We start from the raw sequence: 72,089 nt of genomic DNA on the forward strand, positions 1-72,089 counted from the left end.
GGTTTGAGTGATGATAGTCAAGAGATGGAATATTATTAGCAGTCTGTGAATACTCTCCCGCTGCTTTCTTTTCCCCTAACATTCATGTGCCCATCCCTATGGGAGATTAGAGAGAACTTTGTGATTCAAGACTGACATTTCTTTTAGCAGAGAAGTGGCTTTTTTTCCCCTCTGAATTCTCAGCAATAAATGACTGAAAATTTAGATATTCCTGGGCATTCGTATTCAAGTGCACTGTGTAGGGTCTAAAGTGCAATGCTGATGATAATAACGGTCATTAATAGTATTACTGTAATCATAATGTTAGATTCTTACAAATTCATCTGTACCTCTAATAAATTTGAAGGAATAATTAAAAGACACTTTCATATAGATGAGTGCTTTAAGAATAAGTCTTCTGAACATTTGATTTCTTGTTTTATTAAATGAAAAGTTGAAAGTAATTAAAGAAACTCATAAGAATTTCTTATTCTCCTTAAAAAGGTTTCAAGACAAAAAACTATTTCCTGGCCCTACAATCTTTTTCTATCTCTGTATCCATATCTCTGTATCCAGACTAATCTTCTGGAATAGCTGCTATATTGTGTTTCCATGCAACATGCTGTAATTCACATAATATTTAGGAAAGACTTATAATATTAGTTACTATGACTGGAATGTTGTTTTGCAGATTTGGCAGGAGTTGTAATTATGTATTGCTGTATATTTGCTCTAGATGGTACTCTTAAGGAATGTAACAAATTAATAAATTGCATGCCTAATAGCTAAGGGGAGGTGTGAGAAGAACCATCTCAAGATGAAGGAGCTATAGCAGGTAATACTGAATGTCACCACATCCTGAAGTCCATCCATCCTTTCTCTATTGGTCAGTAGAAGCTCAATGCTGAAATATCAAACCTGTTTGTTTGACACTGAACATTGGAGGGAGTAATCCAAACAAGAAGATTGTGGTATTTCATTCGGAACAGATGGTCCATCAGCAGCCAGGAAGGTGGCTGCTTTCTTGTGGCCTATGCTGTCAGGGCTTATACTGCAATTCTGGCCACTTTATTTGGTACTATGGTATTTCTGAATGTTGAGAAAGCACCAGGTGTTGCACAAAAACACTGCCTAGCTACCAGAAATGCTTTCACAATCGTAGTAATTTTCTTAAATTCAAACAGATACTGCAGTGTCTCTGGAGATGTTTTAATCTGTCCTTCTAATGTCTGAGAAACACGTTTTGTCATGTTAACATTGTTTGCTAGGTTAAAGGTACAGATCAGTTGGGCAGTCTATCTAACTACCTATCCGTCTGTTTTATCAATCTAAATTTTGTACGGAGTGGATTGAGGTGGACTTCTGCACATGCTCTCTTTCACTGAGAATGAATACTTTTAATAACCTGAAATATTCTGTCATACGTTCCCCGTGGAGAATGTTCCCATTTCCCAGGAATTTCTATAGTATTCAAATTTATTTTATATTCTGACGTGTGTTCAATAATGCTAATCAGTAGTTACAGGTTAGGAGCAAAATCTTTCTTTTTTATATGAGAACATGAAAAACGTATTTTAAACAGTAAAGCATTATTTTTCTATTCTCTTCCATTACCCTGTATCACTGATTGGCACAACTAGCCAGAGCTGCACATTGAGAGGCAGTGCCAGTGGCAGTGGTGGGGGAAAAATGCCTTCTTTGGATCAGAGAGTCATGAATGGTTTTGAAGTAATGCAATCAGTAACCAGTCATGAAAAAAAATCATTTGAAAGTTAAATGAAAAGCAAAGGTGAAAGTGTAAGGGAGAAAAAAAATAGAGTAAATAAGAGGATTGGTCTTTCCTATAGCCAAATATAGGGAAAAGAGGGTGTTGATTCAGAACAGGGTGTTATCAATCCAATTTTTAAGAGGCTTTAACTAATGGTATTTTGCCCTGTTTTGGCAGGGGCATTGGAATGGGTCATTTTAGCCCAGGGAGTGTTTGAAATAAGTTTCCCCTGAAGAGCAGTGTATATCCCAGGCCACTTTGGAAGTAAGCAGTTCTGAATTCTGAATATAAAACATTATTAAACAAAAACCAATGGAAAATCCTTCTGGGCCTGGTGCTTTTCCAGTTTTAACATTTGTGACTGTTGTATCAAGTTTTCTGCCTTCCAAGGACTTCTTTCTTTAAGTAAAAGAAGAAATAATAAAATTGCAAACATCTGCACTGATTCAGCTGAGTGTGGCATAAAACTTCTGAAGTCAGGCATTGGTAGTCAATGCAGTGTTACTCCTTTCTATAATAGCAACATTTTTATTTGGCAGGTTTTTTGGATAAGCACCTAAAACAGCAACTTGTTAGGCCCAATGCCACATTTCTCCCAGAAACTCTTTGAGAAATACAGGGCAAATTTTGGACTTTGCTTTTGTATCTCATTGACTTCAGATGTACACATTAATAAAGATCCGTAGTTCCTACAAGTAAAAAAACACTATGTTTATCATAATCAAAAGGTTTGATTTCTACTACTTTGTCATTTTACCACTTACGTAATAAAAATACACACAAAAGCACACCGACTAAAAAAAAAATGCATTGCTTGCCAACAAAATATTAAAGAAGAGTCCGTCAAAGCTCTCTGAAAATATAAATAAATGAAAGTAAAACTTGTGAAATTGCAGGGTGTATACTACCAGTGCAGAGACTGGGGATACATTAGCTTATTAAATCAGAGCAAATAGAGCACATCTGAAAGGCCAAACTTTTCTGTAGCACAAGGTCTTTGAAAATAAATTCAAAGTCATTCTTGTTTTCAGCTAGTTCCTGAAAATCTACAAAGTTATTTGGGTCACTGCAGATAGGGAGCATTGCAGAAAGGGAAGAGACCCTTATGTGTAGAGCTACATAGCCTTGAAATAGAAGGTAGGCTCAGACCTCTACAGCCTACTGCCTCATGTATCTGTGTCATGGGGAGAGGCACTACCTTTACTGCAGTGCAAATTGAGTACTTCATTTAGATCACCAGCATGGATAAGCACCATGTGGTGCTTATTCAGATTTGCAAAAAAGGTGCAAGTAAATAAGATCATCCATAGTTACTGGAAAACAAGAGCTTATATCTAACCTCAGTGAACTAGCTTTTGTTCTCAATTAACTTCCTATCTGGAAGTACTTGTTCTACACAATTGTTTATTTGGTTGAATTTTTTTTCTCATTTCTTTTTAATCTAAGTGGGAATCTCACTTCTCTTGCCTTGGTATGACACAATCCTGTGCCATGGCTTCAATTCGAGTCCTTTGCGGCATGCATCTCCCTCATGCCAAGCTCCTGAAGCATGGCCATTTCAATAGTCTAAGTGCTGATCTATTTTTTTCTTCCATTTAATTGGATTATTTAGACTCCTTCCATTCCAGAGGGCATACTGAACTGTTGGGATCATTGATCACTAGCAAAGAGACAGACCATGTGTAGTTACTTAGCACTGAGCTGAAAAGCCAACATAATTCAAGTCAGATTTTTCAATGAGCGGACTGAGCAGGGTGCTGCAGCAATAAAATGGAAAGAAATGTTTCTAGAGCTCCACTGGAGAGCAGTGCCAACATAAAAACACTGCCCAAAGCAGAGCCTTGTGTAACTTCTGCCTCCCAGCTCCTCCCTGGTCTTACTCAACAGCAGGTTTTGACAGTTTCACACATTCAAGAATATGATTCTTGCTCTTCCCAATTTAAGAGCTACTGAGATGCTTTTCTCCTTGTATAGTATCTGGAATGGAAAACAGAACTGAGAAAAACGTTACTGAGAAAGTAAAGTTGAATACTGCTTTGCAAAAAAAAAAAAAATAAAATAAGGAGGTACTAGCAGAAGTAGACAATTGACAGCCCGTAGTTCTTAGACTGATTCCGATGTACAAGCAAGTCACATTCAGCTTTCAGCCCCAGTACCTTGTAAGATACTCGAAACTGATTTTTTACAAAGAAATAAATAAAAAACAACTCTTTACAAACATTTTATGCAAACTCACAATATAAAATTGAAATACTAACCCCAGAGTAAGCTACAACATCGAGCACAGCCCTTTGATGCAACTAGGCTGCTTCACTAAACATGACCAAGTCATGAATAAATCAGCAATGTATCAAATAATATATAATAACTCCATTAACATAGAGGCCTTGGAGGAGACATGTATCATGTTACTCACAAGAAGTGAGAGAATTTGAAGTCCCTGTTTTTTTGCAATGATGCAGATAGAGAACATGATCAGGTGTAAATGGTTCCAGGAAATACGCTGCAAGTTCACCAGCAGAATGCCTTATACCCTTTTTACTAGGAGAAAACAGGCAGCATTTTCAAAACTTTGGAAATCTTTCAAACATTACAGAAAAACGTGCCATGGCGTCAGTAGTAGAGCTGGCTATTGTAGAGCTTAATCCAAACAATATTCATTCAGAACAGGAAAGAGCTAAGTCTATTAGGAGAGTGTTAGTGATTTATTTGCTTTTTTATGGAGTCATGTAGTGGGTAAAGGCAGCTAATCTTGTTGGACTCCATTAAGGAAGTCTCCTCAGGCTTCAGAAAGCCATGCACACCCACCTGGGCTTCACAAGCAACATGAGTGGAAATTTCACGTGATGTTCACAGTCTATTTGCATGGGTGTGGAAGCAGACTTGCATTAATAATACCTGTATCAAGGGCCTAAAAAATCCTGATCACATCATTAGACATGCTCCCTGGACATTTTTTCTGCATCAGAAATATTTCCTAACTACCTCCTTTATTTCTGTCACATCCACAATGTTTTCAATAATAGCTTTATAGTACAGCTGAAGTTTGAGGGGGAATATTTATTTTTTAATTATTCTTTTTCTTCCCACATGAGGAGAATGAAGAATTTTAAATATATCTAACAGTACCTGACTTCCAGAGATAGATACTACTCTTAAACCTTGGAGGTTCAAGGTGTAGGTTTCCTCCACCTCAGGATGTTCTGTGACTCTCTGAATCTTCAGAAAAGCAGCCATGGGAGGACCACAGGCAGGATTTCCACCAGAGAGGAAGTAAAGTCTGGATTAATTTTGTCACCATTTGACTCCACTTAAGGACACCTAGAGTGCTCAATCTGTAATTCTCACAATCCAGGAATTCCATTGAAAGTGTTTTATATATCCAAAAACTTGACATCACCAAACTAGTAATTAGAAGCTATAGACCTGTGGGATAGGTTTGTCCATGTCAAGGTCCTTTCAGGTCTCAGGGAAAGGCTTGTATTGCAAGATAAATGCTTTCTTTCTGAGTTTGCTCTTTCTTTTTCCAGCCCAGAGAGGCTGCGTTTAAATTGTGAAAGCACACTGTGAGATTATCAAGGGGAGGATGGCTGCATGCCAGCAAGTACATCTCCATCTCTGAAAGATAAAAGCGGGCTCTTCCAGTGGCCAAGTCACTCTAAGAGGTAAAAGCCAGAGCTGGTTCCTATCTATGACCCAAACACTGCATCAGATGCAGGCAGAGCTCCAAATGGCCCTCTCCATGATGTTGGTGCCTGTGCTGCAGGCAGCTCAGCTGCAGGAAGCTCAGCTGCAGGACCACGACCCTTTCTGGGTCCCCCAGGTGCCAACTTGTCAGTGGAACCCACACATCCCTCAGTATATTTGGGATGTGGTAATGCAGCCTCACAGGAACTCAGCTCCCCTAAAGTTTGGATGAATGAAAAAAAATAAGTTTGGCAGCATTCAAGCAATACATTAATGAAGCCCTTTGAAATGGGAATTCCAGTATAATTCAGCATGATTTTAAATACTCTAAAATGTGTAAGCCTAAATGGCAAAGGGAATTGTATGCTGTAGTTTGTGATAAATGTTCTGTGCAATGTACTGGTTTGTGCTGCCCCACTTACCCAATGCTCAGTGGAATTAAGTAGTTAAATTTATGTGCATGGTACTGAAACCGTAATGCTGAGTGTCAACCTCAAGCCTGTTTTCTACCAAAGCATAATAAAAATACCAGTGGAAAAACTTTCCCAAACCTCAGACTGGAAAAAGGACTGCCAGTTAAGCAGAAAATATAAAACACCTCTGGTTCTCCTGACCAACCTGTCAGAACCCAATCTGTTGTGGCACAGCGAAAGCACAGCGGGGAAGGGGTCGTGCCTTGCTCTCCTCTCATTTTGACAGAGGTGAGAGTCTGGGCACGGAGAGCCTGCCTGCCCTGCTAACTGAATGGCTTTTCTGTGAGCGGAGGTGGGACACAAGGGCTTTCTGCCTCCTGGGAGGTCCCACGTTGCCCACCATCCTTCTTCCTGGTGCAGAAGTTCTCTTAATTCCCCTTTGCACTCTGGACTGTGAACGTACTTGCTTGTCCTTAGTGTATGAAGGACAGTACTAACTGCAGCGTACGGCTTTCCCTAAGTTTGTGCTTTACGGTTTCTGATACTGTGGTGAAACTGCTTATAATCTCCTGTGGTAAGGAGAAGGTGAGAAAGGTTGAGTAGGTGCCTGCTGCCTCACACAGCCAGCCACGCATTTGACACTGTCTCCCACGACATCCTTATAACGAAGCTGAGGAAGTGCAGGATAGATGAGTGGACAGTGAGGTGGGTTGAGAACTGGCTGACTGGCAGAGCACAGAGGGTTGTCATTGGCGGTGCAGAGTCTGGTTGGAGACCTGTAACCAGCAGTGTTCCCCAGGGGTCAGTTCTGGGTCCGGTCTTGTTCAACATCTTCATCAATGACCTTGATGAGGGGATAGTGGCCACCCTCAGCAAGTTTGCTGATGATACGAAGTTGAGAGGATTGGCTGACACACCCAAAGGCTGTGCTGCCATTCAGCGAGACCTGGACAGGCTGGAGAGCTGGGCAGTAAGAAACCAGATGAGGTTTAACAAAAGCAAGTGTAGAGTCTTGCACCTAGGGAGGAATAATTGCATGCACCGGTACAGGTTGGGGGATGACCTGCTGGAGAGGAGCTCTGCGGAGAGGGACCTGGGTGTCCTGGTGGACGACAGGTTGGCCATGAGCCAGCAGTGTGCCCTTGTGGCCAAAAAGGCCAATGGCATTCTGGGGTGCATTAAAAGGAGCGTGGCCAGCAGGTCGAGGGAGGTGATCCTCCCCCTCTACTCTGCCCTGGTAAGGCCTCATCTGGAGTACTGTGTCCAGTTCTGGGCTCCTCAGTACAAAAAAGACAGGGATCTCTTGGAAAGAGTCCAGCGGAGAGCCACAAAGATGGTGAAGGGCCTGGAGCATCTCCCCTATGAAGAAACTGGGTCTGTTTAGCCTTGAGAAGACTGAGAGGGGACCTGATCCAGGTCTATAAATATCTAAGGTGTGGGGGGCAAAGTGGCGAGGCCGGACTCTTTTCAGCAGTGTGCGGAGACAGGACAAGGGGAAATGGCCAGAAGCTGGAGCATAGGAAGTTCCGCACCAATGTGCGCAAGAACTTCTTTACGGTGAGGGTGATGGAGCACTGGAACAGGCTGCACAGGGAGGTTGTGGAGTCTCCTTCTCTGGAGATATTCAAGACCCGCCTGGACGCCTACCTGTGCGACCTGGTGTAGGGATCCTGCTTTGGCAGGGGGGTTGGACTCGATGATCTCTGGAGGTCCCTTCCAACCCCTACGATTCTGTGATTCCTCAGCCACTATGTATGGATTCCTTGTGTGACCTGGAGGAGCAGCAGCAGGAGTAAACCTCAAAGCATAGGCCCTCCTGCAAAAGCCACGTGTAGGGGACCTGAACATCCCCCTCTCCTTTTGAACAAGAAAGTCTCACAAATTGCTGTCCTAAATGAAAGAAAGAGCCACATCTCTGAGGGTAGGTGTGGCAAGCCATCTCAAGTCCCCCTGCACCCAGCTGTGATGTGGCTGCATCTTGAGTACTGTGCTCAATTCTGGGCCCCTCACTACAAAAAAGACCTTTAGGAGCATTGTATGGGAACTGCTGAGTCACGGCCTGAACCTCTGATTAATCACCTGAGGCGAGCAAGGAGTCAGCCCTGGGAGCACAGGTGAAAGCAATTCACCTGTGCTGCAGGAAGGAGTGGAGCCTGGCTCCACCTCTCCTAGACCCATTTAAGAGCTGACTACCAGCCCACTGTGCCAAACTCCCTAGGGAGAGACTGTGGAGGTTAGTTAGTGTTTGTGGAATAACTGCACTTGTGTTAGATCAGGGGTAGTATGCTACTCCTGAGTCAGAGACACAGGAGACGAAAGATTGGAGAAAGCAGATCTGAGAGGACCTGACTAGGGATTTGTGGAAAATGTGTGAGTTTAAGGAGGCAATGTATTTACCAGTGGATATGCCTTCCACTTTTTAAAGTGCCTTTCCATGTGGCTGTCCCAATTTCTGTCTGATTGTGTATAGATCAGTAAGTTTTCTGACTACATAAATTCTAGAGGTTCTCTGCAAAATATTGAGCAAATAAATGCATGTGTTATGTATACTGAAGTATGCCTTGAATGCTAATAACTGCAGTTGTATGCAGGGCAAGTAGTCTCTTACATATAACTTGTTTGTCTGGCACCTCCAACCTGTGTTTTCTCCTTTTATTGAGAAACCTTGGTTGGGCTTCAAGTTAATGATGAACAATCACAGTACAATTTTAGTAGACTTTAGTTTTCATGGAAAACTAGTGTTGTAAAGAGTGGAACTGGTGTAGTGATTGCTGTAAGACTTCATATAAAATATGGGGAAAGAGAGACACTTGCATTATTTAAGCAGCTCTTGCTGAAATAAAGCCTCATGAGTGTGTTTGTGTGTTAGGCCCCTGGGATGCCTCTAGCCTCCAGCTAGGAGCCTGAGATGTATCAACACATGAAAATGGTGAGCGTCTTTTCCTTTCCCTGCTGCCTCACTGTTTTCAGTTTCCTCAAAAGCAGTGACTCCTTAGTTCTGCTTTTACTGTAGTCTGCTCTTTGCTTTTACTTCTTCAACTGGGTCAGACACAGTGTCTTTCATTTTCCTTTTTTTTTTCCTTTGAATCAACAATAACAAAAACAACAATGTATTACTTTCACACTTCAAATTATTAGCAAATCTGTTTGTTTGTGTTTGACTAAGGCAGTCTAAGACTGCTTTTGTTCTCTGTTCTTAGCTCAAATATGTTTAATGTGTGTGTGAAACTAAAGCTTATGTTGAAAAAGCATTTTAAAAGCACAAAACACTTTTTTTTCCCTCCCTTCTCCTGTTTCACAAAGTAATTGAGGACTTGAGGCAATGTGTATTAAAATCTACTGATTCAAATAGGCCCAGGAATTTTTTGAAGGTGTACTTAATTCCTTTTCCAATGTCTCAGGAGCTAAACAAGATTGGTTATTTCAGTGGTTCTGGTTTTCCAGATCTGGAATAAAAAGTTTAACTGTCAATCCACTGAAAAGATTCTCCAAAGCTTATAACTGAGGATTGTGTATTTTTTTTTTTTTTTGAATTCTTGACAGAAATACAGAAATATTTTGCATTTAATTAAAAAAAAAAAAATTAAACTCATGTCATGTTAAGTCTTTCTACATAAGTTTTTTTTCAAACTCCTTGAGTTTCTGAATTTGAATGTGAGATTGCCGGTGACTTGCATCCAAACTGAAAACAGGGCATTCTGAATAAAACATAAAATGTTTTGCACTATCAGAACCCAAATACTTAAACTTTGAGATACCACAACAACTTCTGTGCCAATGAGTAGTGAAAGCACAATCATGAACAGGAAAAAATAAACAACAACAACAAAAAAAAAAAAAAAAAAAAAAAAAAAAAAAAACAAGGGGGCAGATGTAAATGTGACTGTTTGGGGAGAAGAACAAAGGAGGCTGTTACAGAATGATGGATTCTGACACATCAGGAGGGCAAAGTGTCTTCTGGCAGGCAAGTTTTCTCTTGCTCCTTCTTACTACTGTTTTTTCTTGCTAAGTTCCCAAGGTATCTTTCAGAGTAACAGTATGTACTTGTAAAGATTAAAATAAGCAAGGGAAAATTTCTGCACTGACAGGCTCCTCTGCTGGCACCAAAAGGATGACATACCTCTTGTCTCGTTTTCTTTAAGTTTAAATAAATAAAAATGCACAAACAGGAAAAAACACTGCCACTGCTTAAAGAAACGTTAGTATTGATGCCGGAGGGAGAAGGCAGACACTACCCAAAAAGAAAAAATTGATAAAGATATTAAATAGCACCGGTCCCAAGACAGACCCCTGCAGGATGCTGCTCGTTACCAGCCTCCACCTGGACATAGAGCCATTGATGACCACCCTCTGTCTGCGGCCTTTCAACCAGTTTCTTATCCATTGAGTGGTCCACCCATCAAATCCACATCCCTCCAGTTTGGAGATAAGGATGTGGTGGGGAACCATGTCAAAGGCCTTGCTCAGGTCCAGGTAAATGACATCGGTTGCCTTTCCCTTGTCCACCCGTTCCATCACTCCATCATAGAAGGCCACCACCATGACCTTCCTCTGGTGAAGCCGTGCTGGCTGTCAGGGATCACACGCCCTTTCCTCATGTGATCAAGCATGTCATCCAGGATGATCTGTTCCATGATCTTCCCAGGCACAGAGGTGAGACTCATGGGCTTGTAGTTCCTGGGGTCCTCCTTGCTCCCTTTCTTGTAAATGGGAGTGATGTGGCCCTTCCTCCAGTCATCTGGGACCTCACCTGACAGACACGGCTTTTCAAATATGATGGAGATGATCTTGCCTTGTGCCACCTTTATACAGTCTTTCTTTTAGCCCATTGCATCAGGGAAATCCTCATAAAGCAAAGTCTCTGGGATCCTTTAGCAAATCGTTTAGTTCCATTGCAATCATTCAGTTAAAGCTAAGCATTTGGGGCTGTCCTGTTGCACTGAGGTCAGAGGAATAACAGATTTCCAACAGTAAGGGCAGCCCCTCCTTCATTCTGAAAATGGTGCTGTGAACAATGCTGTTTTTCCCTTTGCATTTGGTATTATTTCTCAGTGCTAGCAATGTGAGTGGTACTTTCACAGCAACAGTCTCGGGAAAAATAAATATACATGCCAAATGCAGTCTGACATTAGTTTGTTTTTTATTTCCCACCACGTTCACCCCAATACAGGCTGTCGAGAGAAAGAAATGTTGAGGTTAGAGTCAGAGAAGACCCCGTACTTTTATTTTATTTTATTTTATTTTGGAAGCAGGTGACGGTGGTTCTTATAGAGTTATTCACCAAACTGTTCTGACAACAATTCTGTTTTGACAGCCTTCAAAACACTTTTCCAAAGCATGATTGTGTTTTTATTTAGTTTTTTACCTTAATAGAAATTCTTGGTGGCAAGTATACTTGCATACTATTTTAGGTAATGCCATTAGATAGAGCAGTGACAAGTTAGCAAGCATGTAATATCCTAAGGCAAACAGATTTGTATGTTCTTTTTCAGACTGGATGATTATGTCGCACTCTCTAAAGACATTTTAGATCAGTAAGAATGTCTCCTCAGGGAATCATAGTGATAACTACTTTTGACAAGTAGTAATAACAGAAGTTTAGTCCAACCATGAAATGAAAGACTCGTGCTGAAGCCGGGATTACTGGTAGTGGACTGCAGGGGCACTGTAATTGCACATCACTCGTTTTAGTGACGGCACAGCTGCCTTCACTCTATACTCGTGAATTCAGAATTGCCTGTTTCATGGTATCAGGCAAAAAGCATAATATTGATTTGAGGAGATCAGTGGGAAGAAGCATTGTTTTAACTTACTAGTAGGTAAGATAAATTCCTTCTGCAGAAAGCCATCGCTTGAATTTCGTGTTACAGTTCTAAATACAGGGAAAATTCCCGAATTCTTTGTGTGACTTTATTGATTGACATCACTCCAGCTAATTAGAAACAACTTGCAGAACATTTCAGTCTCTCAGCGAAGTGGCAGGATCCCCCGGGCAGGTGTATCATGATATTTCTGAGTGAACAATTGTGACGATGACTCTTCCTTGGCTCTTCATTGTTGTTTTTACTTTACTGAACCTTCAAAGGCTGTCATTATTACACATTGGCAGAGCTACAGAATGGTTGATAAATCTATATTCAAGTTGTGTTTAAGATCAATATTATAGCAGTTACCATGCTAAATCAATATTTACCAAGTTGCTAGCTCCTAGTGCCTGACATGCTGTAATTATTCCTCTTTTCACATATAACATAGAAACCTAATCCAATGCTTGCTGAAGTCAAGGGAGACTCATTGATCTCAGGCTTTGGATCAACCCTTGCTTCCTTTTATTTACTCATATTTGTCACAGAATTGTACAGAAAATTGTACACAACAGAGGGCCTGTTTGGTCTCTATATCATGTTGTAATGCATGTACTATGAGTTTCTGCTGGCACAGAGATGTTAAATTGCTGCTGTTGGATTTTGGGTCTATTTTGATTGTGTTATACAATCATATATATGTGTTATAGTGTCTGTATTAAGTAGACTGAAAAAAAGGTTTAAAAAATAGCTCATCAATTCTGATGATACAGCAGTTCAGAATCAAGACATCTGAGACGGATCAAGTAAGACTAATTATCAAAATAGACTTGTATAATCATTTATGCTTCCATAAATACCCTTCTATAAGGATACCTCTTTCAAAAAGTGTGTTAATTGGGGTCTGCTCATGGGAAGGACTGACTAATTGAACTGGCATGAGTCTGATAGCACGTTTTGTCATTAAAACGTTAACTTTTAAAATCAGTATTACACTGCAAATATTGTCCTTCTTTCAATTGAACTAGTCTCTCTGCCACATGCCAGCTCAATTAGTAGCTTGCTTTCATGAGTAGACCTCAATTAACACACACTTTTCTTAAAGAAATATTCCACAGTTTAAATTAGCGCATTTACATTAGAAGTAATTATACTGGTTTTGGTTGTTAGTTCCTAATTTTTGCGATGATTAAATATCCTTTAATGGAAAATAACATTTGTTGATTAATTACTCAAATCATCCCGAATGTTTGTAGAACATCTTCATATATGGAAGACAGAAAAGCTAAGAACACATCCATGAGTATGGAAGAGAGGAGTGCCTGGCATTTTTTTTAAATAATTTCTGGTAGGGGAGCTGTGAGGTCAGGGCTTGAAGTGGTGATGGAGCACCTGGAGAAAGGCTGTGTCTGCCCAGGGAGCACAAATTGTTTGCACCTGTGCTTCCCAGCTGACCAGAAAGGGTGGGCTGGGAGTGGAGCAACCCATGGCTTGTATAAATGACAGCCACTGAAGGGAGAGTTTTTTGGACCTGGGCTGCTTTGTGGGGAAGTGCTGTATTGCTAGAAGGGCCTTTCACCAGCTTGGTGAGTCTGATTTTTCTTTATGTATGATTTTTGACCTACTTGTGAATGCTTTGCCTGGTATGACTAAGAACCTTCCTGAAGCAGTTTCTTTCTTTATGAGCAGACTGTTTTCCCATATAATAGGATGCTCTTTGATTATCCTTGTGGTGTGCTAAACTTAATTTTTTTATGATTTGTGTATTTGACTTAACAATGACTTTCAAAGCAAAACTGCATGAGGTAGCAACAAATTAAAACACTTCCTTTGTAAGGTAAGTAAGCTTGTCTTCTGTGAGTGAAAATACTTGAGAAGGCATGTTTATCACAATGCAGATATGATGAAAATCTAATCTAAAGTATTATACTCAAACAAGCAAAATAAAAAATGAAACGGAAATAATGAGCTGGAATTAACAAAAGCCTTCCCGTTTATGAAGGAGACTATTCTTGGGTGACTGTTTAGAGAACTAGATAAATGGCTGCAATGTTTCTATTAATGTGTTAAGAAATATGCATAGTGCTTGAATAACCTGTACTTTAGATTCTTTTCTGTTATTGGCTTCCCATATAATGATATGAAGCAAGCCATGCTTAAAGCTTTGTTATACTTGAGTGTTATTGCTGCTTTGAAGTAGGGCTTTTGCTTTGGAATCAAGAAAGTTTTCAGGTGAAAAAGGCTTTAATACCATAACTCAAACTGTACAAAAGTTTTTTACAGTTTACATTTATGTTTGGAGAGGATCATTAAATTTAATACCTGTATGATGCATCATTAAATCTCCTTATATGTCTGTAACTTGCCTTTGAAGCATAACTTGTGGCTAGCTAGATCATTCCTTCCCAAAAGGCATCTACTCTTCAAGAGATACAATTCACCATTTTTTCTGTGGAGTATATTGCAATGATTAATCACTGCAGTATTATAAAACTGTCTAATTATGCACCTGGACTTTATACAGCTTTGGTTTCTGACTTCTGAGTCTACCTAATCTTTGTTGGAAGGGGAGGGGTTGCTCTTAATCATAAGTTATTCTTTTTCTTTGAAGAGGTGTTTCACAATGTTCTTGTCCCTCTGCTTAGCTAATAAGAACATCCACAGGACAGAGAGGATAAATACTGTTATTCTTGAGTCCCTCCTATTACAGCTCAATGTCTTTAATCACCAAAGTGTTCTTTGAAGGATATATATATCGAGTGAAAGTGTGGTTCTGTACGTGTCAATCTCCTTTTAGTAACTCTGTTCTACAGAATTGCTACCTGATATGAGGTTTGCTGAAACTCATTTGAAAGAGGATGAGAAAGTTTGGTGGAAGCAATCAGGTTATGGTTAAGAGTGATTTTTGTTTATCCTCAGTGTGGATGATGTGGAAGAGAAAGTTAATTCTAAGTGAAGCATCTGTTAGGAGCAGGCGTGTGTGCCATGTAGCACAGCATCTGACAGGAAGCCTTACTCAGAAATAATACAATCCTCTGGAGGCAAGTCCAGCAGAAATATCATCCAAGGTCACTGCGATTCCACCTGTGCTGCAGTATGCAGGCTGAGAGCCACTTGGAGCTCAGCCTTCAGAGGGAAGATGTAGGGTCACAGGAGAGCTGTGGTCATAACATCTCGTGGGGGGGGGGGGTGGAAGGAATTAATCCATTTCAGGGTAAATGTACATAGATCAATGGAGAAACTAACAGCCAAAGAAACAAAAAATCCTATTCCAAACTAGGTACTTGTTTCTGGAGATAAGTAACTGTATGCTGTAGAGTATGAGTCTTGAAACTAGAACTGCTTAATCAAGGGAATATAGTATATGGTCTGTGGTTTTGTATGTTTGTTTATGTCCAGATGTTTCATTAACCAGTGACTCTGTAGGTAACAGAGTCAAATGGAGGGCTTCAGATCTTTAGGCATGCATGTGAGTCAAATTATTATCCACTAAGTGATGGTAACAACAGTAGTGTTGACATAGTGCTGCAAGTGCATTAAATTCCTTACAGACTAAGAACAAAACATACAGCCTACCGTCGAAGATCCTGTGGAGTTCAGCTCAGGTGAATCTTTAAACAGAGTCATATTTAAGTTGAAGAGTAAAAGTATGAATTCAGCATGGTAGTGAGACCCATTTTTGAGGAAGAGTGCTTTTACTTTTGAGAAAGTACTTGAGTGTTTCTCCAGCTGTTTACTTGCCTGTGGTTCAGGAGAGACTTGCTGTTTTGTTTGCTCAGCCAGCACCTGAGTGTGCTTGGGGCTGTAATGTTACAGATCTCATTTCTGTGCCATCATGGATAAGAAAGGAGTAGACACAGGAAAAAGAGCTAAAATGATAGTTGTAGGTGGTGTTACTGCAGGATCTAAGAAACAGCAAAATGAGAACTTATGACCTGTCTTCTTCTCTGGGAAGGATTCTTGGCTTTGCAAGTGTATGTTATGTGATGTTCTAAGATGGAATTTATTATTCTGAATGGGGGAACATGTTGTTAATGTTAATGTCACCTTAAGTTGGTGAGAAGGACTTAAATTCAGTTAGAAATTTGAATAGTTTATATGCGATTATGTTACTGGCAAGGTATTTTATCACTTTTTTTTTTTTTAAACCTTCCTGAAGGTGAATTTGTGACCCCAGAGGTGATCTCCTATTCAGTAGTAGTCTTTAACAAGGATGCAACTTAAATGACTGATGAGGTCTTTTCTCAACTGTATGATGTGAAAAGACTCTGATTTGGGAAGGTAAATCCTTTGTTCAACTAGATAATCAAACTAAGAAATAAACATCAATACCATCTTTAAAAGACTGAAAGCAGAGAAAAGGAGCTATATGTAGCTATGGCATTAACAAAGAACTGTTTTGTTCTGAATTTAAGTCATCTTATTTCTGAGTTCAGTTGGTAGAGATTCACCTAATATTGAAATCAATGAGAAGTTCAATAATCGTCTGTTATTTGGACATATCATCCGAAGCTGCCCACACAGAAGACTAAAGTGAAGAGGTATCTTGTAGGTTTTTGTTTTCGTTTTTTTTTATAGACAAAGTTTTCTTAACACTGCTCACTAGGTACTGTTAAGTTACTTGGTAATCCTAAAGTATTCAGAATGGCAACAGCTATGAATTAAATGTGTAACCACAGGCCTCAGAGAGGAGACCTGATAAAGCCCTGATGTCTTGTTCAAAAGAGGCTACTGTGTTTTTGTATGTTTGTTTTCTAGTTTATCTTGCATCTCTTCTTACAGTGTGACTGTAGTCCCCCATGGTTACAATGGTGTAAGAAATCTACCCCGAGAGGAGAGCAGTACTTTGTCCTAATAGTGCAAACAGCTGTCTTCTAACACTGAAGCATGTAACAAGGTTTAAAAAAAGGAAAAGGTTCAGCACATGTGCGGTCAACAAATGCATTGTGACCATTGGGTGATCCATTAGATAGCCGAAATGCACACAGCTGGAGTTTTTTGAGATGGCATTTGATATCATCATTGTTAGCCTTCATATAATGCAATATTTATTACAGTAAGGGAAGAAGGGAGTATTTTTAGCTGCTTCTTGAGTAACTTATCTCCATGGCAACCCCTTACTTGCCTGCACTGTTGCTGCTATATAGAATGTTGTCACATTAATAATAAATGGAACACATCTAACACATTTGGCTGCCGACTGGCTTCCAGCCACATTTCTCTTGTTCCAGTTGAAGGCTTTGCAAAGCTTAGGGTCCATAAGCAAATTTCATTCATTTTGTTTCTTAGAGAAAATTGCCTTGGATTATATTAAAGCACTCAGGAGGTTTCATCAATGTATGCATTGTGTTTGTTGGGTTGGGTTTTTTGTTTTTGTTTCTAGTTCCACTTCAAAATGCCAAGGAAATCTGTGAACAAATACAATTAGAAAAGCTAGAAAGCCAGCAGCTGTGGAGTAATTTTATTTGACTTGCATTTGTAGGGATAAGAAAATGGCATTTTTCAAAATTGCTTATGAGGAACCCCTGTGACTTGCTTTTGAAGAACAAAGCTTTCATTAATGGAAACTTGAAGCAAGAGCTCTCCAAGTGAGATCCTAGGCTTGCTGATCATTTACACAGGCGTACTAAAAGCAGCTGCAAGTGGTCAACCCTCTTCTATTTTTTTCATCTTAATGTATGGATTTCAAATTTGGCAAATGCTTGTTATAAAGGTGAAAATAAGACAAAGGAACAAAAGATTTCAGCTTAAATTAGGCTTATTTTTCTATAGATATTACCACTAGTGAACAGCTTGTTTTCAAGATCATGTTTTGAGGCTTAAATATTCCCTGGTTGGCATGAGAAACCACTTGGAGCCTTTGTTAATAGTGCTATGCAGAAGTACTTAAATGTCACATACTCATATCTAAATGACTTAGTCTCCATTTCTTCTGCCCGTTCTCCTTCTCATCTCAAGCCTTGATTTATTTTTGAAAGCATGGAAGAAAACTACAACTGCATTCATGTTTTATTACATGATTACGGTGTCTCTTTACGCAGCCAACCTTCAGTTTCTTTAATGCTTCAATTGACACCTTCCATAATAATTCCCACGCATGCCCATAGGAATAAGGACTAAATCTTATGAAACACCTACTGTGTTTCAGTTTTTGTCATTTTTAGACAATAAGTGACTGATCTTGGATTGTGTGTATACTGATATAATTCCCAACTGTCCTCCACCTCAAATCTGAGACTTAAACAAAACAGTTGTTTCACTTGCTCATTCAGATTTTCATCAGTATTCTGCTGTACATTAAACTTAAAGGATAGGATTTAACAATTACAGAATCACAGAATGGCCAGGGTTGGAAGGGACCTTGAGGATCATGAATCTCCAACCCCCCTGCCACGTGCAGAACCACCAACTTCCCCATTTAATACTAGACCAGGCTGCTTAGGGCCCCATCCAATCTGGCATTGAACACCTCTAGGGGTGGGTTAGGTTTATTATTATTAGGTTCTTACAGAGGAATGTCAATCATAAGCATTATGTTGTTACTTCTAGAATTCATAAATACAGGAAAACACAGTGCTTAAATTCTCAAGCACGCAGGAACTGAATGTTGCTAAAAGTGTGATCCAAAGCACTTAATGATGTAGGTCCTGGGGATTCACACTGACCTCTGAGCTTTGAGTAAGACTCTCCTCCAGGAGGTTATAAGTGTAGGTAGAGAAACTCCAGAAAATTTCTTGCTCTGTTTTTTCTTTCTATTCCTGCAGAATGTTGAAGTCTTCATTCAGGGTTATTTATTTTTTTCATATAAAATGTATAGAAGGAGTCAATTTGCTCAAGGAAGATAAATACTTTTTTCTCTTTCTTTCTTTCTTTTTTTTTTTTTATTAAGTGCATTAAACAGTTCTGAAGCTCCAATTCAGTGAATATTTCATCATTAGTATTATTTTAATTTGGAGAATTCTGCTTGTGACTAATAGTGCAAGTGCCACCTTTGCAAGAAACGTGTGCAAAGAACCCACTGCTTCCTAGTCGCATCAGGCTGGTTAAGTAAGAAAGCCTCATCCCTGCAGTTTCAAATGATCATACTCATTTATGTTAAACTGCAACTGACTTGACATCTGCTGAAAGCCCAGGAGACAAATGAACTTGGAGAAAGGTGATTTTCTCCCTGTTGGAGCAAGCTGCTATATTAGGATAGGTGGGCTTCTAAACTTTGAATGAGGGACTTTGGCCAGAAGGTGCTGTGGATGAAAGAGGAAAATGAAGTAGGCAAGTAGATAAGATATTCATCTTGAACAGCTGGAAACCAGACTTCTCAGTTGCTACAATTAGCATAGCAGAAAGGCACATTAATAATTAGGGAAACTTTCTAAAGAGCTATGAAGATGAAACTTAGATATATAATTACTATTAAGGTGATTACATGTTAACTCATGGTTCTTCTTGGCCTGAGACAAATCTACAGTCAAGAAGTTTCTATAATTAATCTTTAAGGGATAGATTGCAAAATGAACTGTTTCTCTCTAAGACTGGAGAATAGAAGGAAAAAAAGGAAGATTAGTGGTGCATTAAAGGTTTGTAATGCTTGAAGGGAAGACCAGAAGTTTTAAGGAAGGATTTGCAATTGAGGCATCAGTTCCACTCCTGACTTGAATGCAGTGAGAGCTGGAGCTGTATAAAACAGGTGGCCTGTCCTCAGTACACAGTTCCTGACTGCGGATTGCACTTCAACCTTGCTTTTATCACTTTCCTTCAGCCTGTATGAGCACCTTTATACTTTGAAGCCAGTTACAGTGGTGTCTGCATTGTGGAGTTCACTGTCTGACTCACAGAACAAGGGCAAAAAGTATATCTAGCGTATTTAATAATTAAAATATGTCCAACTTGTTAAAGAATGTATTCTCAAGGAAGTCCATATATCTGAGCAACTCTGAGTGCAACCATTATTTTCATCTACGTCTCTGATTTTCTACTTGGTTTCATTGCTTCTTTTTCTTCTCGAACATGTCAGCTGTTAAGGCTGACTGGAAGTGAGAACCCCAACATTAGTATGGGAGTTACAAAGTCGACGTTGCTACATATTATGTGCAAAAGCAGACTTATTGTACACATACATAATACTGCAAATTATGGAAAATATCACATTCTTCCTACATTATATACACCTCCCTCCTTTCTTAGTCATTTGAACACAGTATGGTAGTGCAAACTAAATCTGAAAGGCAACCTTGAGCCTTTTGCTATTTCCAGGCTTTCATTCTCTGTTGCTTACTGATTCAAGTCTTATTTGAGACCAAGAACTGAATAAGCAGCATCCTTCTTTTAACTGTTTCATTAAATAGTTTCTTTCTGTGGCTTAAGGGCACAATTTTTGCACTTTTATTTTATTTTTTGAGTTACCTTTCATTGGGTATATAATGAGCTCCTTTAGATTCAGAAAGAAGAGGCAGCTCTGCTTGAGAAACAGTCATTAACTTGGCAACTTGGGGAGGGCTCTGAACTTGCTTCTGTTATTTTTCCATTCCAATGTGGCATTTCCCTATGCAGACCTGATCCCTCTAAAAACAGCCAGTAAAAACTGAACAAGTACAACATGCACATGTGTTCTTTGTGATGAGATGAGCATCCTTGAGCTTTTTACTATTGTATTTATTTGTCATTTTCTCATTTACTGTACACCTGTCCTATGCTGGCACTGCTTATGGATGATTATCAGTTTCAAAGTCGGTTTTGTTCTTACGGCTATTTTCTAGCACATACTGAAAAGTGTTTCCTGCACTCAGTGAAATGCAGCTAAATAAGCATGGCCCACCTGGCACCTTTATCTTTTTTTCTACAGAGTAATATTAATCTTTGACCTAAATAAGTAGCTTTAACAGTCTATAATAATAACTCATTGGCCAGCACACACCAGGTAAGAAGTAGAAGATGCTTCTAAACACTGGGATGTCTGAGTGGATCTAGAGATGAAGCTCATAGCACAGGTGTCGGTGTAATGAACGGTGCTATGTGAAGGGGTATATATGTGGCTTCAGACAAAAGCTTGGACTGGGGTGGTGTGGCAGCTTCTAATTACTACATGAGTTCCAGTTAAACCCATGTTGGTGATCTGCTCCAGGCCTTTGTGTGGTATTTAATTAAAAAATAATCAAGCTTTGCAGATCTCAGATTTTTTTTCCTGAATAACTTGAGTATATTTGGGTTAAACTGATCATTCTCTCTTGCTCTCTTTTTGTACTTCAGTATGTCTGTGTACATATATCCATGCATATTATACTTCATAAGGAATCTGTAAGAAGTGATTTAGTTCATTCATGGCCAATTCATGTTTTAATGGGTAGTGAGCTCCATTCAGGTATAGCTTTTGAATATTAAGACTTCGAGTATGTACTGTTGCTTCTAGAGTAGTTAAAAATACAATAGCTGATAGATGTGCAACAACTTATTTTACCTGCATATCTCACAGATATGAATGTACCGCTCAGCAGGTGAAAATAAGTGTGTGGAATATCTTGCCACTGAGAAGAAGGAGCTGTTGTGTCCTATTGGATACATAACTGTGTACCATCTGAGCTACATTTTAAGGGCAGGACCCAGAATAATGGTTTAGCTATTGTATTAACTCACAAAGATGTGATTAAAGCTATTGTGAGAACACTCACATTATTCAAATTGTATTCTTGCATTTTTTGTGTACTTGTATTCTGCTTGACAGGACACTGATATCTGATGTAGTTCAAGCGTAGTTGCACGGATGCTGAAGGAGTGAATTGTTATTTACTGTTGTTTAGCTGACGTAGCTGTAGCCTAAGTCAGACTTGAAACTTAATGAGTTCCAAATGTTCACTTCCTCACTTGTTGCATAATTTCATCTTTTCATTGTTTCCTGTAGAATATATAGAAACCAATAAGTAGTATCTTGAGTAATATGTAACTCTCTAGAAGAAAACAAATGAATAGGCACTCAACTGAGTGAGTAGCAGCTCATTCAAACGTGCTGTAGGGAGCACTGAACTTGCCGATTTTCCTTTCCTTTTTCTTGAACTGTGTGACTAAGAGGAAGATGAAGCACTTGCTCAGATCTTTACTTCTCGCTTTCCTAAAGGCCTAGCTCACTGACCGTATCTGCTGCTTTGTGTTTTGATATGGCTTCAAGAACCCTAGATATTTTCCAGTGCTTGTTACTAGTTTAATTCACAAGAGCCTGTCATCCCTCTTCATCACCATAGCTTTTTATGATAGAAATTGATTTGGTCCAATCAGCAGATCATTTATTATTCAAACTTCATTATAAATACTATAAATCTTCATTGGACTAATATGACTAATATGCTTGTTTGGTGTAGGTATTGAGAAAAGTCAGCCAATTCTACAGCTACCTTTTCTCAGTCTTGTCTCAGCCCTCTAAAAATCAGTGTGGTCTGTATTAACTGTCCCACCCTTCACAACAAAGCTGAATGAATTTGCCCCACTGATCAGTCTTCACTGATTTTTCACTGTGAATGTTTCTATATGGCAGGGCTCCCTTCAATATCAGAGAGCACAAATGTCTTCATTGGGGATATAGCAGTACAGAAGTAATTAAAGAATAATTGGAGATCCTAGTTTGCTTACTTAAAAGGCTACAAATGAAGCAACTATGACACACAATCAAGAACCTCCAACGATAAACATTCATAGCTTATTTCCAGAGTTACATCTTTATTACATATATGCTAGAAAAGTCACTTATAGGGAGCTAAATCACTGTAGAGAAGTATCTATTTCTTAGTTCAAAGCTGCTTCATACAGCTTTGCTATTTTTTCTAAATTCCAACACACATCCTTTTTATGTATGAGTTCACTACTCATTATTTGAATCTAATGGCCTTAGATGAAGACTAATTCCTAACAGTCTCATGTCTGCTGCACTTGGCAGTGAACACGCTCTCAACACCGTTCTCGTTTCTGATGTCACATTCCATTTTCACACTGCAGCCTTCAGGATATTAAAGATGGATACGGACGCCTCCAACTCTGTCTGTCAAAGGGAAGTACAGCTGTGGCTCATGGGTTAAGTATTCCAAGGAAAGCCTTTGGCTGTTTTGCAGATTACTCTGTATAATTACAACCACATCAGTTAAAAGAGATTAGATCTATCTTTCAGTCTGTATTATGGTGGAAAGAATTTTTTTTTGAGTAATGTTGATATGGAAACAACAGTCGATTACTGGTTATTTATCTGGCATTGTTCCATACCAAGTCATGCCAGCATTTTCTTCTCTTACCTTCTCAGTCAAATGTGGCGTTGTATCCCTACATTAACACTCCTTTTCTCCTTAAGAAGTTGTAGAGCACATATTTTGGTTATGCAGTAATAGGCAACCACAGATGTTCTTTGAGGAGGAAGGAGTATATTCTTACTCCCAAATGGTAGAACATCCATGAAGCACGCTCTCTACTTCTAATACTCCTAGAAATTAGGCATGTACTTCAACTATAGAGTATGAGGACTCCTCCATTAGTAATGCCTCCCATTTTATTTTGGGGTGATATTGCAGTAGGGGTTGGATTTTTCTCACCCATATTCTCTTATGTTTTGTTGCTGTGTGACAGTCAGCAGAGAGGCATTCATATCAGACTCTATTCTATCAGGAGGTTTATATGAAGCCAAGGTGTTGGAAGTAAATTTCTTGATGCAGGAAAAAAATGGTACCCAGTGACATAAGTTGACACTTGCTGAATGTTTGTGGAGGCCTAACAGTGGATGTGAGCACAGAGAGGGGTGGATGGTGCTTTTCCTCAGTGGTGACAATGGGTCACATGTTTGTTGTTGGCAAAAATACACAGCTAATGGTGGTGACTATGTTGAAACAGTGTTTTATTCTTTGAAGCTGTAGTAGTTTCACTGAAAATAAATAGAAGGCATTACTTCTGGAGCAACTGTGTCATGTGAGTGCTCTTTGCCTAGATGTGCTAGTAAACAGTATAGGAGGTACAAATTTGTTTCCCTACTTCCTTTGAGTTTGTTGTAACTGACACCTTAAAGCCAAGGATTTCAGAATTAGTTGATGCTAAAGGATGTAGTTTGGCAAAGTTGAAAGTTCTCATCTCAGCAAGTGAGATCAAGTTTCCTATGAAGTACAACTTCTGAGGGATCACATTCATGATGTCCCAAATGCAGTAAAAATAGCCCAAATACTTCAAAATAATAGTCTCTGTATGGTCAGGTGATATGTCATAGCTATGCTACCAATACTCTACTTGTCCGAATGTATAAACCTGCATAAACTTTCTAGAAACTCAGTGCTGAGAACTCCAAACAGTAGCAGTATTTCTTATGTGGGCTGTTTTATCACAGTATTCTGAAAGTAGTTCCATGGGTGGTAGGGTAGGAGGATATGTGGATAGGAAAAGCTGAGAGTTTTCAAGAATCTATTTATAGTATTCATTAATTGATTTTATTCTTGTGGTTACCCTCCCATTAAAATCCATTTGAAGCTAGAGTGCTCTTGTCTATTAAGCTACTCACCCAAGGTTTTAAATTACTTCATTTAAGAGAAAAAGAGATGCTTATTTCTTAGTGTCTTATTATGAAATTTAACATTCACTATTTCTGTCTCTAATATTCTTTAGAGAATTGGAGAGCTTCTGAACCAATCTTAAGTAGGACAAGAAGATTGAAATAAAAATTAGTTCTTGCTATGAAGCACAAGCAGTTCTTAGAATTCAGAGCACTATATTCAGTTCATGTCCTGCCCAGTGTGTCATTGTAGTTAAGTAAAAACTGGAAAAAATGTGTTCAGGTGGAGATGAACAAGTAAAATTAAAAAAATAAGAAAAAAAAACCAAAGAATTTACATACACATGTGCTATGTGCACTGGAGCACATGGGAACACAAATGTAGGTGACAATGATACACCCAACTTGGCCCTACTGAGCTGGACCACCATGCAGTCCTTCTTGTTGGCTGCTCAGAAAATGCTCCAGCATGGCTTGCGAGTCATCTGTGCCTGAAGAAGCAGTTTCTATTGATAGAACCCAGGTGGTGCAAATGGTCTGCTGTGACACAACAGCTCTGTCTCTGTTGGAGATAACTGGGTCCCATTGGCAGTAGATTATCCTGATGTTGCAAGCAGTTTGGCTTTGATATTTTTTTCTTGCGTCTGCCTGCAACAAAACTCCTGTTTTAGTTTGCAGCTGCATTTCAGTTGGATGGCTATCTTCAGTGTCCTTTAATGAAGTATCTTTTCATGAAGATATCAAGGGAAAGGTAGTTATGAATGCTTTTCACGATGATATAAATTCACATGTTATTCGTGCTTCATTGGACTTGCTCAGTCAGATCAGCATAAAGCCATCTAGAAGAATATGTACCTTTAGCATACTGGTAATATTCAACAACTGGATAATAAAATTGGTGACATTTGCAAAGCCTGAGAGACTTAGGTCTCTTTGTGTTGACATTAATAGAAATTGGACATCTCCATTTCTTAGACAGTACTGGTCCAATGACCTTTCTTTTCTTTTTCAGAAGGTATTTTTGTCTGCTCTTTGCAGCTGCTGTAAGAAAAACAGCAAAATACTTCATTTTCTTGTTTTTTTCTTCTTTTTGTCTTAAAAATACTCATCCCTCTTTCAAATGGCTGTCAAAAAGTGCTGCTCTATAGACTTTTATCTGATTGTGAAACATGTTGAGTATTTGAGCCTTGGTCTCTGATTAGAGTTGACCGAAGAAGTGGAAGTGTGACAGCTGGAAGTGACGAGGTGGCTGGTTATTTATCCCTCCCTTGCAAAAATGCATGTATCATATTCTGCTGCTCATGGAAGTCAGCGGAATTGGCCTTAGACTTTTCTGCAGACTTTCCCCTTAATCTGGGAGTACTCCTATCTGCTGCAAAAGGCTACTTATATTTCATTATTCACTACAAGTAAAGATAGAAGACCGACAACTGTGCGTTACTGTTTTGCAGTAATTGATCTTTTTCAAAGCACTTTGTCTTTTTTCTCAGGATGTCAGTCATATAAGACTTTCATATTGCAATAGGAATCTTTCATGTTTTCAGAGCAGTGGGATCAAGGTGTCATGTTTTCAACCACAGAATTGCCTTTATTCTGCATTTATTCTGTTATTCAGTGTAATATTAATGGAAGTAGCCTTCTTGCGGAGTGAGCCACGTTATCACTAAATGTATAATTGACTTCTCTGTTAAATCTAAGGCGACAAAGGGGACTTGGAGATCAAGAGACCTTTGTCTATCTTTTAGTGCCTCAGCCTGTGTGCAGATATGTTTAGCTTGCATTTGAGGACTGGATAGTAGTTTGGTCAGTGTAAGTGGTAAATGACTGTACAACAGCTTTTAACGTTGTTAATTGACCTACCTGCATCTCTGCTAAAAACAAAAAAGGCAAGGAAAGGCACTGTAGTACTCAGTACTGTAGATGTACGAGTCTGAGAAAGACAAGGAATGGTCAAATTAGAACAATGATGAAAGGTCAGTATGTGGAGGTCAGTGTGATGCATAAGCAGTGAGGAAGGACGATGAAGGTAACACTAGGTCACTTCTATTTGTTTGTGTGGAGAGGAGTGGGCAATGCTTCCTGGCTTTTCTTCCTGGGGGTATATTTTTAAACAATATGTAAAGCAGGTCAAAAAAGTATTGTATAATATTCTGTGAATGCAATAGGATGTTCTTGACATGCTGTATTAAATAGGAAGCTCTCAATTGTTTAGATGGAAAGATTTAAATTACTCTGGCTTCATAACATTAAATGATCTCTCATATTACGAATCAAAAGACAGAAGGGGAAAATACAACTTCTGTATAATACTACTCATCGTGACAAATGATCTGCATCAAAGAACATAACATCCTGGCAGAGCTTCAAGATTACCCAGAGGAGAAGCAATGGATAGGCTGTTGAGCCAAAGTAATTTCAGAAATGGTTCCACACCTTGTTTATCCCTAGTGTGGTGCAGCAAAGCTATGAAACCCTCTACCACAGCCACTCCATGCATTTCTTTAACCCACTGACCTCAACTCTCATCCTCCCTGGAAGTCTCCTGTTTCTCAGCACTGTGGGGGGAAAGATTACTGTGCAACTTTATGAACAATAAGGTATAAAACAATTCTCTATTGGAGATCAGTTTGTTCATAACTGTTGCACAAGGACAGCACCCACCACTTCGTGTGGGTGCCACGTGCCAGCATGCAGAGGGGCCTGGTGTGGTAACCAACAAGTGTGGAGAAGGACTGTGGTGCTTTGGAGGCCCTGAGGCATGGTTGGTGTTACAGCAAATTGATGTCATTGATTATATGAGACTTGGCTGATTCACAGCACAGATTATCACAGTTCAGTGCAGAAATCCATGTAGTCTCTATTTTCTTAACAATCAAATAGTTGATTCCTTACAGCTGCAGGCTCCAGCATGTCTCCCTCAGTATCTAGACAAATTTAACCCAAGGACCTTCACTGGATTGCTGTGTAGTATTGGAAGGAAAAGATCTCTGTTCATATCAAGCACGTGTATATACAAGTCAGATTATATTGGATCTAAAAAAAAAAATTGGCCCAGAGCTGACAAAAAGATATCTGTTTTCACGGAACCCTAAATTTAATCCTCAGTAAGTGCTTTTTCTAATTTGATCAGAGAACTCATAATTTTGTGTATAAAATCCATTTACTCAGTGTTCTTAGCACTAAATTATGTGACTTATCTGCAGGGATACGGAGAACTAGAAATCTTGTTTACGTAAGTCAGTGTGGTACAGATGGAATCATCTACATAATTTATCCAAATTACATACATTTTACTCATTGGTAACAGGATTTGGCATTCTGCTGAGGGCCCTAGAAGAAATCCCCATGTTCTTAAAAAAATTACTGTCTGTCAAGGAAGCACTCACAATAACTAAACACACTGGTGTTGTGTTATTTAACAGATGCCAAGACTGAATCCTGTGTGTGTCACAATCAATTCAAACAGAAGCCAGCTTTAGAAACTGGACATTTGAGTAGTTTAGAGCATGCTTGCTTCCAGAGCCATGTTACCAGTCTTTCCTTAAGCCCTGGCCAGGCTGGTGCCCTGTTGTATCTCTGCCTGAATTCACAGGTATGTGAAGAGAATTGGATCACAGCCCCATGCTGTTTTGAACCTGCTATTGCGAATGACCTGCAACGTGTTGGAGGCCTTCAGTAGTCAAGTAGCCCTTGGGTGGTTTAATTACAAGTATGTTAAACTCATCACATGCTTGCTTAAGTTGTTTTTTAAGAATTTCTAGTGATGGAAGAATTCTTCTCCTGATGGTTCATTCTTTTTGCATTTTTCTTAAAGCAGTTAACCTTTAGCCTGATGTTAGGAATCTTGCAGCTGAATTGTGAGGTGTTTTTATGTGGAAGTGGAGATATTTTTCTAGATCAAGTTTGCTGCCTTTATTTATAGAAAATCTGATGCCTTCTGTAACTCTTGAAGCTCTTTCACTTGGCACCCAAATCTGAATCAGTTAATCTTAACAGTAATATTAGTATAACAACGTCTTTTAGGGAATATTAGTAATTAAGTCATATAAATACTTTTATATGAAACTGATATTTAAAATTAGGGCAATAACAGACTTTGTATTTATTGTATTTCAAATTGCATTCCACTGTGTATCCCTTGAAATTCACCTTACAATTAAGTTACAGCTAAGTTATTTTTCCTGTCAAACGTGAAGCTTCTTCAGCTTTTGTATTTCACTTCAAACATGTTCACAGACATACAAAGGGGCCCTGTGAGACCTTGGTCAGGTCCAGCTGGTGCTGATTTAAAGCTCTGAATTGATGATAATGAAAATACTTCAATTAGTCTTTGAGATATTGACTTGATTGAACATAGAGCTCTTAAGGTACGAGCCCACTGCAATCCAGAAGTGGTTGACCTAGACATCTGGATAATTGGGTCTCTGAAATTATACAATTCTTGTAGGAGTTTTATGGAAAGAACACAAATATCTTATCATGATGATAAAATAGCTAAGCTAACTATGTTACAGAGTTCTTTAAATATAGATTGATCTAGAAATACGGTATTTCTGGAATTCAGTAATCTTAGTAATTCTAGTCAACTGATGTTGTCAGTGAGTCTGAGTACTGGTATGCAGAACCAGCAACTCATGTTGTTGCATAATAATTGATGATAATTTATTTGCTGATATGTAGAGCAAGACTGCAGTGGTTTGTTGGTTGGTTTTGATGTTTTGTTTGTTTTAATTTCTAAACAGCCCTTAGTCTTCCTGACAGGAAGATGGACCGGGAAATATGCAGACATATCTAGGCACATAATCTACTGATGATACCTGGATTTTGCATTTCAGCAGTAGCGTGAATATTTTCCGTTCCAGGATTTGCTTTTAAACAAGTTCAGTTGCTAGCTCTAAACTATTCAATGAAAAGGCACTTTTTCCCCAGCTTTTTTTTTTTTTAAGTGGGATCTGCTTTCTGTGTTACTCTTTTCCCCTCTCTGGGGATCTGATTGCTTACGCATCTTGTACTTAGGTCAGAGCCCTTGCAACATCCTGGAATAGGCAGGAGGACAACAAAACCTTTAATGACATTGTGCAGGACAGTGTGGAGAAAGCGCCTAAACTGAGGGTTATCCAAGATTATCGCTTGCGCCTTGAGAACAGAAATGCCCTTTCTCTGCTTCTCAGAAACTAATACGAATGGTGTGTTGTATGGGAGAGAATGCATTGTGATTTCAACATGCAATCAGTGAAGAGAAACTTAGTAAACAATAGAACATTGCTGGTGGCAGTCAAGAGAGGAGGCAAGAGGAAAGGCTCATTAAGTCTGATTGTTATGGCACACAGTGATAATGGTCCTGTGTATCAGATAATGATTTACTTAGTGTTCTCCAGTACACATTAGATACATTATGTAAGTACATTATTTCTTATCTAAAGAACAGCTATCATTAGCAGCTAGTGAAATAGTTGCATAAATCTTCAAGTTGCAGAGAGGGGGGGAAGTTGGTAGCACTGAAATAATGCAATTTAATCCCAAAGAAGATCTTAATTATTACTGTCAAATGTATGACCTTTACAATACAGAACTTTCAGAGAACTGTATTTTTGTATTCCTATGTCTCTGCAGCTTCTTTTAATGTGAAGTTATGTTAGCAGTTTGACTTGAACTTAATTCATGCTAATTCAGAGCACACAGAATATGGCAGGATGGGGGGATTGGAGGGAGAACTGGACTAGTTTCTTAATAAAATTTTAAGCTTCGAGTTAGGAAGAGAAGTAGTAGGAACAAGTCAGTCATTTTCCATCTGTCCCATGGATGTCAGTTTGGTCTGTATGTGAGGAAGAAACTGGTTTTGAGCCTCCTCTTCTCTGTTTATAGGGTGAGTGGGAGTGAAGTATCTTCCTTTGCCTGAGTTTTCCATCCACAGTACTTTAGCTGAAGTGTAAATGAGCATGGGAATAAAGAGGTGCTTGAGGCCAGCTCCTCTAAATGCCCAGTTGTTCTGGCCCTGCCGTGGGAAGTGAGGTTGGCAGCATCCTGCCCAGCCCGCTTTGTTGACCTCCTGTGAGGGCAAGGGAGCATTGCTGGCTGCAGTGACTTGATTCTGTGTCTCCTTTTTTTTCTATACCATCTTTTCAGAACCTTGCAAGCTGTCACATTTGCCACTCTTCTCAGCCTACAAGAGGCAATCCCCTCAGTTTCTTGAAACAGTAGTAAATTAAAGCTCTTTGTGAAGCTTGCAGGCATGCTAATGTATATTTTATATGTTCTGTGTACATGCTCAGATATCTTCAAAGCTGAAAGGAACTGATCTGAATTAGAGAGTTTGTGCTAATCAAAACTTTTGTTCCTGGTTTAAGGGAAACTTTTTAAAGAAATATCAAACCTTCTTAAAGTCTTAATCATAGAATCACCAAAGAATGACTTAGGTTGGAGTGGACTTCAAAGATCATATAGTTCCAACTCCCTTGCTATGGGTTGCTAGCCACTAGCTCAGGCTGCCCAGGGCGCCATCCAACCTGGCCTGGAAAGGGGCATCTGCAGCCTCTCTGGGCATCTTGTTCTGCACCTCAGCGCTCTGAGTAAAAGATTTCTTCCTATCACCTAACCTGAATCTCCTTTCTTTTAATTTAAAGCCATTCCTCCTTGTCCTATTGCTCTCAGATCATGTGAAAAGTCAGTCCCCCTCCTCCTTGTAACTTCCCTTCAAGTACTGGAAGGCTGCAATGAGATCTTCCTGGAACCTTCTCTTATCTTAGCCAAACAAGATCAAATCCTTCAACCTTCTCTGATAGAGGAAAGAGGTGCTCCATCCCTTTCTTGATCTTTGTGGTCCTCCTTTGGACCTGCTCCATTAACTCTGTATCCCTCCTGTACTGGGGGCCCTGGGCTTGGACACAGTACTCACAAGGGCAGAGTGGAAGGGGACCATCACCTCCCTTGTCCTGCAGCCCAGGGTACTGTTGGCTTTTTGAGCTGCAAGATTGCACTGCTGGCTCATATCTAGCTTTTTATCAGGACCCCTAAGTTCTTCTCTGCAGGGCTGCTCTGAATGATTTATTCTCCCAGTCTGTACTTGTAGCTTGGACTGTCTCAATAACCTTGTACTTGGCCTAGTTAAACCTCAGTAGATTGTCATGCCCACTTCTCAAGTGTGACCAGGTCCCTCTAAATGGTGTTTCTCCCTTCTATTGTGTTTACTGCACTATTCAGTGTAATGTCATCAGGGTACATTCAATCCCACTGTCTAAAGATGTTGAAGAGCAGCGGTCCAAGGACTGATCCCTGGGGGACACTGCTCAAGAACAACCTTCCTTTGGACATAGAGCCATTGACAACAACCCTCTGACTGCAACCATGCAGCCGACTCTTATCCACCCAGGAATGAAGCCTTCAAATCCATATCTCTCCAATTTGCAACTAAGGATGTGGTGTGGGACCGTGTCAAAGGCCTTGCACAAGTCTGTGTAGATGACATCAGTTGCTGTCACAGCATCACTGATGCTGTTGCTCCAACATAGAAGACAATCAGATTGGTCAGGCACAAGTAATTAAAGGCAGGTCTCGTTGAAGCTATTCTCAAATTGTTAGCAGCTCATTTGTAAAGTCCAGCTCTACAAATTGGATATAAAATTCACATATTACTTGCACATTGTTTTGTCATCCATTTGAAGATGCTGCTACTGTAATAAAATAATTGTTACAAATAAATCATCTGCAGTATGTTGTCAACAAGTTTTCCCTTTTCAGATTTGTTTGTGCATCATGTGATCACTTAAATCTCTAGTGGCAATGAATCTATTTCTCACAGATTGTAATCACACTGTATGGCTGCAACTACAATTATTCACTTATCAGCCATACATCCACTAACCACTGTCTGTGGACAGAAATCATGCCATGGTACAGCCATCTCATCTTGATGGCTAGCAAGGAAGGCATATATGTTGAGAATGATGCATGTTGCGCTTTGTTCTTGGTGTATAATATCAGGAAAGAATTTACAGGGGAGTTTGTTATCTGAAACTTTAATTAAAATTAAATTGTATTTAATCATCTTCTAGAGCTTGTTTGCTTGTGCCAGAGCTGTTCTGGTTCGATGCTTTTATACTGTGATATGACTAGGCTGGTAAATCAAGCTTCACAGCAATGGGGAATGCAGTGCAGAGAACAGCTATTATTACAGCACAACTTCCAGGAGGTGGACACATTCATTTTAAACACCAACACCTCTCAACGCATTGAATGTGGACACAGTATCAGTAGACAGCATTAAAAAAGAAGTGAAAGAGCAATGACAGCTGACTTTGTAGTTTCTGGGCTAATGCAGAATGATGAGTAAGTCTGACTGATAAAAGATGTAAAGATGAAACCTAACAAAAAGGTATTCGGGTGCAGGTGGTAGGCAGTTGTCTGCATCTCCTTGTCAAAGTAAACTGCAAATCCTCACTTCCCACAGCTGACTGATGTGATGAAGCATTGATAGAAAGAGTAGGTGAGTTTGAGAAATGGTTTGGGAAGAAGCAGGGTGGTGAGGAATTGTCATCTGAACTCAGGAGAGGTCTGAGTGAAGTTATAAAGTCCTCCATAGCTGGCTAATAACAGCAAAAGGTCAGCAATATTGTAATTACTCAAACTTTTCCTATTAGAAATTAACACTAGCTTTAGATAAATAATAGATTAGGGTGAGCACGTTTTCCCTTAAGCATCTCTGGATAGGTTTCTAAGAAGTGGGGACATAATGTGTACTTGCTTGATGAAAATTTATTTATTGTTGATAGATCCTCTCAGCCTAATTAGAATGCCTGATCCATTCTGATGCCTGATATATTTCCTTTCGCGTACGCTTAAATGGGGCTAATTTCAAACTCAGTCACACCAATACAAACACGGAATGACACAATTTGAGCTGTTTGTTCTACAGCTACGCCAATATAGGAAATCAAAAATGCAGCCACCAACTTTTCATTATGTTAAGTAAAATAATACAGGAAACTCTATGGAAAATATTTAAGTGTTAGTTCTCTTCTGCCAATCTTAAAGGTCAGAATTCCTCTGCAATGTAACAGTGAAGTGAATTTTTGTATTGATTACTTAGTGGATCAGGTTTTTAACATTGGTATGTGACTTCTTGTTAGTGGTTCTAACAATCTAGCAAGTTCAGATCATCTGAGTATCACAGGCAGCAATTGTAAGATCTGCTTGCTGCACATTTTCCCTTCTCATTTTGTGAATGAAGTTACTTTCCTTGCATTCAAATAGATAATGTTTAGTTAAATACTTACTATGTGTAAGATACTAAGCTGTTGTTAGAAGCAGCTTTCAAATCATTTTTCTGCTCTCACTTAATTCCCATTTATTCTACTTGCATAGAAATAGATTAGTACTATTCAAAGGCTTTCTTCTGGAGCACCTTGTGCTACCTTATGACAAATAGCCTCACCACTGACATGTGGGGGTGGCAGCACTGCCTGCCAGCCATACCCAGCCAGAATAACAGTGCTGTGTGACACTGCTGTGCCGGGTCCCTGGTGCTACTGGTGATCACAGGTGGTCCCCACAATGTTTGTGTATCAAATGTGTGTAGTAGGCACAGGGAATGCAGTATTCCTCCCAATAAGTGTCCACATATAGACACACACAAGAATCATTTTCTTACTGACTCAGTTTGCCACGATGAGCGTGTTCTAATAATGCATTTTGTTCATTATAATTCAGCCACCCTAGTATTAGGGTAACACAATAATGGACGGTTGTGAATATGTTGCATAGAACTTCAGGACAAACTGTTAATCTTGTTGGGATTAAGGCAAGACATTAAAATTAATGAAATGATTGTATCTTGATCTGCATATGCAAATTAGGGTAAATGGTATGCCCAACAATAGTAGAAGCAAAAGATTATGATAATAAATCACGTTATCTGAATTAATGACTAGCTAACCCCACTTGATAAGGTCACAGTAAGTCCCAATGCACTTATTACTAAAATTTATCATTCAAGCATGTATATGTATTTAATTATTATAGCCTATTTTCATAAGCAGATAAACTGAGCAGTGGAAACTTTCCTTGGCCAGCACAAGCCCGTAAAAGAAAATTGATTCAGAACACTTAATTTTTCAATGCTTGGAGCTATATGGAAAGGTATCTAGATATCTGTCACTTATAATTTGGCCTAAGGGTTAATGAATCAGTAAACCCTACCTTCTCTCTTTTTTATGGGGTTAAAGACTTTGGCCTTAATTGGAATACATGAGAGAATTGGAGTTTGAATAGCTATGATGAAAGAATTCGCTAAGGTTGCCTCATTCTTACATCTGCTTTTGTTTTTTTTCCATCATCCCCTTCTAGAGATGTTTTCTTAAGGCAAAGATGGTTTTTGGCTGTGTTCATGCAGTACTTTGTGCAGTAAAAATAAAATTCAGCATGAGTCTCTGAGAAACAGTATGTTGTAACTGATATAAATATTGAGATATTTTTATCTAAAGGTCTCAAAGATATGTGGCAATATTATTCTGAGACTGCTTGCTGGAAGGAGTAGCATAATCCTCCTTGAGGTGGGCAGTAAGATTTGCTTTCCCTCAGTGAATGTGATTTCATGCTCAGTCTCACCTGTGTGAATCCTAAGTACCCTGTATCTGTAAGCATTCACACAGCTGGTAGGCAGCTAATTACTCATTATGGATACTTCAGCTGAATTTACCAATGATACATCGATGACAAATACATATACAGTGCCATGATCCTGAAAGCCCAGAGAATGGTTAACTATTTGGTGAGGAAAAACTGTCAGAGCAGAAGATCCACAACTATGGAATTGGACCCAAACGAGCACAAAAATTTCTGTGGAGGAAGATGATGTTGGGCTGTCTCACTGTGTCTGCCTTGTGCAGTGGTCATGGAGCACGTTCTTTCTGGCAGCTGCTGCCAGGATGGAATCCGGTGCCCCTGTCTCTGAGCCTTTTAGAGAAAGCAGATAAGGAAAAAAAGCTCACCCACCACTTGGGGGTTTGGAGTTGGAGAAACTTATCATTTTTAGATATGTGCCAGATGCTTGCTCCTCTTCAGAAGAAGCACCACAAGCCAGCAACTGCTGCCCTTGCTTGGAGCTCCAGCAAGCACAGTGTGTGTGTGGTGCTGCCAGGCAGAATCCGTGCAATTCCTGTTGCATCCCTGGGGCGTAGATATCTGAGGTGACTCTACTATGGCAAAAAGTTGGTGGGAGGCTTTAAGCCGTCACTTCTGCAGACAGCACAAAAGCCTCTGAGCCCTGCACTGTCTTGATTCAAAACTATCAAATTAACGTCTTTAAAAAGGCACTCTAATGAATTAATCATAGGAATACACATTTTACTCCCGGAACAAAATGAGGATGATCCAATTAACCAATTTCTACCAAGGCCTACAATTACTTTATTAAGGCTTTAAAAAATGGTTTCTGCAAAGCAGTATTTATTCCCAGTTCGCTGTAGTTATCAGACAGCACTGTCTAAGGCCTGCTGTTGAGGCCTGTGCTGTCCCTTATCTCATTAAGGGTGACATAAACACCTTGGAAATGAAATGGTGAAGTGCAGCAAACGGAGTCAAGTCCTTCTACACGGCAATGCCCCGCTCCATGCTTGCAGTGTGATTTGCTATCCTCTATTGACAGGCGATAACACGTTTTGTATGAGTGCCAGCTAAAGACGGCCATTTAGAGCTTCTAAATAATTAAGTATTGATTAATCAACTTAAAGTGCATGGAACGCTTTTTTTTCCCCAAAGCTTTTGTCCGTTCTTAGCAGTCTTACTATTTCTGCCAGAGGAAATGGGAAACACAGACCTTTTGCAACTGTCAGGGTCTTAAAAAAATTACAGGTCTGTGATGCTGTCCCCAGGGCAAGCAGCAGGGATGACAGGCTGCCATGGAACACGCATATGTGCCTGCTTGCTTTGCTGTGCTGCTTGTCCGCCGTGTCAGCTGTCGGTGAGGAGAAGTGCCTAAATTTCATAAGTCACACAGCAGTTAGGAAGGGGCTAAAGCTCTATGCTTTTTAAAGGTTTGCTGCCTTTTGCTTTGGTAAAAAGCAAATGCAGACTTCTGGTGGCTTATCTTACCTGTGAATGGCTTTAAACTAAAAGAGAGGAGATTTACATTACATGTTATGAGGAAATTCTTTACTCACAGGGTGGTGAGGTGCTGGCACAGCTGCCCAGAGAAGCTGGAGGTGCTCAAGGCCAGACTGGATGTGGCCCTGGGCATCCTGATCAGCTGGGTAGCAACCAGCCCACAGCAGGGGTTGGCACTGGGTGGTCTTTAAGGTCCCTTCCACCTCAAGCTATAGGATTCTGTGATGTGATTCTATGTTGCCTCTTGGCAAAACTGGATTGGAAAAAGTTTTTGCTTTATGGGACTTGGGACATAGCTGTTCGTGCAGTAAGTCTTCCTGCCTGGAAGGCTTTTTGGCACTTAAGTTGCTTCTAGGGTCTCTAATGTGTGATGCATGCATGTATGTGAAAAAGAACGCCTGCAGGATACAATAGTGACCTCAATTAAAGTGTTGGGGTTAAATTATCACTGACATGTCATCTCAGGGAGCTCCTTGACTCTCCCTGTTTGGGAAGGATTACAGTTCAATCAGGCTAGTCCATTGCTTTTACCCCAGTTACAGCAGTTGTCCTCTAGAAGTTGAATAATTTAAATGCTTTGCTGAGACTACCTGTATATCATCAGTAATTGAAACTGCATTTACAACATATTGAGAGAATCGCATCATTATCAGGAAGGAACTCTTTTAGTCTGAAAAGTGCATCTTTCCTGGTATTTCCATATAATGAAACAAATGGTGTTTATTTTCCTGGAAGCAGCTGTCACATCAGAGCATGAAAATAGGAACTTCATGGATCTGGAAATGAGTTAAGGCTATTTTATATCAAAAGCAGGCAGGAAGCAGATGTGCTGGGTGTGCCAGATGTCTCTCATTATTAAAAGGTAAGAAGGTGAGTAATCTCCATTGGGAAGTTTGGTAGAAGTTCTTATTTTTGTTTTCATTCTATTTTTCAGTTCATAAGTTTGTAGGAATGAGGAGAGCTTAGAGGTGTACCATACCTAGTATTACAGATCCATAATTTTCTTGTCTTCTGGACTAGCGTCGTTCAAGTATGAAGTTGCTCTCAGTGAATGCAGATAGGTGTTTCCATAAGGGATGTGCAAGATTTTAGAAGCACTTACAAAGCTTGAATCTAAGTGATGCTGTAAGCACTGAAAAGTGCCTCAATGAATCTACCTGTTCTTCCCCATACCAAAGGCATCCAGAGCACATGTCCTTGCTGCACATATCCGTGTTGTTGCTGCCTTATGGAGCAGCCCAAAGCATGTTCCTGTTCCGTTGCTTACAGTCTATATGCTGGTGTTAAGCAAGGCAATCTCGTGCCCCTGTGGCATCAGGATGTGCTCATGAGGACTCTGCATCGTTAAATTGCTACCTGGTTTTCAATTGCAAGTTGCCAGTGTGATTACTGCTAGACAGAAAAAAACTATTTATTTTTGTCTTAAGGTATAGTTCAGTCTGTGAGCCAGTAAACCAAAAGTGAGTGGTTTGTAGATCCAAGTACTGTGTAGCACAGCAACCTACCAGCAGGAGGAGACAAAGCTCTGCAGGGTGAGACTGGGTGCCTGTGCTGCTGATAGGAACTGGGAGACTGTTGTTGACTGAGTTTGTGGTGTATGCTTCTGTAAGGCAAAGCAAACCCCCTGTTTCTGTGGCACTGTGCACAAGGATGGCCTTTTACTAGCCACTGATGCCAGCTGAAGGCAGCTCTCCCTTAAAGCCATACATAACCCTGTTCTCAGACTTCTCAGTTCTGACTAATCACTTTCATTTGGTTCCCTGCAAACAAGTACGCTTGGGGTTGGGGTGGGAGGATAATATAGTAATTAGGGAGTTAAAACTTTGCATGAAATTTAGTGCTACTGCTCCTACACAAAGTGGTAGCAAGTTTTGGGATTCATTAATATCTTGTGCTTTTGGTGACTACTATTTAAACACAGGTGTATTACAGCAGGACTACCTCCTGCTCTTTTCTGACAAAGGTCACACTGTTTTCTGGGGCTCTCATCTTTTCTGGACCCTTTATTCAGTATCTGAGAGAAAAGGGATACTTATGGTAGACTTGGTGCCATTGAACAGTTTTCTGGTACAAGAAGAGTACTTCTGTGAATTTTAGTACTCCCAGATGTGAAGGAATTTAATGGAAGAGGTTAATAAGCTGGGAAACTACCATAAATACAAGGGTAGGCTTGAATTTTCAAGAATAGCTCCTCAGCATCAGCTCCATGAAGAGACTTCCATTAGTAAGTGCACAGGCATAGTGAGTAAGTGCACATGGCTATTGTGGGATAGCTGCTGTGGTATTAATGGGCTGTTAATATTAGCCTTGGTGATCACCAAGACACTTGATAGAAAAGGAAATAGGTACCATTTCAATTGCACCAAGGAAAGGAAATAACCGTGTTCTTGTCTGACTGCTCTTCAAACAATTATTTACCTCACTGTTGATTTATTTGTGCTAAACTAAGGAAAATGCAATTCTATTTTGTTCTAAAGATTGAAATATGTAATTTTGATCTGTTACCTGAATATTGGTTTCCTTAGAATACATTAAAATACTCAATACTCTTTCTTTTTAAAAATATTTCAGATACAAAATCCTATAATAGCATTATACCCATCACATAAAGAAAATGAATTCAAGATTAATAGAGAAATCCAGAGGAAGACTGGAGTATAACACAGATGTATAAAAAATAATTGTGTATTGATTTTTTTGATCTCTGATTTAAATACACCATCTTGCTATCATAAAGCTTGTGCAGAACTATAGCTGTGTTTACTTTGGTTACTTTCAAGGAATAAATAATTTCACAATAAGTGCTAAGTAGCTAGATAGGATTATGGGAATAAATATGGAAGAAAATTAATCAGCTCAAGATTTATCCACAGACAGATTGTTAGAATGTTAACACAAGAGGCCAGGAGCACCTACCACTCTATTTTTAAGTTTCAAAGAGAAATAAAAACACCTTTGGGGAGTTCTCAGTGGCGTTCAACCTATTCAGAATGCAGCTGTGCTGAAATTCTCCCCGTGCAACCCCAAGGGCCACTAGAGAGCTATCTGGCTGTTCGTGCATCTCCCGCCATGATTTCAGTACTTAAAACCAGCTAAGCAAGGAGTTTAATTGTGATGAACAGAATACAAAGAGGCTTGTTCTCATCTCAGCACTGTGTCGGGCAGACTAAAAGGATGGAAAATGTTGAAAGTTGGCAGTTGTGTAAGAAGGATTCCTAAATATGAAACTGCAACCGTAGAAAGAAAAATACCTGGGGAGTCTGATATGTCTCACAAAAGCAGTCTGCAACTTTTCCACATTGATATTTTCACTTAATGCAGGTAAAAGCATCCTATACAATAGAGAAAATGTGCCCCGTGACAGTCTTAGAAGATTAAAATGTGCTTGTAAAGAGATCGCATGGAAGTTTTTTGTCTGTTAAAGCAGACTTGAGGCACAGAGAAGCTTCCAATCAATGCTGAGGACCGAATCTCCACTCTCTAATGTTAATTTGTATCAGGCCGAGATTATTGATTTCTGAAGAAGTTAGAAGGTTGTGTCATTGCAGCAGCAGTGTAGTGATTGAACTTTGGTTCTGAATTGTATTTTTTTCAAATCTGCAGTGCAAAATTTGTTCTTGACACGGTAGACGGTGAGCAGGCACAAGGGGTGCTCCTACTGCTCCTGTATGCATGCAGCAGTGAAAAGAAACATCTCTGAAAGATCAGAGGGTCCCCTCTCCAAAGGGTCCAGAATTGTATTGTCCTTTTCAGCAAGTATGGATCAATCGAGCAGCTCTTTCTCATTGCAGAGCCTTTCTCCTGGCATGCCTTTTCTCTCCCTTGTCATGGCTGCTTCCCTTTTAGTCCAGTCATATTTTCAAAAGTCTATTGAGTAGGTCTACTGAGATGATCCATTGTAGTCTTTAAACTTTGTTTACATTACAACTTAAGCTGGTGCTCCTGTAGTCCACTTTGTGTGTTATAATTCAACTCTTACAGTGTTAAAATGTCTATAAAAGTTTTCTAAAACTGTTTTTTTTTTCCTCAAAACCCAGAAATTAGCATTTTGCTTGCTACCTTAGAAATGTTTCTGCAGGCCCACTACAGTTGCCCTTGTCAGGCAACTGAGGCCAAGTTGTAGCTAAAAAAGTTTATGCAGTTGTTTAGTTATGTGAGAAGAAGGGAAAACGTTACTCAACAGTTGCACTGAATTGGCTAAATTTTCTTTGCCTTCTTGTTCCTTCTGCTTTATCTTCATTTCTCCAGCATCCTGGCAGGTACTGCATATTTACAGTCCAACCAAACAACTGGGTTTATTCAAATCTTTCTCCACAGCAGACATAAAATGAAATTGTTTTCACCCTTCAGCAGTTCCAGTCTTTCAATAGTGTCATAGCAATAGTAACGGGGCACTTGCACTTTACTATTCAGTAAAGGCTAACTAAGTGCTTTTCAAGTACTCTAGGGTTGAGTGACCTTCAATGACTTGTGCATATAGATTATCAAACATCATAGCTGAGCTAACAGACCATGAACAGTGTCCGATTCCTTTCAGGCTAAATAGTGCAGATAATCATAATTATTCTGGATGCCAGGGTCAAAAGAACTGTTCATCACTTTTCTGGCTTACTGAAGAATCTTTTAAAGTACTAAATGATACATCATCCCTGTCAGTGTGTTATAAAGGAATTAAGTGAAGCGAGTTCTAGAAGAGATTTTTGACAGCACATATCAGATATGTCTCTGTCCTTTCATTTGTATATCCCGACATTTTTTAAGGAGATTACGCATTCCAAGTCTGTCACTCAGATGCTTTATTCTGCACAGGGCTAGTCTTCAGCTCCGCTGCAATTTTTTCATCAGTTTAAATGAGCATTTTAAGAAGTGGTTAATTAATACACGAGGACTACCTGTAGGTGAGAAACACCACCTTGCTAGCCAACTGGTGGAAAAACGGGTCCAACGTACCAGTCATTTTTAACATCACACTAATTACGTTTTTTACAGCAGATTCTAGTAGCTGAAAGTATTATTAAGCAGTGTGTCCAAGATTCCCTTCCTATAGGCTGATTTGCATGTAACTTCGTGTTAGCTTATATTAACAAGGAGGAATTTTTGTAGTTTATGATAACAAATTAATCAGATATTTACTGCCATGTTTTTGTATATCAAACTATAGAGAGAGAATAAAACTGTATGTTAAGTATGCGAAGGAATACACATTAAGACCTTTGTGTAGTTAAGAATAAGTTCCTTAATTAAACGTGCTATGAGTTTCGAATATGAGGGATGGTAATAAAAAAGAAATAAGGACAGGATGATGTCTAGAGTGGTAGTAGAATGAATTATATTCCTAACAAATGAAAGCCAGGTAGTGCAAGAGGGATCATGAACTGACTGGCCGATTTTTATTTCGTGTGTATTGTCTCTGCCTCCTGAGTTTTGGCAACAGTACAATGGAATCAAGGTGGGCAAAACTGAGCAAAAACTTATCTCTGGCAAACCTAAAATAAGCATCTAAATCAACTTTTAGGTGAAGACACGTGTACTTCAGTTTGAAGAATTGAAAGTATGAAATTTGTAGGAAGTGAGAATTATAAAAGCAATGATTCTAAAAGCAAATAGAGAACAGAGGAACAGCGGCAGGTACGGAAGGAATCATCATGCATTTAGTTTGCATGTCTGGATGATGCTTACTGTGATCCTTAATACACTGGCTGTGCTGGAGATTACTGCTCTTCTGAACAAACAAACAATGTCATGTATTACTTACGTCTCTGAGAACATGACATGCCACCAATTTGTTCAGTGCAGTGCTCAGATGGTCTGATGGCATCAAGTGCATCCTGTATAAACTGTGAACTCTATTTGAAAATAAAGTTTATAATTAAAATTGGCATTTGTGGGCCTCCAGCTGGTGAATACTGTTTTGCTGACGTATGACATCAGTCCCAACACCCACAGCATGGTCGCTCACTGCCAGCCTCTGTGCCAGCTCCTCCCAGTGCCAATGCCTCAGATGTCGCAATCCCCACAAAATGGCACCCAGCAGCAGGAGGCTCGTGAGGCTTTATCGCATGGATTGTACAGAAAAAGCTTTTCCATGCTCTGCAAACAACCATTTTATTTTACTAAGCAGTGATCTCTCCTTTTGCTTCTGTGCAGAAGTTAACCTGTCTCCTGTAGCAACAGGGGCAGTTGCTTTCCAGAAAGCTCACGTATCACTGCAGGGGGATGCAATTAGGCCCTACAGCCTAATGATGCTGCATTAGAGCTGGTCAAAGGCGGTGGGTCAGGTTCTTTTCTATGATGTGGCTTGCTGAAGGCTCCGCTTAGTTGTAAAAGGACCAGATTTTTTTGGCCTAATGAGCATCTGATGTGTGCATGGAAACACTGTAAGTAAGAATTCAGGTTCAGTATGCAAGGCAGTCGGGTGTGAGAAGCTTATTGCAGAAAAGAGATATGGCAGGAGTTTTCCAGCAGTGTGAAATGATGATTTTGCTCCTTCTTTGCATTTTTTAAAAGCTTTATAATTCCTATAAAGTTCTGTTTCTTTTGTGTTTTCAAGTGACTTCATGTATGAACTCCCACTTCACTTGAACAACATTTCAGAACAAATATTAATGATTCTGTTTGCAAGCATTTTTACTATTTATGTATTAAGCTTATTTGTTCAGCAAGTGACAGTGGACCAGGCCCTCCCTAATTCCTGTTAAATTAGCATGAAATAAGAATTTGTGTTTCTTAGAGCATAAATTGCTATTGATCGGTTCTTCAACACAATAGATAGTCTTTGTTCTTTGCAAAACAGTTTTGCAGAAATATTTTCTAGCTTCTTTTACAATTCGTGTAGAAATAGGAAATAGGTTTGAGTAATGATAACGTTGCTGTTTAAATAATACAGCTGTGCCCTTAATGCACTCTTCTGGATATAGACGTGGACTTTTTCTTTTGCCTTTATGCTGTCCTTGAAGGTAATAACAAAACTACCCCCCAGACGCTTATAATACTATTAAGTGACAGTATAAGTCTCACTAGAAGAAAAAAAGTCATGGGAAAGACATCCTATTACAAGTTCTACTGACCTTTTAATGCCATCAGTAGTGCTCTTATCCAAATGTGAAGAATGAGATGACTACAACAGCTTGAAGGCTCACACTGCAAATTAATCTGAGTAATGATTAGCAGAGTTCTTAAAACAATGACAAGAGCTATTCTATTGGTTAATATTTTTTAAAATTATTCATGTAAAATAAGCACATAACAGAAATCAATTCACATTAACAACTACAAAAATGCAAGGGGTTTTGATGGTGGGCAGGGAAATTAGTGAATTTGAGATAAATGGACAGTGGTGTTTTCAACACATGGCTGTTCAGGTGAAGGGCCAAAATGAGAAGGATGGATGTAGAGAAGTGCCCATCTGAAGTGGGAAGGGAATGGTTGCTGAAAGGAGGGCGATGAGTGTGGTTTGTATTGATTTGAACTTGAGGTGATGTTTAAGAAGGATATCTCCTGGAAAGAGCTGAATGAAACTGAAGCCAAGTTGTGTCATTGAATTCCTCCATGCAGAAAGTATGGCACCCATGGATATTCATCAATGCTTGATGAATGCTTATGGAGACCAGTGTCTGTGAGCATAGTGAGATGGTGAGTAGTGTATTTCACCACTGGTGACAGTGGGTCACCTCCACTATCGCAGATTATGACAAGGGCAGCTTGTAGGCTCTTGTTCATCATGGGCAAAAATGATGAGCTAGTGGTGGTGACTGTGCTGAAAAAGTGTTATGTAGATGAGAACTTGCTCTATCAACAGGTATTATTGTGCTCTTTGTGTCTATTGTACTTTCCGAGGAAATAATTAGGAGGCGTTACTTTTGGTGTGACCTATGGGAGGGAAAAAAAAAATAGCATTTGATTCTTGTAGATCATACAGATCCAGAGAGGCTACAAGCTTTTGGGAGGGCAGAATTAGATTTCAGAATGATACTAACGAGCAGAAAAAAATGTCAATTTTCTTACATTGTATTGTTGTTGGGTTTGTTGGTTGATTGTTTTTCTAAGTCCAAAGAATGACATAGGATCTCAGTAACTGGTAGTGCAACAGTGGTCTCTCAAGAATGAAAAAAATATATGCAGATGCATGATGCAAACAAAGCAGCTTTCCCTTCTTCCCAGCTGAAGAGACAGCAGCAACCACGAGCATTCAGTTCATCACTTGTGTAGGCTGATGATAATCCAAGCTTGTTTTTTCTGGAAAAGACATAAAAAGAGATTCTCATAAACTTTCAGTTATGTGAAAGGTGTGTATATAAAGAACAGTCGTTGTTGTAGCCCCATGCACTGAGTGAATTAAATCTATTTCTAAATTTGTAAAGGTTGTTAAAGATGCTACAATGCTCAAAGTACATGGAATGCATTATCCTACGGGAAGTATTTCTTTTTTACTGGGCACTTAGCTGAGTCAGGGGAGATAACATTATACTTTATCCTGCTGTGGCGGAAGAGAATAGATCAAATAACTCCTTCACGTACTACCTAACTCTCTTTTTATATGGTTACTGGTAAATATTGCTCTGCACTTTACTTAGCTGAGGCAATTAAAATACAGATATTGAAAATAATGAAGAGATGAACTTGGATTTTGTTTCTGATAGCGATCTTAGCAATTGCACTGCTCCTTACTCAACAAAAACCCAGTGCACTTGATGGTGTATTCTGTTTGGTTTTTGTCCTTTAAATTATCATCTCCGATTCATATCCTCAGAATGACTATGTATAGCTCTGGTGCACCTGTGTGAGCTGGAAATGTGGGGAAATAGTAGATGGTCTTTTCTCATGGTTCCTGTGAACAATTAGCCAGATTTCTAAGGCTTCTTATAATCCCACTATTTGCCACTGGTGGGTTTTTTGATGATTTCATGCAGTGAATTGATTATTTTGCTCTTAAGGGTAATACCCCAAATTACTGGTACAGCTGAGAACCTTATAGTCAGTGCATTCTACCCTGTACCCTTGCAGCTGTGTCGAATGAACTGTTTTTGCACTGTCTGCTTCCTCTCAAGACAAAGTAATTCTGCATCCACTGCCTCAACATGCCAACAGCTGCTGGAAATAAACTTGTGCATTACTAGTCATTAATTATAATACCAGGGATGTATGGAATAGCTAACTAAGGAACTAATAAGTGGTAAAGGATTCTGATAACTAATATCAGAATTTCTTTGGAGGTGAGAAGTGAAATAAAGGTTGACAGTTGAGGATCTAAGCCAACATATTTCAAGCACAAAAAATAGGAATCACTCTTGAACTTTTCTTCTACTTATACAAATGACTATTTTGGCACAAGATCTACAGTGTGGAGTTAAATCATGTCAACTGCATTACCAGACAGGAGAAAATGTCATCTGTAAGGCTGCCAAGTGGTCCTCATGCCCTCTGGACTGTCCTGAATCCAGGTATGGGCTAGGAATGGATCATTCCTTTAGCAAGCACTAGAAACAATTGAAACTTGCTGATTTGATGATAGACAGGTGTTAATATGTATGCTTGAGTAAACTGAATCAGATCAGCATGATGTCTGCCTTGTCCTTTGCTTCTGGAAGGCAATACTTTCCTCATCAAAATGAGTAATGTTTCCTGAAGAAAGTAACTTCTCTTAAAAATATACTCAATCTTTTGTAAATATGCTTTCTTGGTAGAAGTTTTTAAACCAAACTTTGATATTTTTCCTCTTTCCTCACCCCCCCCAAAAAAAAAAGCCTGAAATTAATTTTCTTCTCCCTCCTTCAAATCAAACTGTATTATAGCCAGAGTGTATTTGAGATGATGTAACACTTACTAGAGCGAAGAAAAGCAAAACAGAGTATAAAGATACCTGTTCTTGTTGCACTACGACTTCTGTGGGGCATTTAATCTTAATGATATCGACATGAGCTTTTTATCTTTGAAATGACTATTAGTGACCCCATTAGAATGAAAACTGCTGCGTTCATTAGAAGTTGTATGCGTCAAATAGAAATGAAGCTTTCTCTCTAGGCTGTTGTTTGTTTTCCATAACTATAAAGAAAGAATGACATAAGTCCCTGCGTCTTTAATTGATTTCTGAAAAATTTACCCTAGTGACTATAATCATTAAATTTGCTCCATATGAAATGTACTTTAATTGTTTAAAAAGAAAGTTGCACTTTGACTTCAATTAAGCTTACATAAACTTGTACACATGGGGACTGCCTTCAAGAGATGTGAATTTGCTAACCTGGCATTTTTCTCACATTCACATAACACTAATCAAAATGACATTGATTTGCTTACATTAGCAGCTGACACCTATAACTTCCCTACTTGAGCACCTTGGAAGCATGTGGTTAATTTTCCTTGGTGTGAAACTATCCATTGCCTTTACATATCAAAGAATTGCATCACAGCAGGTCCTGTCTTCAGTCTGTCTTGCACTTCTTTTTTCTAGAGCTTTTTCTTCTCTACTCTGTGTACCGTTTCATACTTGAAAAGAATGCAGCAGGAAAATAACTGGATTTCATTCTTTTCTGAAATACAGAGAAGCAGGGAATGGAAGTCTAGAAATGTGCCATATAAACCTGCTTGCAGAAAAGACAAGTCTGTGAAAGAAATTCAACCTAATAACTTCATGCTGCATCCCTTTCATGTCATGGTGAAAGCAGGCTTTACATTCTTTGTAGAGATCTTTTGCTACTGAAATAGCCACTTACAAGCCACATGCAGCAGAGATTTGTCAATAACAGTCTGAGCTAGAAGATATGCTAATACAGAATATAGGTCTAAACCAGCCTTTTTGTTCTTGCTGTCACCAGATCAGAAAATCTTCAGTAAATAAATCTCTGAATATGTATCCTGTCCTTAGGAGCTGAAAATATTCTTTTAATTACTACGTGCTGAACTGAGAGTACTGGCAAAAGTGGGAAGTGGTCTTAGGTGGGTACATAACTCATCTGCTGGCATTGCTTGGTTTCAATCAGGAAAGATAGCTTGGTAGTGGTACAGTGCACAAATAATGCAGGTAAGAAATGGGCATCATTGAGCTCGGTGAGACCCCAAAGAACTGTTAAAGTATTCTTGAAACATATGAGCTTTCTGTAAGCCCATAACCTTTCACAACACTTAAACATTTTGAACAGTGTTTCAGAAAACGTGTTCTTGTATAAAAAAGAAAGGTGCTACCAGCCAATTCTTGTTTCAGCTGAAAGGCCTTCATTGTAATCAGTAGCAGGGATGGCACAACATAAGGAGCAATCTTCTCTTGGCATCTAATCAGCATATAATTTCAATTGTCTGTCTGTTCTTCTTCCTCTCAGCTTTGTGCAACTGTTCTGTGCTAGGAAGTAGGGGTTATCAGAACAGAGCAGGGAGCTTCTGCAGGACAAATCCATGGCAATTGCAGGGGTTTATGTTGGGTGAATTAAAAATCTGCCATGTGCCTCGTTTAATTAAATGAGAAACTTGCAGGAAACACATGGCCAGTATCCCCAGAGGTGCCTTTTCAATTTCCTAATCAAAGCTGATGAAATTAGAATTGGCTATCAAATCCTTCTAGCAAACTTGCATCATTCTTTGCTAATTTCCTTCTAGTGGCCCCTTGAGAGATGGAGATAGTCTCAATGCTGCATATTAAACTTTAATTACTGATTTCTGTTATGAGGGCGTGATAACACTCGGACAGATAGCTGCATCCTAGCTTGCAAGCTCCTCATGCTGAAAGCAGCCATAAAGTAAATGAAAGATGAGTCAGCAACTTATCACCAATCTCTGTCAGTGCATGCAGCACCTCCAGCTCCACACTAGGATGCCAGCTGGTCTTCTATTAACAGTAAGTTGAAGATTGTTATTTATTTATAAGTGTCATCAATCTGGGAGGCTCTGAATGCAATGCGCTTTGCAAAAAAGAACATGCAGGGCTTAGCATCATCCACGCAGATGCAATATATAGTTCATGAAAAAATCACAACATTTAATCCACAGCAGAAGCACTATTACATGGGGTTTGAAGCTTTTTGTTCGTGTTACATAAAGGAGGAATTCTTAATAATCACTGACTTTTATTTATTTTCTTAAGGAAACAAATCTATATTTTCAGGTAAAGTGCTTGTACCACTGCATGAATGAGTTGGAAACACCTTCTATGTAAAAGGATGACAAAGGTTTTAGGATCAGAATGTTGCTGAATTGAGTTGAGAGTTTCTTACGTGAAATGAACTTATCTGCCATGCTGGTGCAGGTGTAGGAGAGCTTACAGAAAAGAGGCAGCACATGAATTTGGGGGGAAAGCTGCAATGTTTATGGCAGTGATTTGGAAGTTTCTATCCAAACCCTTTATGTATTTTAACAGGTTGCAGATGACATTTGCACCTCTATAGAATTGTTGGGGTACAGTATCTTCTTGTTAAATACCTGACATTTTCTGTACTGGCTATCTATCTCCTATGAATCCGCCCAAGGTTGTAGTGTGCCACTCTCAAAAAGAATTAATAGAAAATATAAATCTCATATAAATATATATATATATATCTCTTATCAGCACATACAAATAGCTAAAGGTATGATTATGATCTTCTGCAGTTATTCTATTTGAAAAAATAAAAGCTACTTCTTTTCTGTGTCCAATCCCCAACAAAGCAGCTGGCCAAGTATTTTGAAGTACCTCTGCATTGCCTTCCATTTAATGAGATGTTGATGTTTTATTTCTGGACATCTGAATAAGGCTTGAGTTTATTTCTAAAGTAGTATTGGTTTATAATTCAAAAATTGTTAATAGTTTTCACATTTACATTTTTGTGTCATGTGTACTGGTTAAATTCGGGATAAAACAGAATTAGAATGTGAAAACTAGATGTGGGTGAATAATTACAAACTACTACTGAAACAAGTATGTATTTTTATAATCAAAGTCGTGGGTTTTCAATTTGCTAAATGTTATGTTTGCTTTTAATTGTGTAACCCCAAATACCACATTTGTCTTTATTAAAATTTATTAGTGAACTCACTCCAAGAAATTCTTCTAAGTATCCTCAGTAAATACTCACTGCTGTGGACTGTGAAGATGATTATCTCCTTATGGCTAATGCTTTCTCTCATTCATTACAAACTAAGCAGGTGACGTGAGTTGCAATGTATTTCTTGGTCTGCTTCCTTTATTTTAACTTTTGTTCAAGCCAATTCCAGTTTACCCAGCGAAAGAATACTGGAGAAGTCAGTTACAGAAAGGTGGTGTAATGGGCTGTTTTGCTTTATGTATTGAGGTGGAAGGAAGAAGAATTCAAAGCAGCCAAATACTTTTGAGGTAGAACACCAGACTGCTCATGATTGAATTGCAGTGCACTGTGGAAGTGGGAGTTCGGATTGCTGTTTAGGGGACACTGTCAATCCAAACATCAGCCTGAGCTCCCAGTAGTGAGTGTAAAGCACTTTCAGATGGTGCTCCTGCCCAGCAGCTGCCTGTCAGCCTCTTCCTTCCTGCTGCTGTGTGAAAGCCTTCAGAGCGAAAACAACCTAAGTCGGAAGGTCAGGAGCAGATGGAAGCATATGCCTGGTCTGATGTTTGTGTGTCCTACTCTCAGGCACATTCCAGCATAATGCAAAAAAAAAAAAAAGCTCACCTGCTATTTCTCCAGTTCTGTTGAATTTACTCTTTACCACAGTCGTAGCCATCTGGTCAGATTGTGTTTATATTTTTGTTCAAGTTAAGATTATTTTAAAATCCCCTTCAGTATTATTCTAGTCAACACTAAAGAATGCAACTGTACTTGAATAACATCACCAATAGCATGGATTGTTTTTTAAGCAAGCAAGCAGTACTTGCAACGTTTTTCATGGGTCTGTAGTAGCTAGAGGTGCTACATGGCTACATATTGCTATGCCTATGCTCAGTGGAAGGGATGAAGACAGTAGTATTACATTAACTATATTTCATAAGTAGGCTAATAGTATACTTGCTGCATGTGGTTTGAAAGTTGTGTTTTTAAGTAACATGTCTTCCATTTTCAAATTCCAGATGCTTTGGCAATTTAGGTTTTTTGCATTCTCTTGGTCAAGCGTGAATGTACTGTTTCTTAATAGGCTCAGGCAGACATTTGTTTGGGGAGGGAGGATATTTTACACGAGTCCGAATCAGTGCATTTCCTAACAGTGTTATGAACCAATGGGAACATCCAGCATTGTCCATTACAGTCCGAAGAGCAGGTAGCAAGCAGAAAACTTACTCTCAGGGCAATTGCAATAGCTTGTATTGCTATTAGCAGCAGAAGCCCTCCATAATGTATCTAAGATATTCTCATCACTTGTCTGTTACATGCTGCTTTTTTCAGCAGATGAGCTAGCTTGAGGAGTGCACAGAGATACTTCATGAACTAACAGTCCCACTGCTTTTTGCCATTTAAAATTTATGAACTAATCACATGCCAATGTAATAAAGCCATGATGTTACAACACCGTGTGTTGTTACCGCAGCAGAAATAATCTCACGGATGGATTTAAGCAGATTGAATTAAAGTGAAAGCAATCATTGCCTACAGTCAGCATTGTGCTTGATATTCACTGGCTGTTCACATTTAATACACAGATCAGCCTCATTTATTTACCATGACATTCTACGCATAACGCTTAGTTATTCTGTTTGCACATCTTAGGGAACATCCAACAAGTAGAGCAACAGCTTTTCTTCTATGCGATCTGTTATGTGAGAGAAAAGGCTTCATCATGAGGCAGAACAAGCCCAACCAACATTTGCTCAATGAGTCCTGCACTATGCCCTGAAGTTGATGAGACTATTAACATTAATTATACATGTGCTGACAAAGGCTGCTGCAGGAGACACAGAATGAAGACTAATAGGCTGAAATAGAGAAAACTGAATGTGCAGGAGAGCTGGAAGAATGTAGCATCTTTGATTATTTTTCCTCATTAGTTGGGCTTATTTCCCATAGGGGCACCAGCACAAATCTTTGACACTAGGACTTTTCCTTAATTCTAGCTGCAAATTCAGAGTTGTATTTCCTCCATGAGCAGCACTTTGCTCCTGAGCTCTGACCCTTTGCACATCCTTGCTGACTGTGGATGCCCTTCAGTCTGACAGACCTTATCCAACTGGGACATAGTACAGGGCAGGGAAGAACTCAATTCTGAGATTTGTGCTAAGAAAACAGAAGGGAGTAGTATAACCTCCAGTGGGAGGCAGTGACTTCCCACTGTGTTCTAGACCCTGGAGTTCCCACAAGGATGCTCTGACAAGTGGGAACTTTTTAAGAGGCCTTCTCTGCAAGCAGATGTGCCCTGTTTGATGCTTGGTGAATAATGGGGCAGAGCAGGTCCAGCAGCAGTTGGGATGCTGATGGGTAGAGCTATTTGATCGGCTTCCTCTCAGGAGTTTTATGAAATGCTGATCATCATATTTTTAAGTTACTGAAGCTTTGCAAATGAAATATGTATTCATAAGCGACTGAAATTTTAGGGCTATCAGCTAGAAAATGAGCATCTGCCATAAGCTTTCTTTAATTTGGCTTTTTAAGACTGTCAGTTGTAGTGCTGGTAAGGGTCAGACACCAGAGCCTCTCCCACTGCAAGCTGGTATGGTTAAAGATTGCAAGGTGTGAGCCAAAATGCCATGAGCTGTTTTACGAAGAAAAGTGTTCCCTGCTCCCCCAGTATGGAAGAAGCCCACTGTCTTGATACTCTTGGCACATGTTCCCAAAGTTACCTGAGTCAACCGGATGTCTATTAGGGAAGAGCCCTTTGTAGCATTATAGAAAGAAGCGTTGCTATGCTTAAGATCACCCAAGGTTTTTCCATGACTAGGCATACAATTAGTTTTTGAATTGCACGCCTGTGTGTTGTAGAACAGTTATACTTCAGAGCACTCTTTTCAGAGCAAATCTGTGCTAAAAGGCTGTGTGATGTTACTTAAGTGCAGCTTTTCCTCTAAGCAAGCTTGCTCTGTAAAATCTTGTTTTGAACAACAACAACAAAAAAAATCTTTGTATTTCTATTTAATATCTAATGAGGTAAAATTTCTGCCCAAAATGTAACACTTTTTTTCATTATTATTATTCTACTTACTATTAGTTTTGGGTGGCAGGAAAGTCAACTTTTTCAGAAGTATTTCTAAAATCAGTTTAATGTAGATTCTCCCACATGCACACACAGTTTTGATACCAATTTCAATCACATCCTGCTTTATTTTTTTTCCTTCAGTTTGTAGATACTCTGTGCTAAAGATAGAGAAGAAGAAAATGAGGAGGGAAAAAACCTTAACAACCTACTCAGAGTCTCCAGAAACAGCAATTGCTGTTGCTGTGCACTAGGTCCTGCAGTAGGAAGTAATGCTCTGAAAAATACACTGTCTTGAATGAGAGAGTTTTGCTGTTGACTGGCACTACGTGTATTGAAGTTTGTTGTGTTGGTTTGAAATGTTAATGGCATGAAACAAGAGTGAAGTCTTACAAGTAGAGGATGATATTTTTGTTATTACAACATCTCTGGACAAGCTGTAGTAGTAATGTGAAGTACCTTTTTCCCCCTCAAGATTTATAAGCTAAATGTTTCTGTCTTCTCTTTGTAACACCATAGGCTCACTAGGGTACCAGGTTTGGTGTACAGCCAGACGTCTCCTGTTCCGTGCCCTGGCTCTGTGGGCATTGTGCTGGGCTGTTCTGCATGGGCAAGTTACTTCATATCTGCTTTTTTTACCCTGTCCTGCAAAGGATGTTTAGCTTTCTTTGAACTTGTTTTAACCAGCTAATTTTTCCTCACTGTTTTCGCTGCACTGTAAACTGTAGGTTCAAACGATAAATAGTTTAAGGCTCTCTAAGTTCAGTGGAAGTGCATTTAGGTTTTATTATAAGGAAGATCTGGCAAAATGAGTATTTCTTTCTAATTAATGGAAGAATAAATTGAGTATCTTTGCCCTTGCCTTTTGGATCTATTCTATTTGTGTGGATCTTGGTTCTGTGGTAACCTTGAGCAGCAAAGAGGGATTTCCTTTAGGGAGCAGTGTCACACTGCAGCTGTCACTGCAGTGTTAACAGTGCATCCCCGTTGATTTGGAGGGGGGGGGGGTGTTAGGCTTTCTTGGTTACGATCTCATCTGTGACATCAGCTAATAATAAACATGTCCACCATCTCTATATTTTGTTATCTAAGAGCATGAGTAAGAAGGGAATCTTGTATTCATCCAGCGGGTGGGTAACTGCATTGCATATTAATTACTCAATAGGGACTAGCTTTTATTTTTATACTAGGCATATCAGAACTCTGTATATCTGATTTTTTTTTTGTTGAAAATAAAATTAGTAACTTAGGTGACCTATGCTCCTAAACCATGTTAGTAGTTAATTAAAATGTGTTCAGACAGGAATGACTGAGTTGGTTCTAGAGAAACATGATTTCCTCGTGGTGTATAGTTAGGCAGTGTTGTTGAAGTCAGACTTTCAAAGTGCTGAGGTTTGCTTAAAAATGCTGATTTTCAAGAAACACCCTTGTGACAGGTTTTCAGAACTGCACTTTGAGATTTTGAGAGCTGTTTTTTCTAACTTCTCTTTGCAACTGAATTTTTAATTTTAAAAAGAAACAGGAGAGTTGTGCAATCATAGTAGTACCTGGCAGCCCCACAGGTGGGCAACACAGGGACCCAGTGCTACTCCCAGCTGTGTATCCCTGAACTTGCCAGGGGTGTGCTCTGCCCCTGCACCCACCTCGTTAGTGAAGGCATTAATTTGGTCCTGAGGCACACCACCAATAAGCAGCCTCTGGCCAAGCTCTGTGCTTGCTGTTTGCTGTGCTCAGAGCCCAGCAGTTTGCAGCCCCCTTCATTGTCCTCGGTGGTTAAATCAATAGTGAACGTGAGTAAAGTGCTGTTGATCCTGAGAAACAGAAAGCTGCTGAATATCAGTGATGCTTTTAGCCCTCTTCCCCGGGGATCCTCCAGGGGAAGCATTTAACTGCACTGAATATAATTGTGTAGATCTCTGAAATGCTCAGATGAACTTATTAACTTGGCAAGTTTTAAACAATATCTGCTCTCTCTGAATAGGATAAGCCCCACGATGAAAGGAATGGTGCCACAGACTGTTTCTTAAGGTGAAAATCGTGTGCAGCTTGTTAACATGGGGAGATTCAGCTGAGCTTTAGTAGATTATTCCAAATGCAAATGACCTCAGAATTGTAACAGATTTGCTTGCAAGTTATGTTCTTAAATGATTAAATCCTTTGGATGCTTCCATTTGGAAGGTGATATCTTTTACTTCTGTGCAAATGCTTCTGCCATGGAAAAGAAACACAGTCACCAGCTAGAGAGCCAAATGATGCCACGACCAATGGCTTTTACTAAAGGAGTCTGTGCTCATTCAGGGCTGCCACTAAATCCACTGAAGCCAATGGGAGCTTGCTTTTCATGATCAGCGAACTTTATAGCAAGTCTTAGGAGCTCCCACTTCAATGCAATTTGGTAAATGCTTCTCTGCGCTACTGCCTTTGGGAGAGTCTCAAAAAGCTTTACATGTTAATTCAACCTCCCAGCACATGCAGGATATTATGCAGAAACTGAGACACAAATTGTTTTTGCTCTACACGTAAAAGTGGCAGCTGGAATTGTTGGAGCCGTTGCATTGTAGCACCTGTTGAGCAGCAGCCCACTGTTCCCATCTAATGCCTGGTGAGGTCTGCTGTGTCAGAAAGGGCAAAATGATCAAAAAGAAGACGCAGAGGAACATGCCCTGTTCTAGTCTGTATTAGTCTAGTCACTGAAATTCAGGCAGCACTACTTTAACTGAATGAAATTAGGTGAAAATCCTTTTGTGCTTGTGTGCTTTAACATAACTTAGAATGGGAGCTTAAATATTACTGACATTAAGGCCTTTAGATCAATAACAAAGTTACTAATTAGAAGATACCATTTTTAATGTTGCACTTCTATGTAAGTTATGTTTTTGTTGTGCTGCTTGTAGAAGATTGTGCAACCGTGTTGGCCTTAACTTGGAACATCCAGTCACCCAGTTATGGATATATGTCCAATGGGACCGCATAGGACTGTTAACAAGGTCAAAAATCCTCATTTCTCATTTGAATTAGGAAAAAAAAAGACTCTTCAGATTTATAAGATATAAGATATGAAGAATACCTGCAGGCTTCACAGGGTATCAAGATACATGAAGTTCATAAGCATCTGCATAACACTGTGAGTTACAGGTGGGCAGGGGCACTGGAGTGATATTTACATTACCTTTTTTTGTTAGTCATCTACTCAAAATTTGCACTGGAAAAAATCTGTAGGCGTCATATATTCACTTTCTAAAAGCAACTAATTTTGAAAAAGAATTTAACATGATGCAGCTTGGAAAGAAGTAGAAAAAGTTTTGCACTTCTAAGCGAACTTTTTTCTTTCTTCCACACAGCTTTTCATATTTTGGGTTACACATGCTTTAAAAAAAAAAAAGTTGTATCCTAGTGTTTTGAATCTGATACAAGGACTCTTCCTTCTTGGCTCTTTCAGTGCCAGTAATTAGACCATCTGGTTGGTGAGGGAGAGTAATTCAAGACCATATTCATTCCTACTTTTAAATTTCTTTGCAGATAACACTTCAGGAAAAAATGAGGGCTGCTGGATAATCAGATCTAAAATTAAGAGAATTTCTTGTTGATTATCCTGTACTGGTGGTTACAAAATTAATCATAGATGCTTAGAAACTATAGTGATAAATCTGTTATCAACATCTAGGTAGTGAAAAAAGACTAGAAGGAGCATGAAATTGTCATAGATTTGTTTAGGTTGGTGCTTGTAATGAGAATGTGTGTCCAATTTGTTGAGGAATTCAGACTGAGCTTTTTAAAAGACAGGAACGAAGTATAATGGTTTGGCTCTACAGCTTTAAACTCTGTGCCTGTGCTTTTTGCTATAGTATGCTGCGGTATTAAAATGTAAGACTGATGGTGAAAGTCAGGAACATGAATTTAAGTGCTCCCTGAACTACCTTTACTTTTTTGTTTTTTAAATAACAGTGAAGGGATCTTTTTTTATGCTTTTTTTTCCCCTATGAATCTGTTTGCTAAGACATCTTCCTAGGTAAAGGCTTGGCTGCTAGGACATCTTCCTTTGTAAATAAAACTTTTTTTTTCTATGACAAACTATGCCATCATGTACAAACTTTCATTTGGTAGTTGCATGGAAATGGTCTTGCAAATGTAATTTTTCTCAGCTTTGTGAAAAAATTAAATGGAACAAAAGCAGTGGCTACTCTCACAACTATAGTAGATAGCTAAAAATAAGGGTGCAACGGCTGTTCTGTGTGCAGATTACCATCCTCATATCTTCAAGGTCACCCTCCTCCAGGACAGGATCCTTCCAAGAACTTGTCTTCAAATTCTTGCCCATCTGCTAATTCTTCTAACATCGATGATTTTGCTACATGGTAGGTGTTAAGGAGTAAAGTGGCTGTTTAGTGAAATGCAGGTTTCTGGGCAGTAAGTAATGTGTTAAAGACACTGGACTGTTTTAGAAGATAAAGGAGAGCTATTAGGCTCAGTTTGTGCCTTGCCTACCAGGTGAGCAGGTAATGATGCGTGCCAGATAGTGGCGCGTCCATTTGTTTTCCTAATGCAGCAGAAATTTGAAAATCTTCGTGTTCAGTTTTCTCTGAGGAGGAAAGTATTTGACCAAAGATCAAGGTATTATTCAGGTATTCAGGTTGTCTAGCATGGTGACTTACTATTTTCTGTTTCATTTGTGGGGAAAACAGTCTGACACCACAGTCCCCCGCATTATACAGGCAGTGACTTGAAATTTTGCTGGATCAGTGTAAAAATAAGTACATAATTCTGCTCTTCATGATGAATGAGGCTTAGATCAGACTTTCATAGTCAGACCTGTACAAAATGTTCTGGCTCAAAACTGAGTAATATAAATTCTGTTTCTGTGCATAATGGATCTTTTTTTTCTGATCACCTCATCCCCATTAAGCTGCCTTGAAAAGGATTAGTCCTTGAGGCACAGAGCTGCTGCAAGCCTCATTGTTGAGGTGGCGATGATTTCTGTTCAACAGTGTCCTAAAGGTGCTACATAGACAATGCAATGTAAGAATTTTGCTCCGTTCTGGGACTCAGAGTGCAAAAGGCTAGTTGGAGTGAAGCCATGGTTACTTCAGGATTCTAGCATAAAGCTGTTTAAGAACAAACAGAAAAAATAGAACAATTTTGTAAAGATGTAAATTCTACGAATTCCACTCAATTTCAGCTGTATTGTAGTCAGTCAACTTTCCTAACTTAGCACACCAAGAGCATGAAGAATGAGCAATAGCTTTTAAGTCGCATATGAAAACTGCAAACTCAACCAAAAATATTTAGCAAGTACACTGTTGATAACCCCTAGCTGGTAGTGTATTAGATCCAGTGGTGTCAGAATAAGTACCAAATCTGCAGCAACACAACGCATGGCCTCCTACACCCATGGAACTCCCTCATCCCACTCAACCAATTAACAGTAATTAGATAATTACACTTCATAAAAGTCTTTGAAAGATGAGGATCTTGCTGCTTAGGACTCATTAGCCTTTTTAAACATATTTATTACAGTTTTTTATTTCTGTTCACAAAGGGGAAAACTTTTAAATATTCTGTGTTTGTCATATTCTGCTCGTGAAGCAAAAATTGCAAGAGCAACCTTTCTCCCAGATGCCCAATATTAACTCTGGTCTGAAATGAAAGCGACAGGTAATGATATAGAAAGAAAGCTTTTGTAACATATTGCATCTGATTGCAAGATTTTTACAAGAGTTCCAAAGAAAATAATATGTTATTTCTATATTGCTGGCAGAAAACTAGCCACTTGTTCTCCATAACAAAAATGATAGTTTCTAATTTTTCATGCAGCATACAAGAGGCAAGACCAAATGGGTACAGTAGGCTTTCTTCATGCAGGGCAACCACGGCTCATGTGGTTTGTTGAATTCAGCGTGTTTTGCTTTAGCTGTTTGGTTGTTTTATTTAGTAAAAATAAAACCCCCTTAAATAAGCTACCTTTGGAATTTCTCTTTTTGTCTACAAACTTCTTTATTCTCCAGCTATGCTCCTGGAGGATGCTCAGTTTTTCCTTCTTTCCCTTTTTACTGAATGACACAGATGAGTTTTCACATCACTAGATGTCTAAGCAAGGGTGTTGATGCCTTTACAGTTCTGATGATGGTGAGAATGGATTACTTGCTGGAGGATCCTGAACCTATAAGTGATGCTTTTATTCTTTTGCATAAGATCTGGCCATTTGGTCAAACTGAGGGAAAAGAAGGAAAAATACAGGTAGTGGAAGAAGGGAAGGGTAGCCTGCATACCTGGCATTTAGTTTAGATGTTAGGAAGAAGCTCTTTACTCAGAGGGTAGTGAGGCAGTGGCACAGGCTGCTCAGAGAAGCTGTGGATGTCCCCTCCCTGGACAGTCTGATTTGGTAGTACAAAAAAAAAAGTCCATCTGTATCTGGTTGTCTGGACTGAAAGGCTGGTTTGGTTGGTTCATCAGAGTACTGTGCAACCACATACAGGCTGCTGGGATCTGTATGCCAGCAGACTATTTGATGGCTGGGGGAAGGGGTGGACTTGGTCCTGTGGTACTGTTTCCGTGAGACACCAAAACACAGCAGTGTTTGATCAGGATGGGAAAACCTATGTTGACACCAGAAGACAGATTGTTTCGGTAATGGGACAGCTTCGTTAGGTGGATGTTTTTCAGCAAGTAACCAGTTATTTTCTCCAGGTTTCTAACTTTGTTACTCTAATGGCACCAACTGCAGTGTGCTTTGTGTACTCATCCCTTCACTTCATTTGAGTGAATGTAAGGCCTGTCTCTTTCATTTTTCCTTTGGAGAGAGGGTATATGGTGGATAGGGGCTCCAATTCATGGCCAGTTCCTTACTTCCAGCTGCTGGCAAGACTAAGTGTTCTTGCTGTTCCTCAGTTCCTTCCCTAACACTGAATTTCCATGTCATTAACCAATACATGCATTTCTGTGGGAATAGCATTCACTTGTCACCTTTCTGCTTAAAAGAAAGGAGTTTTGTACTTGGAGTTGAAGGAAGTAAGAGCTGTTCCCCCCAGTGTGCAATTCTCTTAATTTTCTTTGTAAGTGCCTCAGTCAAGTACTAGAAGCTTAAAGTTGCATTCCAAGACTGCAAAGTACTTGCTTGAAAGTGATTCATGGAATAAATGAAGAGGGCTTTAGCTAAATCCCCATTGAACATACCCCAAAAAGACCCTGGTGCTTTAGAGTCCCACAGAGAAGATGCTGTAGGCTCTTCTCCGCTTACTGAAGCTCAACCGAGACGACGAAAAAGTTCCCAAGATCTTGCACATCTCTGTGGATAAAAACCCAAGCTGCTACTCTCTCTCTCTCTCTCCTCTCTTTCTCTCAGTCGTCTTCTTGGAGCCTGCTTTAATCTAAGCCAGTTACAAATCAAGAATCCCAAGCATGACTATACTAAGGTTCATTTCCTCAGCCTTTAAAACTAATGAGGGAAGGCTTTAAGACCTCCATTTGATTGGCACAGTACCAGTATGGTGATGTTTCAAAGGCTTGCTGGAAGCTGTGCATCAGTTGTCTAAAGACATCTGTCTCGTAACCCCATCCTTCCAAAATCAGTCTGGGGGATTCACTGATTTGTGAATGTTTAGGCTTGTTATCCCCATTTATCAGCAGTGCAGATGGGAACAGCTTGCATAGCTGTGCCTGTGCTTGTAGTCTCCCACAGTCTAAAGTAATAATGAAACCAAATTGGAAATTTTCCTAACTTTTCTGTTTGTTTTATTGGTGAGTTCGGGAGAACAGAGTCAAACCTGGCATTTTGTTAAAATAGATTGATCTCAAGTGGACATAGTGCATGAAGGTTTTACTGAAAAGTTAAGACAGGTCAGATAACTTCTATTCTTGTCATGGCTCGTTTTTGTAGGAAATTGTAGCTCTCCTTCACTTTCAAATAAGTACAGGAATGCACATTACAACGAAATCATCTTTCTGATGTTTCATGCAGACAGTGTCTTGCGTTAAGATCTGTTTGGCTGGCTGATTTTAATGAAACTAGCACCAAGTATATTTGCATGTCATTCTAAATTTTTTTATTTGAAGTACAAAGCATCAAAAATACTCTGCACGTCTTCAACCAGGAGATTTAGGTTAATTCTGTAGTTCCTGGCTTAAGAAATCCCTTTGTTTATGTGAATAGGAACTTGCTTCATTTTAAGATCTGTCCAGTAGTCAATTTTTAATTTGTTTAAAATATGTTTTACTGATACGGTGCAGTGCTAGTCTTTTAATCAGAATGTCATGCTAAGCTTAGTCAAGTGACTTAGAGAAGTCTATAATGCATCTACGTTGTAAGATTCATCAAGTGAATTTAATCACTAAAAAGAATAAATTGTGGTTACGTTCAAACACTGTGATAGGTCATGCTTAAATCCAGATACTTACACTTTAGGTGAACTTTAAAACTTGTAATTCAATTTTTTGGATGGGTCAGATTTTGCTACTATAGCTTTCTGGGGGGAAAAAAGGAAAACACAGCCTTATTCCTTTTGAATTGTGCTTGGGAAATTGCTAGAACATTTCATTTTCACCTTTTATGAAAAAGCTAGTCTCAACAAAATCTTTCTGACTTGGAAGATGGAGGATTTGAATAAGATCAAAACAATATTTTCTGGGAGACAGAATACAGAAATTCAGATTTCACTGCTGCTTTTGGCTTCAAGACTAAGCTAAAATGGAACTAGACTAAGTTATAACCATGCAACTGTCTAAGTCTTTTTCTTTACTTAAGACTATTTATATGACCCTTGTGCTCTGAAAGATAAAACAGAATCCCTTACATGCCAGGCAATAATTAAAAGGAAGGAAGCCAATGTCTAGACCTCCTAGCTCTTTATTCAGCTGCTAGCTCAGCATTCCCAGCAGAGGTGTACAAAGCATTACCTTTGACAAACTGAGCAAAAGCAGCTCTCGAAGATTATCTGTCTGATGGTAAAAACACATTCACATGCTTATAGCACAGCACAAGTCTGGCAGCTACAAGAGAAAACACAGTCAACTCATTAAGAGGCAGTTACGAATCATAAATAGATAGGACAATGACACCTTTGTTCCATCTCTGCTTATTTTTCATGTAACATATAGACATAATTTAGAGGAAATAGGAGGCTTACAAAATATTTATTTTTTTCTCTGAATTGTAGAGTTGCATATCTGAAGTAGTATCACATGATGAGTGAACAGAATCGCGTTGAGGATGCAGTGCTCTATGTTTTGCAGAAGACATTGTCTTTATCATTGCAGTGTTAGATACTTTCATATTCTTGTAACTGTGTTCAAGTGGCTTCATGGACAGTCCTCCTCTAGCTTTTCCTATGACAGCTCAATAGTAATGTGGCCATCAGCCAAGGCAAGCAAACAGCTCTTGTTCTTTATCTGCTCATCTAAAATATATAGCAGGTTCACATCATGTTGCACTTTCAGAGAGCACTTCCCAGACATTTACACTGAGGTCTTCGACTGTATCACATTATTGCTGTACTTGCCCTGACAGCAGGGCTTTTCAGGATGGTTTGAGTGGCCCCAGGCTCTCAGTTAATGTTAATCTGAATATTTGTGAACAGTCTCTTAGAGTAGAATTGGTTAATGTGATTAACAGTAGCTTGGTAAATTGAGATGGGGAAAAGGAACAATATAGAACCAGAGTTTCTGCTTGATTTTCCACTGGGACTCCTACACATGAAAATATCATAGAATCATTTGAGTTGAAAGATCTCTGAACTTCATACAGTCCAGCAACCTTGCAGTGAACAGAGACACCTATGACTAGATCAGGGTGCTCAGAGCCCCATCCAGGCTGACCTAGAATGTCTCCAGCGACGTGGTATCCACAGCCTCTCTGGGCAACCTGTTCCAGTGTCTCTCTCATCATTCTTAATGTCCAGCTTACCATCCACCAGTACTCTCAAGTCTTTTCTGGTAGGGCTGTGCTCTATTCTTTTGTCCTGCAGTAATAATAGTAGAGGTTGCCTTGACCCACATGCAAGACACTGCACTTGGATTTGTTGAACCTCATGAGGTTCTCCTGGGCTCACTGCTCAGCCTGTCTAGGCCTTTCTGAATGGCACCCTGTCCCTTGGGCATGTCAGCTGTACCACACAGCTTGCTGTCATCCACAGACTTCCTGAGGATGCACTCGTTCCTACTATCTATGTCACTTACAAAGATATTAAAGAGCTTCGATCCCAGTATTGGTTCCTGAGGGGCACCACTGGTCACCAATCTCCATGCGAACATTGACCACCACTCTTTGGGTACGGTCTCACAACCAGTTCCTTGTCTTTTAAACAGCCTATTCATCAAATCCATATCTTTTCAATTTGGAGAGAAGGATGTTATAGGGGACTGTATCAAAGGACTCACAGAAGTTCATATAGATGACATCATTGGCTCTTTCCTTGTCCACTGATATAGTTACACCATCATAAAAATATTTCAGTATCTGTGACAGTTCCAAGAACGAGAAAGCTGGAGCTTAGTCATGTATCAAGGGTGATTTAAGGGAAAGGGCAAAGTGATGTGAGGGATGTGGCTGAGCCCTCCTGCTCTGGGAATTGCCTTGGGGCTAAGGTTATGATTAGATGTCTGAGAATGAGAAATCGGAGATGTAAGATGGGAATGGAGCTCAGAAATCTAGATGAAGCAAACGATGGCTGTCTGCAAGAGTTGTCTTTAGTGTGGTCCTAACCATGGTATTGGGGTGGCCCAAGGCATAAGTTACAGCATATAGTTATGGGTAGATGGGGCTGGCTCTGTTGTCAGATTTAAACTGTGACACTGCAATTTCTGGTGAAAGAGGAAAGAGTCTGTTGCAAGTTCTACAGGTATGAATTTGTAATAAGAAATGCATCGAAGTTTTAGGAGTCGGAAAGTTTTTCCCAATACAAAATAAATAAATAAATAGATAAATAAATAAAATCCATAGCAGTGCTGTACTATCACAGCACAATTCTGTTCTCAGGTTATCAATTTGTATCTTAAAGTAGTAACTCTTCCTTAGCATAATTCTCAGTGTCTACAATTACTGTAAGGTTGCTTGTGAAAATGCTATTTAATAGTACTATATTAGATTTAATTTAGCAATAAAAATATCTGCAATGCAGGTTCATTAAAATGTTTCCTTGCATTGATCAGAATAATATAGTACAGTGTACCTATAAAGAAACATCAAGTTCTGACGCTGTGTAGTAATTATTTCTAAGACTGGCTGTAAAAACATTTGAAGTAGTTTTGTTCACGTGTAGGTGATGCGTTCAAAACTGAGAAGATAAATTCACTGGCCTCTAATCATTTGTGTAACCTTCTACCATGATCTAGATCAATTCAAAGAGAGCAGTTTGTAGGAACATAAGCTGTAAGCAACAACATTCAGGAAGGTGATAAAATCTGGAATCTCTACAACCAAAGTTGAAGGATTTTAGTAGAGATCTCAAAGCACATGATTTTTGAATTTTATATGACATTGTGCTAGCTAAGAACACCTTATAACATCTTTCCACATTTTTATAGCTGACTTTGTAACCTTCCTCACTTAGGACAATTTGCAGAGCACTTATTTCCTTAATGATTATGCAGAGAACTCCATAAAACCCTAGAGTAACAGCAAAGTACAAAGACATTATAAAAGAGAAGTAAAATAGGAGACTTTGTTAAATGAAGACAAGAGACTGTTCAGTTTCTTCTTCTGTTAAGTCTGAAAGCTTCGTTGAAACATGCACAGCTTAATTGTACAGAAATGGTGTTATTTAGCGAGTACCATATGAAAAACATACATTTGGAGTTGTGTTGTGATGTAGTCAGAGGAAACATCCTCTCAAAAAAGCTCTGGAAATGGAGAAATGAGGTAGGCGGTGGGAAGAATTCATTGAGTTATTCACAGTCAAGAACAGCAATGTATGCATTTGCATAAATTACTTTGTAACCTTTAGCTTCTGTTTAATTTCTCTTTCTCAAGTAAAGAAAAAGTATCATTTATATAGTAACTAATCACTTTGACATGAGTCTTCTGATTATGGAAATTTCACGTAAAAATGAAAGCATTTTATTCTTCACTTCTTTGCACAGCCATCATCATCTTTACTGAATATCTATAAAACTTTATACAGAAAAATTTTGCATTTCAAATGTTAGGTAAAATAAATATTTAAGCCCTATGTTTGAGACTGTGGGTAAAAGGAGAGCTGGTCTTGAAGATCTTGAACTGAGAGAAACTCACACTGTTATGTTGGTTCTCTAAAGACATGTATTTATCCCGAATAGAGCTCTCCTCTTGGTGAAAAATTCTTTTTTATTTTGCTTTAATGTTCACCTCTAAAATCTCTTCTCCTTGTGAAATGCTAGGCAGAAAAATAAAAAGTTGAGTACATACAAAAATGAACAGGTTCTTGTCTTCATCTATAGTCAGGCATCTCTCTTTACAAACTTATTGATAGTGAGATTGCCCATATATTTCTTAGTTGACTAAATCCAATTTTATAGACTTTCCTTTCCATGGTGCCCAACTGCTACTGAACAGTTCCCAGTGTAAGAAATCCTTCTCCTTTGCAGAAGTTCTCTGCACCAAGCTAGGGGCTGTGGGAACTCCTGACCCCCTCTCTACATCCTCCAACTTCCTTTCCTTAAGCTCTGTCCTCACATCAGATCTGTGTGGGCTCAACTGGCCATCTGCTGCCAGAGGGGGAAATTGCACAAATGGCCCAAGGATGGAGAAACTGCTCTCAGCTCGCAGGGACTTCATGCCAAAACGTAGCTGAGAAGCACGCCTAAATGAGAAAGAGATTCTAAGTTGGGAAGCGTAAGCCATCTGTGATGCTGAATGAGATTTACCCACGAGACTCACCATTAAAATTAGTAAAATTAAAATATTACTCCTGTTTGCAAGCCTGTGGAATGAGTACGCAGTCATTGAAGCAGTTTGCAGGGGAAAAGCTAAATAACCTCATATCAAGTTCAGTGAAAACATCTCTGAAAATTCAACTGCAAGGCAGAGAGAATTGATTCATAGCTCCAATTTAATCAGATGAGAAGAGTATGGTAAGCACATAACCTAAAAATGACATCTAAAGTTAAACCAGTTAAGAAGGAATCGGAGAAATCAATGTAGCCAAACTATAAGGAATAAATCAATTCATAGCCATGCAAATTAATCTCTACGATTTTGCAGACACTAGTTTGTTTTGAATTGATGATCCAAAGACTTCATTGAAGAGTAATAAACCACCCGTAATTACATAAATTCATATGTATTTTTGCAGGTGCTGGTTCATTTTCAGTATTAAGCTTCCAGTTCACTTAAACAAAAAGAGCAGGGGGAGCAAGAGTAGTACGATCCTGAGAGTTACTGACCATTCTCATCCTTCTGTGACGAAAGGTCAAAAAATAGGTCTTACTTCAAGCAGGTTTCTGTTCAAGTTGTTGATACTTGAACTTACCAGTGACTATATAGTAAAGAAACTTTGTGATGGCTCCATTATTCATAGCTTCCTCATATTTCTCACTGTAAAAGTATGCACCATATCAGTGGAATTACTCCTGGGTATGAAGTTGGTTAGCCACTTAGATGGTATTTGGTCTGAATTATTTTTTTTTTTACAAGTACAAAACCTGTAACAAACACTTGTAAATTGGAATACTGTGCCTTCTGGCCTGTTAGCTAAACATTTGCTTTCCGAAGTCTATATTTAGTCAAAAACTGTGATGAAAAAGCACTGACAATTAGCTCTTGTACCTGTATCATACAAAGCAAGTTCCCAGCCTACTGTGAAAACCCTGAGCCAGCTCTCCAAAGAGATGGAAAACAAACTTCCTAAGAATCAGAAGAGACTGGCAGGAGGAAACAATACCCAAAGTTATTTCATTTGCTAAAATCAGGCCTGTAAGCAAGATCCTCAAACAGAAAGAGACAGCAAGCTTGGGAATTGTTGTGTATGAACTGTATTTCCTTCTTTCCTGGCCAATTCTGATTTATTTGTTCCCATTAAGAAAAAAAAAATACAAACTAGTACTTCTAATATATAATGGCTATTTTTATACTCAATTCAACCTAAGCTTTCATGAGCATCTGTCATCTTTGGAGGCCAATGTGTTAGGAAAAGTAGAGCCTGAAAATTTGGGCTTTTTTCTGATGAGCAGTTAGAATTTTCTATTTGAAACAACCAAGTGTTGCAGATAGTTGGAGATTCCTCATGTGAAAGGTAACTCATTTGATCCGTTGTTTTTATCACTAAAAATCACTGGATGATGTAGAAATAGCAAAATTGGAAAATCAAGATTGAGGTTATCCTGATAGGCTATAACAGACAGTGTGGCTTACAGCTATGTCCAAAGAACTGTGGGCATGACATTAAACAGCACGCATAAGAAGCAAATAAGTGGCACTGTGTTTTGATATTGTGAATTGAGCACCGTTTTTTCTTCTGTCAGGGATAATTGAAAACTCTCAGATTGGACTTCCTGACAAGCTGATTCAATCTGCACTGCTGCCAATAACTCCAAGCAGGTTTTTGAAGGTGGATCTGGGCCGTGGCTTTCAGTACACTTAGCCTGATTTCCTTTATCAGGAAACAGAAAAGATTCCTAAGTAGAACTTCCATTATTTTAACCACTTAAGTCATCTAATTCCATTTTTTTTTATTTTGGTTGCCCTAAATAAAATTGTTCTGAAGAATGAGCTGGGTTGGATAATAAGAGTACTAGAATTTAGTTGTATTATGTGGTAGATGAGTGCAGACTCAAGACATGATATTCATGTGTTGTATTTTACCAACGTAACAATTGCACTTGTGCAGTAATTTGTCCAAATGTCTCGATAGTTACATTTTTTTTTGAAGTTAACTCTCTTTAAATGTGTAAAATTGCCTCAGATTATAGCTGCTGCAAATTATGAACTGCTGTGTTAATGAAGATGTGAGAAGGTAACTGAGCTAACAACTGTACAAGATATTTCTTGCCATAACCCTTGATTATAAAATTCTAATTGAATTCACTGCCTCTTTGCTTCTGTGCTGGGCAGTCACTCCTGTCTCTTTCTCCTTCATGCAGAATATTTCAATCTCTAACTTTTCGCTAGTTTTGTAAGGCTCTGGTTCAGCCATTCAAGCTTTCAAATACCAAAAGCCAGAGCTTGTTTTTCAGCACGCTGATGAACTTGTTTCAAGGAATGAGGTTATTGAATGCAGGCAAATAAATGTCAGAAAAATCAATTTCCTTTTGTTGGTCAACTGTTAGCTGTCATTTAGAAGTGTTTGATCAACACAGAAGGGGAAATGCTGCTGATGTTAATTTGGACAGATCCGACTGTCTTTTTGTGCTTTTCACAAATATTAATGGAACTAGAAGAGAGCTGCATTATGTACTGGGGCACCCTCATGTCAAACAAATGAGTAACGCTCGCTCTTATGGCTGTGATCAGTCAACATAACCTGGGTGGTTTCTTTCAGAGTTGCAGGCTCACTATTGCTTTACAGATAGACGTTTTGTATAATGAACCATTCTAGTTAGACAGCGCTCTCTTTGCCATAGGCACCTGATTTCTCTTGTGAGAGCAACGTTGTGGATGCAGCCAGCCAGTTTATTTCTGTATTGGCTCACCAATCAGTCTGGCTCTGGCAGGTGCAGTGCAACACAAATAGGGCTAAGTGGTTTTCAGAGCCAGCAGAAGCCCAGAAGCAGGCTGCATGCTTTCCTGAGCACAGCCCATTCAGGTGGGTCTGGGCTGTGTTCCCAGAGCCAGGTGCAAGCGGGAGCAAGGTGGAGAGCTGGGGAGCTGGCCTCTGCACAGCACTCGCCTGGGTTCAGCAGAGCTCATTGGCCTGGATACAGTGCCAGCTGTACTGGATGTGCACCAAGTCATGCTGCTGTGGCATAGGGTCAAGGCTCCTGAGTTGCCTGCATTTTGCCATAATGTAGAGTCCTAGATTTTAAAGTCTGCAGAAAATCTACAGGACAGGAACACAGGCAGTCCTTCTGTAAGGATATGGAGTGTTAGTGATACGCAGGAGGCAAATCTAGGCATGAGTAACATTACCAGAAATCCCTAGTATTTGTGATGACAGTGGAGATAGCGTGGTATGTTTGAGGGTTCCTTCAATCCTACATTATTTTATAGCTGAGAGAGAGTGTAAGCAGTACCTCTTGCTCAGTTACAAGTTGTGTTCTCACACATTTCATTTCCAGCATATTCTTCTTATAACTTGAACAGATTTGTTCTCATGTTTCAAAATAGGTGGCTACTTCTGTTACGGTGGGTATTACCAACACCCTATTTTCATCAAATTCTTTTAAATCACATGCATTGATATCACTGCTGTGTAACTCACGTATAAGATTTTCTCTGATCAGCTTATACAACTTTCCTGATTTCCACCGCTTAGCATTGGCAAAACACTGTCTGTAATTCACATTCAAGCTTACAGATGACATGTGAGTGTCCAGGTATCTGCAATGTGGTGATTTACAGTTTGGCAAGAGACAAAGTTTCCCTTTTGGGAAGTGATTGAAGGATGTTTTAAGTGCTACCTAGCAGAAAGCAAACTACTGATTGGTCGCAAGTTCTCTGGCAGCTGACAGGCAAAAATAGTGTGCCAGGGTAGAAGTGATGTATTTTGAACGGTGATGACATGTTGAGTTAGAACATAAGGCAAACAGAATAACAACAGATTGATTGAGAGAGTGAGTGGAGATGTGAAATTTGTGTGAGGATGAGTGTTGTGAGGTAGCCTTGATCGCGTGCCTGATATGTTTGATTGCTATCTCTGCAGGCCTGGTGGCATCGTCTTCAGGTAGGAAAAAAAAACATGGTTTTTACTTCTAGCAGTCATGTAATGCTGCAGCAGCGTGTGAAACTTCCTGTAAGGTGTAGGGCATGGGGAAAGGGAAGGAGAAGATTCCTTAACAGGAGATTGAAAAAAAATTAATTCAAAGTCAAGGATCTGCTATTTTCTTGTAAGTAACTGTCATTAATCTCATTTACAGGTGGACAAACCAAGGCACGGATGATGCTTTTCCTTGCAATTTATTAGACAAATCAGAGCTTAAGAGCGAGAATCTCTTTTTCATGTTCTCTGTTTACAGGGAATACAGATCTCACATCTGTGTGTGTCTGGGTGTTATGTGTCTATATCTCCCTATGTATGCAAAGATATTTCATTTTCCCAGGGAAAAAGAAACCAATTGATTGAAATGATGTGGCCCTGGGTCAGGTTCTAAACAAGTGAGAGAGAAACAGAGATGGTGACTACAGTGACTAGTTTGTGCTGAACAAGTACTGAATACCAAGCTTCATACTGATCATGTTATAGCAAAACATACCATGTGCTGTAGTTTACTGCATAGATCTCATGAAAAATTCATCTGCAAACATTCTTGGACTCTGCAGGAAAAATAGCCCACCGCTATATTTCTAATGAAAAAATTATCTAGTTTGAGAATTAAAGAAAATTACATGCTACTGTTGCCCAGTTCCTTGATGACTGTGACATAAATGAAGAATAGCTATGCAAAACAAAAAGTGGGAGTAGTCAAAATCCCATTTTCCATGAGAGATGTACGTACTGTGCAGAACAGTTGTGACAAAGGTATCTTCTATGATGCCACCACAAATTGAGTTTCCAGTGTGCTTGTGAGGCAGATGTGTTACACTGGTGCTTCAGAGTAATTTCTTATTTATCATTTTTTGCTGAGTAACTTTAATTATACCTTAAGCAAAATGATGCTTTCAGTAAACTGCAGTATATTTCTTATTACTCTTTTGCTGTTTTCATACCTCGAGAGTCTAAACAGTGGAATGTTTGTTAGGAGATATTGAACACGCTAAGGATGTATTGGTTCAACTTCTGAAAACTGTCAATTAACAAGCATTCTAATTAAGAAAAAGGGAAAAAAATGCAATTAAAATTGAGGCTTTTCATATAATTGTCTTTTTTTGCTTTTCAGATATGTAGTTTTGCAGTAAAGTAAAATAATATAAATGAAGCTCTAAAAATACAGTATGCCAGAAAGATTTTAAATCCTAAAGTTATGAACAATTAAAAAATTTAAAAAAGAAAAAAACCTAACATCATAACAGCTTGTGAACCTGGTCATAAAATAACTATATAAAATTTGGTGGTATTCTCCCTGTTTCATGGAATTTAATTTTTACTAGTTCCGTTAGCTGTGTTCCTTTTACCCTGGTGTCAAATTCAGTGAAGAGAAACTGTGTATAGATCAGGTAAACCAAGGAGATATTCGGTGTATTTTGTAAGAAAGAATGACTTTTTGACAGAGTATTTAAGTTTTCATGGGATCTTCAAGCGTTACAAATCTGACCCGGCTCCAATTAGCAGTGATGGGATTTAGCAGGGGAGAATTTGGAGAGGCAGTGTTCACAAATCTTCAGATTGACTTTTTTCACTTGGAAACCAGAAAAATTGACAAGATTTCTATGAGCTACTCAGCAATTCCAGGATTTCTAGGAAATCTGCAATTGAAAACTCAGTTTATATGGTTCTTGAATTAGATAAGATATCTAGAATTCAAATACTGCACCTCCTTAATGTTGTAAACATCATTTCTTGTTTATTTTAGGATCTGTTTCCCTCAGGCTCTTTCCTTGCAGGTGCCCTGTTTTCAGTGCACAGCATTGTGTTGGGAGGCTGTTAATGGCAGAACTCGCTCTGTTAGTAAGGGAAACTAACAGCTACCTGTAACTCCTGCTTTTTGTGATTCAAGTATTAATGGGGCAGCAAATATTAACTTCTACTGAAAAGGGGCAATTTCCCCCAAGTATGAGATGAATAATCACGCTGGTGGAAAGCTGTCTAACTCTGTCTCTTTGTTAAAGGATTAAAGCAATTCTTATGCCAGAAGAGGAGGGGGGTAGGGAAGCCAAAAACAAATATATCAACTTGTAAGAATATTGAGATTTTTTCCAATTATGGATCAAAATAGATTCTTTGCATACAGAATTTTTAAAACTCAAGAAAGCTGTTTCCTTACCAAGTCCAGTCTGAATCAGTATTTTCTCCAGCTGTTCACTCTCTGCTCCATTTTCTACATGCAGAATTTAACGCATACATTGAGCTCCATCATTCTCTCACTATGCAGTTAGTAATAACATGCCCCTGTTATCAGTTCACTGATATATACCTGCATCTGTCCTTGACTTGGTATGTATGTATATGTAATTCTGCACTATTTGCAAAATTAAATAAATGCTTGCTAGGAGGGACAAAATAAGGTGAGCTGTAAAGTTGATTTGGGAGCATGAATATTGCATCTGTGTCTTCAGGTATTTTGAAGTCTGTACCTGCATGAAAGTTAAGTACGTCTATAGACACAGAAAGAAAGCAGAGAGGGGTGCAGTGAGATTATCTTGATCATAGGTTCTTGCCTGGTCCATACTGAATGAAAAGGAATTGTCTTGGGCTACGTATAAAATATGTAAGCCCCTCCACAAGTAATACCTCCAATTTATTTCCATGGAAACTACAACAATACAATGAGCGCAGTAACACAACTTGATAGAGCAAATTTGCAGCTACAAAACTCTATTTTTCAATATGGTCACCACTATTGGCTGTACATTTTTGCCAGCAAGAGCCTGCATGACGTACTCATAAAAATCTGCAGCAGTGTAGGTAACCCATTGTCACTGCTGCTGAAATGCACTACCCACATCCAGTGTTTGGTCTCCATAAACATTCAGCAAGTGTCAATGAATGTCAATTCACAGGAATTCAGTGGCACACTTTTACTTCGTATGCATTTCTATGTCAAATGACATTTAGTCAGAC

Source organism: Phasianus colchicus, chromosome 7 (genome assembly GCF_987193195.1).
Source record: "Phasianus colchicus chromosome 7, bPhaCol1.hap1.1, whole genome shotgun sequence".
Lineage (NCBI taxonomy): Eukaryota > Metazoa > Chordata > Aves > Galliformes > Phasianidae > Phasianus > Phasianus colchicus.